Source organism: Podarcis tiliguerta (assembly GCF_965153285.1).
Source record: "Podarcis tiliguerta genome assembly, chromosome: 10".
NCBI classification, from domain to species: Eukaryota; Metazoa; Chordata; class Lepidosauria; order Squamata; family Lacertidae; genus Podarcis; species Podarcis tiliguerta.
This window is the reverse complement of record NC_139543.1, coordinates 26,059,850-26,121,821: the sequence shown is the minus strand read 5'-3', so window position 1 is coordinate 26,121,821 and position 61,972 is coordinate 26,059,850. Positions and strand designations below refer to the sequence as shown.

The window sequence follows — 61,972 nt, the reverse complement described above, 5'->3', positions numbered from 1 at the left end:
TTGCACTTAGGCTTGGGAGCCAGGCATTTCTGCAACGCTGAAGGAACAACAGACGTGTATTGTGAAATAGCTTCCGAGAGCCTACCAGGGTGGCTGGGGGCTGCTTCTAGTCCTAATTACCTTGTGCATAAACATCAGCACAAATAATGCATCTCCCAGGTTTGGTTTTAAATATCTGTGACTGTTTATGCTTTGAGGGGAAGAATTTCTTCCAAGACCCGCTATAAAACAGTAGCCACAAGCACTAATTTAAGGAATTAAAATTTGCCACACTGTATCCTGCATACATTCGTTTAGTTGGTGAAGAAAGCAAAATGAGGATCTTACAGTAGCCCTAGAATCTCTCCTCCAAAAGTTTTTTTAATGTTTTTTCTACCAGCCCATCCACTTATTATTCCACATAAATTCTTTGCATTGAAACAAATCCCCTATTTTTCTGTCTGACTCTCACACAGAAAGAGAGACAAACATTCCACTCTCCTGTGTGAGCCCTATTTGGCACGCTGCCGTTTCCTTTTTGTGAAGAAAACCCTCTTAAAGCCTCATTAAGAAATAAAGGTTTTGATGAGTACAGAACAGTTCAAGATTTGAAATTCTACCACGAGGATCCTCCTCCTCTTTTGTATATGAATTTTCCACATGGCTCTACTTTGTGTGGAGCACAAACAGGATTCTCTTAAGCTGTCACCTTTTTCAAGCTGCTTTGCTCTCTTGTTTTCCTTTTCAGGTACAAACTGACGTCAGTGTTGACACTAAGCACCAGACTCTACAAGGTGTAGCATTCCCTATAGCTAAAGAAGCCCTTCAGGCGCTGGAAAAACTGAAAAACAAGCAGCTTAACTATGTGCAATTGGTGAGTGAGCAGTTTCTTCCTTTGAAGGTAATCCTGAACGTTACGAGCGTACAGGTTTCTCATTGTTGTTTGTGGAAATAGAAAAGGGATTCTGTTCCTAAAATTCCACATCTTATTACAAGCCAGATTTCTTATTAGAAGTCTGGGTGGCGAACAGTTTGCCTCAATGGGCCAGATGCTTAACAGGATGACAAAATGACACCAGTGAGTGTCATTTTGCCATCACATAATTGGCAGGTGGGCGGGGCTGCCCACCTGCCACAATTCCTCTTTGCGGGATTCCCGCTTGGGAATCACATCGTGAGACCTATTGTCAACTCAGTGCTGGCACTTTGGGAAGATCTGAGCATCGAGCTAGCAAATTGCTTCTCTCCTCCCTCCCATGGAAATGGAGGGGGTGGGGAAACACGGCTGGAGTTTGCATGTGACAGCAGGGAGCTGGGCTCTTCCATTTTGCTGCTTTTGCATGCAAAATGTAGTTTTATTTCTCTCCTCCGCACCGTGTGACGGGGTGAGAGAAAAAGCTGCGTTTTGAAAGCAAAAGCAGCAAAGCAGAGAAGCCCCACTACAGTGGTACCTCAGGTTAAGCACTTAATTCGTTCTGGAGGTCCGTACTTAACCTGAAACTGTTTTTAACCTGAAGCACCACTTTAGCTAATGGCGCCTCTTGCTGATGCCGCACCGTTGGAGCACGATTTCTGTTCTCATCCTGAAGCAAAGTTTTTAACCTGATGCACTATTTCTGAGTTAGCAGAGTCTGTAACCTGAAGCGTATGTAACCTGAAGCGTATGTAACCTGAGGTACCACTGTATTGCTGTCACTTGTAAACATCCACACCAAGCAGGTTCAGCCTCTCTTTTCATCAGCTGATTTGGGGGGGGGAGGTGGGCAATCCTGCTTAGTGCTGAGTTCAGTTGTGCAAGAAAGCTCTCCCTTCTCATCCCTAGCTGTGGATTCCAAAAGCGCTATTTGAAGCATTCCCCACTTCTTCTTTCAGTGAAGGAGGTGGCGCTTGCTTCAGAGAATCGTTGGGCTAAGATTGGCCCACAAGATTTTCCCCGCTGCTGCTCTAGTAGTATTTTGCTTGAATCAGAACGGCTTTTGCTACGCGTCTTAATTCCAACCAATATTATGTGTGCTAACAGCAAATTGATATGAAAAATGAAACAATCGAACTGGCTAGTACACTCCCAACAGAGCTGAAGGACTTGCCGAAAAGAATTCCAAAGGACTCGGCGCGGTACCATTTTTTCCTCTACAAACATTCCCACGAAGGAGACTACTTGGAATCAATAGGTATGCAAGTATTTCTGTGTATGTACTTGATTAGGTCTTTATAGCAGCAAAATTGATTTAGGGTTTTTTTCCAGCTTAGTATCTCATCCATGGGACGCGGGTGGCGCTGTGGGTTAAACCACAGAGCCTAGGATTTGCCGATCAGAAGGTCAGCGGTTCGAATCCCTGCAACGGGGTGAGCTCCCATTGCTTGGTCCCTGCTCCTGCCAACCTAGCAGTTCGAAAGCACCTCAAAGTGCAAGTAGATAAATAGGTACTGCTCCGGCGGGAAGGTAAATGGCGTTTCCGTGCGCTGCTCTGGTTCACCAGAAGCGGCTTTGTCATGCTGGCCACATGACCCAGAAGCTGTATGCCGGCTCCCTCGGCCAATAAAGCGAGATGAGCGCCGCAACCCCAGAGTCGGTCATGACTGGACCTAATGGTTAGGGGTCCCTTTACCATATATATATATATATATATATATATATATAGTCGTCCAGTCTTAAAAAGGAAGTGCTTAATCATTCAACCTTTGTAACAAGTCTTATTAAAGGATTACATTTGGAATAATCCCTCACCACTTGAAACATTCTGCAGTTTTTATCTACTCCATGCCGGGCTATATGTGCAGTATACGAGAACGGATGCTCTACTCTAGCTGCAAGAGTCCCCTTCTAGAAATTGTAGAAAGACAACTGTGGATGCAGATCATCAGAAAGGTAAGGGGGTTGTGTCATTTTTGTGCTGCGCCATCCCACAGATGTAGGTCCCTGTATGCTTGTTCTTCACATTTATTTTTACCTGAGAGATGGATGGAACAGACAGTGCTGAGCGCTGTTGCAAAAAGACTGTGCACGTACAGAAGTGCAGGGGTTTGGAACGCAAATTTGGATGGCCTGCCAAATCTTGGGTTCCCCCATTTTTGGCATACCATTTCACCAGCAGGCTGGGCCTCCTCAGCTGCCAATGAGCTGCCATCACTATGATGCAAGGCGATCCATTTTTCCTATGGATAACTAGGTGCACCTATGTCCATTGATTTCATTAGGCTTAGGTGTACCTAACCCTGCAGAGGATTGGACTGTATATTTTTTTTAATATTATCCTTTATATTCTCTGTTAGCCAAGTTTAACCAATATAAAATAACCACTAGTTAACTCTGATCCACTGATAGATGGTTCTACATGGTATTTCATACAGCGCCATCAGAGTGCATGGTGCTTTATAGCCATGCAGTGGAAAATATTCAATTATATTTCATAAAATTTCAACATTTTAAACATATAGAGTCAAAACACAATTTTGTATTTTCTCTCATTTTTGTTGACTTCCCACCTCTTTTCCCAGTTGTTGTTTCTTTACTTCTGCTGCACCCTATCTTCTATCTTGACTTGGCTTGACTACTGTAATTCGCTCTACTCGGGGCTGCCCTTGAAGCTGTCCCAGAAACTCTAGCGGGTGCAGAATGCTGCAGCGAGGCTCCTCACGGGGTCTCTGCCATGGGAGCATATTCACCCAGTGCTTTTCCAGCTGCACTGGCTCCCGGTGGAGTACAGGGTCAGATTTAAGGTGCTGCTTTTGACCTTTAAAGCCCTTCGCGGCCTAGGACCCTCGTACCTACGGGACCGCCTCTCCTGGTATGCCCCACGGAGAGCCTCAAGGTCCATAAATAGCGACACCCTAGTGGTCCTGGGCCCTAAGGAAGTCAGAATAGCTTCAATCCAGAGCCAGGGCCTTTTCAACTCTGGCTCCGGCCTGGTGGAACGCTCTGCCTCATGAGACCAGGGCCCTGCAGGATCTGATTTCTTTCCGCAGGACCTGTAAGACAGAGTTGTTCCGCCTGGCCTTTGGCTTGGAGCCAATTTGATTCCCTCCCTCTCTTTCTTTTTTCCTTTCCTTCTCCTCCTGCGATGAGGCTACATTTTAATATTTTATTGTTTCAATATTTTAATGTATTTTAATTTTGTTTTAAGTTGTAATCATTCAACTTGTTTTTATTATTGCTTGTTAGCTGCCCTGAGCCCGGCCTTGGCTGGAAAGGGCGGGGTATAAATTGTTTTTGTTGTTGTTGTTGTTGTTTATCAAATAATAACCATAATATTATAATCTAAGTACTTTGGTTGCTCATAGCTCAAATCCTGCTTGCCAGTTCATCATAAATAGTCTGGAAAAGGCATCCATTCTTCATAAAACACTGAGCCATGCAAAGATGTTACACTGATGCTAACTCTCATGTGTTTCTTTGGATGAGAGTCATAAGGCGTATGAAACTATCAGCAGGGCAGGAACCAAATCCTTCGCATTTATCCTTACGCTTCTTCTCCAAATCACTCAGATTGAAATTGGCGATGGGGAAGAGTTAACTGCCGACTTCCTTTATGAAGAAGTTCATCCCAAGCAACATGCACACAAGCAGAGTTTTGCTAAGCCGAAAGGACCTGCAGGCAAAAGGGGAATCCGAAGGCTGATCAGGGGCCCGGCAGAAGCCGAAACACCTACTGACTAAATGCAGCGCCGGGAACAGAAGCGTTACGGTGGGGGGTAGGGAACCCACCCTAGCCTTTAGAAATGAACTGAAAGCATTCCACACCCCTCTTTTTCCAGGAGAATAAGGTGACTGGTGATTTTTCGCTGCACTTGAGATGCCACCTTAGATGTTACAAGGTCCACAGCCTGTGGTTGTAATGAATTGGGTAAAACTAAAACTAGAAGCTTGTATAAGGTTAATTCTAATATGAATTAATATCATAGCCTTACAGTTCCAACACTACTCTATATGTAACATATATAGGTCTGAAGTCAGTTTAGTGACAACATAAAATGGATCATTAGCTAGATATTGAATTTTTCTCTCTCGCATTATCTACTTTTAAGGGGGCTGCTGCTTTAGAATAAAAATTGGCAGGACTGAGCCCTGTTTTTCTCCACTGTACTTCCCCTGTCCTTCTACAAACTAACAGTGCAATATTTTATTCCACTGTTTTCATACCATGATCCTAAAAAATTATTTGGAAGCAAGTTCTGTGGAGATCAATGGGCCTTTATTCCAACTGGAGGTTTAAGATCTCGCTGCCACAAGACTGAAACCTGACTCATTTGATACAGGGACCCCAAATTATATTCTTTGTAGCCTTCTAACAATATGTTTCTGGTTTTCTGAGAAAATAACACTATTATTTTTTTTTACATAAATCATGTTTGGCAATAAGGTTAAGCACTACATGTTTGAAAAATGTGATTCTGTAAGGAACACCAAGTGCTATGAAATAAGAGTTTTCACCATCCAAATCATTTCTGATCTAATTAAATTATGAAAGCTGCTGTGGTGTGATTGACTCTCAGTTCTGGCCCGGTTCATGAGCAAACCATTAAGCGTATCCTCGTGTGTTTCTTGTATCTAAGTAAAGATGTTCTCCAGGCAACAGGTATGAAATAATAAAATGGTTGTAGTCTGAGACAAACTAATATATTTAGGTTGAAGAAGCAAGCCTTTCCCAGCTGATTTAATGCAATCAGATTAAGCAGAAACTCTGTTTCTGTTGAACAACAGCCACAGCTGATGCAAACCATGAACAACTGCTTCCCAATAAGTGAACAGTTAAAGCACACATATGGTCACCATCCCAGCTTTCTACGTTAAATAATCTGCGCTTCTGAGGTCCCCAAATGTTTGTCTCCTAGCCATTTTTAGCAGTTTGTTTTGGAAGTAAATTCTATTGAATTCACTAGGGCTTTATGTAACTGACGTTCCCTGCCTTAGTTGGTCTTTCTTAACCTTCAGGTCACTAAACTGCTTCCGTGGCTTTTTGTCTCTCCCTCCCAGTATAAATGGTAGGCGAGAGCTTGTTTTAAAGGAAACTATTTGTTTAAATTTAAAAGGTTGCTGAAAAGAAAGCGTTTCACCTTTCCATGGAACTTTCGCAGATCACTGTTAATCACAAACGTTTGGCTCTCTTGTAATGTCAGCATATTAATGCTGCTCTACTGTGATCATTGCGAAACACTTCCTTACTGGAATAACAAAAGGACTGAGTTGTAAGCTAATTTGGATGGCAACCTGCCATCACTGCTGTAGATCAAGAATGGTGCTGCTGGGGCTCTTCAAATGTTGGCCTCCTGATTCCCTTATCCCTGACCTATAGCCAAGCTGTCTGGGGCTGAAGGGCGTTGGAATCCAATGAAATCTAGACTACCAGAGATTCCCCATCCCTGCTGTAGGTTGTTCCAGGTTCAGTGCAGGAATAGCCCACCAGATGTTGGGACTCCAACTCCTACCAGCCCCAGCCAACATGACCAATAGTGAGAGATGATGGGAACTGTACTCCAACAACACAGGGAGCATGCCATGTTGGTTACTCCCTGAAATGAAGACACTGCATTTTACTTTGGTTCTGCTAGGGGAATAGTTCCCTCTTTACAGTAGCAGCATACCTTGCTTCTCCCAAAACGCTCCAATAAATTTGAACCCAGGGGAGCTGGTGGAAGGACTTCAGAACTTCACTTCCTGTCCTAAAATGGCATTGGCTGGAACGATGAGATTGCGGCTATGCTCTTTCGGCAACATGGAACTGCCGCAAATGAAAAACGGCATAGGCTCCTTGGTTTAAAACAGAATGGGAAAACCCCCGAAATGTGCCTTCTATTGCATATTTTAACACATGCATCACTAGACAGTTTTGCATAGTGAATTGCTGCAGATTATGTAAACGTATTTTAACTGCACAATTATTGCTAATCTTTTCCATGGAACAAATGGTGTGCAAAGGAGATGATTTGTAACTGAGCGTCCCACGTCCAACCCTAATACTTTTGTCTTTTGCAGCCCATGACAAATAGCACATTGTTCTTAGTTCTTATCTTCTCAAGATAAGCAGGCGTTGGCATTCATGCACCAAGAAAACTGCTGTAGAAGGGTAATTCAAGCAATCTAAGAGGCTGTTTTAGCAGGAGCATGGAGTGCATGAAATGTGGCTGCACTTAACCATTAGGGATACGTTATTCTGAAAATAGCCAGGTGTTTTATCACTGGGGTGGGTCAGACTGCAAAGGGCAGGGCCAGGAGACTGCACAATATGATAGGGGTCGCCTTTCCTCTTTCCTGTCACTGTGACAGTGGAACAAAGAGAACTGCTTTCCAAGCACAACATTCCAGTGGATCCTGACTACTGAAAAGGATCATCTCTTTGCCCTCTCCCCAAAAATCCATACCAGCGCCTCTTCAAGCAGGACTTCTGCCAGGTCTAAATGGGCCCAGATTCCCCACTGCTGCACTACCCCTTGTGACATGTGTTCTAGGCTAGGCCAGCGATGAAAAAACTCACTTACATTATTATTATTTATTAAACTTGTATTCCACCCTTCATCTGCAGATCTCAGGGTGGTGCACAGCACAGAAATACAAGACAAAAATACAAAATACACAGTAAGAACAAACAAAACAATAACTCCCCCTCTTCCCTCCTCCAAGCATATTTAAAAGGATATAGGAGGTTAGTCGGCCAAAGACCTGGATAAAAAGGAATGTTTCGGCCTGGCATCTAAAGGTGTATGATGGAGGCACCAGGCAAACCTCCTTGGGGAGAGCATTCCACAAACAGGAAGCCACTGCAGAGAAGGCCAGTTCTTGTGTTGCCACCCGCTGGACCTCTTGTGTAGGAGGCACATGAAGAAGGGCCTCGGAAGATGATCTCAGGGTCCCGGTAGGTTCATATGGAGAGTGTCGTTCCTTGAGGTCTTGCAGTTTTGTTTATGAGGCTTCTGCTCTTCTCCGTGCTGTTCTCCACTGCCCACATGTATTACCTGGCCGCACAAAGGCACGGTAAGTGCATCATTTCACCCACTGCAAGGTTGAGTTTCTGCCCTGTAATTTCTCACCTGATGTATCTTCAGAAGTGGGGTTATAGGCAGACACATCATCATGCTATAATCAATGGGTCGCCAGACCAAAATAAAATCTACTAGGAAAGAATGCCAGGGATGAAATTTATTCTACACTGATCAACCCTGAGTGTCTGTTAATTAAATATTAACATACTAGGAGATGGGCAATGAATATCTTAGAAAATTTTTGCAAAATAATTTATGGAAGAAACTTGCTTTGAAAAACAGATATATGCAGTTAGACTAATGTTCTGAATAAGCTGATTTTGATTATAGGTACTTATGTTCATCTTTTAGATGTTATCTTCTGGTTGAATAAATGAATTCTTTCATCACCTACTTTGAATTTATAAAGGCTCTCGAGTCATTGTCTCATGAATATACTGTATCTCAAAGTCATCGTATGCATTAAGTAGAAACAAGAACTGAAAAAGAAAATACAGGAACTGAAAAGGAAAATACAATGTCCACGGTGCATTTGACGTCTTCCATCTTAGAAAAGGGTAGCAGCCTTGTTTGACAGCACAAAATTGTTGTTTGATAGTCCAAGTTGATGTGCCATCATAAGCAGGATTGAATCTCTAGCACTCTTCAAAAGGCACAATGGTGCAGAAACAAAAAAACAGGGCAATTCACATACTCTTTTGGTTATCTTTGTATGCCCATGTGGCTTTATGCTGGCAAAAATACAATGGCGGAACAGGTTCAAAGTTTCATGGTTCCCATGAGAACTGCGAAATATACTTCTTGAAAAAGATTGGCTTTGGCTTCATGAGCAAACAGAGCCATTTAGGTCACAGCTAAAGTACATAATTTGGCAAGGAGCTTGGCATTTCCTGAATATTAGCATAGCCTTTTCAAAAACATCTTTTAGACCATGAATTTGGTATAGCCTTGCACGCTTGCAAGCCTGGTAAAAATCCCCGAACCAGAAGAACAGGTATAGACAAATCTGGATTGTTCATAGCAGACATGTATCATTCCCACTTCCTCCACCTAACAAGGTTGGCAAAGACTCAAGCACATTTATGCAGCTTACAAAATGGATTTTTCACCTGGCACGGGATGCCGAGTGTGTTGGACCATGCAGTCCTAACTCTCGCTAAACTGTTGCTCTAGGCACCCCCGTTTCACTTGCTTTTATATGGCTTGAGCTATGCGAACGGCAGCCTCATTAGCTGCTGCTTTTTTTCCACAGGAGAACAGCTTAGAGATCTACTTGCCTGTGCTACAGGCAGCTTTTGCTTATTCTGTTTCATCTCACCAAGTTTGCTTTGCTCCCTTTTAAAGTCAGACTGCAATTGCCAGTGGTAGAACTGCTAAAAACAGCCTTGTTGCTGCATCTGGCACAAATCGGAATAAGTTGTCCAATTAAAATCATCAGCAATTGTTTTTATATAGTTTGAAAGTGGGGACGTGGAAGCGACAGTACCATCCCAGCATCAAGCTGTTTGACCATCCCAGTTGTTCATTTTTATTATTATTAGTTGCTTGCATGTGTTAGCTGTTATTTCAGAAATCAATTACAGAAGCAGCAAGTACCGTATTTTTTGCTCTATAAGACGCACCAGACCACAAGATGCACCTAGTTTTTGGAGGAGGAAAACAAGGGGGGGGGGGGATTGAATCTCAGAAGCCAGAACAGTAAGAGGGATCGCTGCGCAGTGAAAGCAGCAATCCCTCTTGCTGTTCTGGCTTCTGGGAAAGCTGTGCAGCCTGCATTCGCTCCATAAGATGCACACACATTTCCCCTTACTTTTTAGGAGGGAAAAAGTGAGTCTTATAGAGCAAAAAATACGGTATACCCAATTCCTCTTTGATTCCATTTACTTTTGATTAGGCACACTGGCAAGTCTGGAAGATGGGCTCCAGCAGCTATAGTTTTCAAGAGGGGGGGAAAAAATCAAGATTGACAAGTCGGCTGAAGACAACTTTCTTAAGCAGTTTTAATCAAATAGATGCCAACAGGAAACCAGGAAACTGCCAGCGTGGATTTCTACGTAACAGTGCAGCTCTTGCACCTTCTTGTTATTGGAGTGTCACACACGAGCTTAGAACAAGGTGGATCAGAAAGCTGCTCATACAGAAAGATTTCAGAACTGTAGCAGAGATGCTTAAGGAATGTATTAACTCCTGGATTTCTGCTAGAAGGAGCCAAACCTACAGTGGTGTTCTCCAAGCTGCAGGCAGGCAGAATTGAGGGTGATAAGTTTGCTAGGACAACAGCATACACATAAGGCTGTCAAAAAGGTGTCCCTCTTGTACAGTCCAAGATCCATGACAAAGTAACCGGGCCTCAAAATAACATTCCCTTTTTAAAGAAGTCTATGAAATTGTAAGCAACGGCACAGGAACACAAATGTAAAATTAGCATCTAAGTCCGTTTGCCCCCTTGTCAGGTGGGCGGCTTTGCAGGCAGACCCTGGAAAACCGGCCTATCGCAGGCCAGATCATATTCCTGACCAATGGCGGTAGGTGTTACTGGGCGTTCCCCTGGGCATGGGACCAACCAACCAATCGTGCCCTTTGTGCTGCGCTCAGGGGAAGTTTAAATGTCTGGCTGGTGGGGCCTTTCAGCCTTTCTCTTGCTGCACCAGTCCTTCCACCCTCCCTCCCTCAGATTAGGGTTTTTCAGGGATGGTTCAACCTTGCTATGGACAATATCGGTGGCCTAATTTTCAAGGGCCGGGCAGGAATTTTCCCCACTTGGCTAATTGGCACCGCGATTTGGGTTTTCGCCTACCTCATAGGAAGCGTCACAAATTTGTAAGACGGATAGGCATTCGGTAAACCTAGTATTGGTTGGAGGGGAGGCTGCAGCCTACCCCTCCACAGGTAAGGGTATCCTGTTAAAAGGATCCAGGAGGAGGGGCTCCTGCCCAATGCCCAGGCAGGGGCGAGGGTCATGCCACTGCTCCAATGGGAAGCACTTGGGGGGCACCCCAATTTGACGTAGGTCCTAGGGCATCTCCCTTCCCCCGCCTTCACCCTTAGAACCCTTAGAGAGCCAGTGTGGTGTAGTGGTTAAGAGCGGTAGTCACGTAATCTGGGTAACCGGGTTCGCGTCTCCGCTCCTCCACATGCAGCTGCTGGGTGACCTTGGGCCAGTCACAGTCTCTCAGCCCCACTCACCTCACAGAGTGTTTGTTGTGGGGGAGGAAGGGAAAGGAGAATGTTAGCCGCTTTGAGACTCCTTAAAGGGAGTGAAAGGCGGGATATCAAATCCAAACTCTTCTTCTTCTTCTTCTTCTAGAAACACTCCCAGTGGGTGGGAGTGACATGCAGTTGCTTATCCCAATGCCTATGGACAAAACTCACAGCTGTAACCAATAAAGTTGTGGCCTTATTTGATCCCAAACCAATATCCTGTGTCGCGTCTAGTTTTTTACACCTTAGGGAACAGAGTGGTCACAAGACCTCAGTACGTCAATGGGCTTGCTTTTAAGTCACAGCACAGGAGAGACCTTACTCAGCCTGCACGTCTTGCAAGTGTTGTCTGACCTGCAAGGGAAGCGGAAATATAAATTCACACTCGCCAAACGTCAACACACTCTCAAAAGCCATACAAAGGACAAGAGCATAAAAATATCCTGGTACCGTCTTAATATCTGGCCTCCTGTTCTTTTTTTCGTGCAGACACCGCCATGCAACTGAATACATCTGTTCAATTGATGCAATATTCCAGTTGCTCATCTTTTCATCAACATAATCTTGAATCGTCTTTTCTTCATCTTCAATTTCGTCTTTGATAGACAGCTGTTTGGAAGCAGAAATAGCGTCAGAGGAAGAGCAGGACTATGAAGGCAGGGAGGGAAGAAAAGCCCAAGGAGGAGGAAACAAAAAGCCCCTAGCCCTGCCACATTCACACAAGCCAAGACAGAAAGAGAGGGTAGTCGCTTTTTATTCCCCAATGGTTCCTCTTTATATACTTCTCCTCCCATCAGTTTGATCTGAATGCTGCCCATATTCTGTAACCAACTCTGGCTTGCTGTCCTGTTGCTTAATCCCTCTCCTGGAAAAAACAAGTGTTTTGCCTTAGTGCAACATGACTTTAGTTAAAGAGATCCCAACGTGTAGTCCTTGACTCTAGTTGCATGTTCATGCAGACGTTGTAGTAACACACTTTAATTACAACAAGACAATGGTGGTAGATTCGCTGACATTCTAGTCAATGTCAACTCTTGCCAGAATTCTTGTTTTAACCTCAGTCACGGTCTTTTGATGCTGTAGACTCTTCAACAGGCTTGGCACAGCAGCTAACTTCTAGTTTGCTGAAAAATGCAATGTGTATTTATTCTAAGTGTATTTCTAGAAGAAGAAATTACCAATAATTGGGGGTCCCGGTTTTCATCCACAGGAGTAAGTCCAGTTATTATTTCAAGTAACACCTAAAAGAAAGATAATCAGAAAACAAGAACAAAAAAAAGTGAAATGCATGTCATGAACTACTATCAGAAACCAGTGCACAGAACCACTCAATGAAAACCTTGTGTAAGGAAAGGTTTTAAAGAAAGGGTTGTTATGCCTTCCTTCAACAATTGATCCCAAGGCAGCTGATACTCCCTTTGTTGAACCTGCCTATTATCAGACTACTAGCACTACTCTCATATATATATAAGCTTATATTATATATATATATTATATTATATTATATATATATATATATAATAGCACTACTCGCATATATATATAAGCTTCCGAATAACGTCTCGGTGTTTTTTCACTCACCACACCAAAGCTGAAGATATCAGATTTCGGGGTTATCTCCCCACGCAAAGCTTCTGGGGCCATGTAGGCTGCTGTTCCCACTATTCTGTCTGTTAGGATAGTGTGTGTCAACCTTACTGAAGCCCTTGCAAGTCCGAAGTCAGACAGTTTCGCCACAAAGTTCTCAGTAAGTAAGATATTTGCACTGAAAAACAAACAAAAAAGGGGGACTGAATTCTGTTAGGCTCTTCAACACTCCTTCTCAAGGAGATGGTGCTGCAATAATCAAATGAAAAGCAAGGTGGGAGCTGTTCTTTTAGCTAATACTGCAGGTTTCATTGTTATTCCATGCTTGTAGTTTGTGGGATAAAAGAGAATTGTGGCCACATCCAAAACTCTTTTCTCTACTAAACAATCACACACCCAGCAACAATTATCTTTGCACTGTTGCCTTCTTCTATTCAGTGTCAAGAAAAACGTAGAACATAAATATTGCCCTTTCTGCAAATCACCATAAATGGTGTGTTTTTTTTAATTTAAAAAGCATGTTTGAGGAATACGGACAAAACAAAGATGGAACTATCTGTCCTTAGTGCAATAATTAGTTTTTTAAATTTTACCTTTTAACATCCCGGTGAATGTGGTTATTTTCATGTAAAAAACAGAGTCCATTGGATGCCCCATAAGCAATCTTACATCTTGTTTCCCAAGGAATTGGTGCCGTGTTATCCTTAAAAACAAGTGGAAAGTGGAAGTGAGTCAATATTTCTAGCAGAGAGGCCTAGAATATCGAAGTGTCGAAGCAATGATTCTTCAACTTCGCTGGAGTGGTCATATTATGTGGATGCCTGATTATCGTCTTCCAAAGCAACTACTCTATTCTGAACTTAAAAATGGCAAGCGTAATGCTGGTGGTCAAAAAAAGAGGTTCAAAGACTCTCTCAAGGCAAATCTTAAAAAATGTAGTATAAACACTGACAATTGGGAAACACTGGCCTGCAAGCGTTCCAATTGGAGAACAGCCTTTACCAAAGATGTCATGGGTTTTGAAGACGCTCAAACTCAGGATGAAAGGGAGAAATGTGCTACGAGGAAGGCACATTTGGCAAACATTTGGTGGCGCTGTGGGTTAAACCACAGAGCCTAGGACTTGCCGATCAGAAGGTCGGCGGTTCGAATCCCCATGACAGGGTGAGCTTCCGTTGCTTTGTCCCTGCTCCTGCCCACCTAGCAGTTTGAAAGCACGTCAAAGTGCAAGTAGATAACATTGTACAATCCAGATGTTGTTGGACTCCCCTCAGCCCCAGCTAGCATGGCCAATGAAACAAATATGGCCAGTGTGGTGTAATGAAATACAACCTGGGAGACCAGGGTTAGAGTCCCCACTTGGCCTTGAAGCTCAGTGGGTGACCTTGAGCCAGTCACTGTCTCTCAGCCTAACATACATCACAGGGAGGGGAAAAGGATGTACACTGCCTTGAGCTTCTTGGAGGAAAATGTGATATGTAAATAGACTAAGTCTATAGGCAAATAAAAAGGGACATGGGTGGCGCTGTGGGTTAAACCACAGAGCCTAGGACTTGCAGATCAGAAGGCCGGCGGTTGGAATCCCCACGACGGGGTGAGCTCCCGTTGCTTGGTCCCTGCTCCTGCCAATCTAGCTGTTCGAAAGCACCTCAAAGTGCAAGTAGATCAATAGGTACCACTCTGGCAGGAAGGTAAACGGCGTTTCTGTGCTCTGCTCTGGTTCGCCAGAAGCGGCTTAGTCCTGCTGGCCACATGACCTGGAAGCTACACGCCGGCTCCCTCGGACAATAAAGCGAGATGAGTGCTGCAACCCCAGAGTCGGCCACAACTGGACCTAATGGTCAGGGGTCCCTTTACCTTTACACTGCAATATGACTTCCACCCGGAAACCTATGTCCCCACTGTGGAAGGTCGTGTGGATCCAGAATTGCCTTTCACAGTAACTTATGGACTCACTGTTAAGACCGTGTTCATGGAAGACAATCTTACTCAGCTACGAGTGATCAACAAAGAAGAAGAACATCACATTCATCTCCTGGGCCTTTGCATTCATCTATCACATGAAGGAGCCTAATGGGGCTCCCATGCCCCTCCCTCTCTCATCCTTGTTCAGTACTGCTAGAAGGAAATTGGATGCTTTCAAGGTTTGTGTTCAATAAACTAGAATTGTGACCAGACTAGTTAGCACTATGGTTCACTGAGCCATGGCTTTGTTCAACAAACCATGGTTTGAATTAACCAGAGTTCTCCTTAGTTTGGGCACAACCATAAATTCTAGGTTAGTTTAAAACAGGAAGTCAAAGCTTCTGACTGCTCACTGTGGCCATCTCAGATGAAAAGGAGGTGCATAAGCCCAAGCAGGCTCATTCACATAACCCTGAACCCAATGCAGTATAAAACTATCCAAACCAGACCAAAACCAGAAGTTTTCCTCTTTAAAGCTAACACCATAGCCTTCTTAAGAAAATGAAGCTGATCGCCCCTCAAAATAGAATAATATTGTGCCAAAGTAAACAATGAAAAGATGATTGACATCATACCAGTAATATACACAGTGATAAGAGGAAAACCAATCAGTGCCACCAAATAATATTTGCCTGATGTTCTTGTTTCAAGTAACCAGCTTTGCAAAATGTGAAATATCATGTGCTCCAGTTTATACTGTCTACAAAGCTTCTGTCTACAAAGGCTGCCCTTGCCACTGTATTAAAAAGTAGCTCTGTACACACATATCTTTGCACATTCAGAGCTATCCTTCATCACAATCAATAGGAGAGGCCTGCAAGGGAAAGAGGTCCTTGTGATCAGATACTTCACATTTACAATAGATTCCAGATATTTCAGTTTCCCCCTCTCAGTTTAGCAGTTTCAAAGAGGCATCGGCAACAAGCAAGTATTTCACTTACCAGGCAAGCTAGTCTGTCAAGCAATGAGCCATTAGGCATATAATCATAAACAAGGCAAGGCTGATCAGAGTCATTTGAGAATCCAAGCAATTCTACTAGGTTCTCGTGCTGACATCTGTGACAAAAACAAACCAACGGCCTTGTTAGTCTGGGTTTTCGTATTTACTGTTCTGAAAGGTTAGGAATTAGAGGGCTCCAATGAACCTAGACATAATCTTGATCAACGATTTCAGTAACACAAACTACATGCGGTAAGTTTATTTGATGCCAATAGTTTGCTTTCATGCACAATTCAGCGGCAGAGCACATGCATGCAAAAGCTTCTGGGTTCGATCCTTGGAATTTCCACGCACGGATGGGAAAAATTCCTTTCCAAAATCCTGGAGGGCCACTGCCAGACAGTGCTCAAAATAGTGAGGATCAAAGTACACGAGGCGCTATGCACATCTTTAACCCCAGCATGCCTTATTATTTTTTCTGTAAAATAAGCAGTCAGAACTGGGGAGTGGTGGGGAGCTGGATCTTGTGCTAAGATTTTGGTTGTGGTTGTATAGAGGGGGGAAACCGCTCACAACTTACTCTGCCATAATGCTGATTTCTTGTTCGAACTGCTTTTTCAGGTCTTCGATACTTACATCGGTCACCTATAATGACATTTAAAATAATGGGAGGTTAATGGGAAGCAGACCGGTTCTAGGCCAACCACATAATGAAAGCTTTGTACTTAACAGTGGCAAATAGGGTGGTATCCAGAGCCAGGCCCTGAAGGTTTTCTGTATCTTCCAGGAATTGCTCAGAGATATTCAATGAGGTGCATCAATAGAAATACAGCAGTAGGGAAAGCTAGCTCTGAGCCTTTGAAACCCAACTGCAAGTGAACTCATTAGCATCTTTGTTAACAAGCAGCCTAGAAGCTAACTGACCGGTGGGAGAATTCCACAAGCAAGGAGCCACAATGGGGGGGAAATACACAAGCAATCTCCCTACCCTCAAGGATCTAGAGTGTGCTGGGAGTTATTCCACCATCACTTTTATGCAATAGTTATTTGTTATCCTATTTCTATCTCACACCTTCCTCCCAAATGAGTCCAGGGCACCAAGGGGCCAAAAAAGAAAAGAAAAATACTCTGGGGTGCAAGTGATAACAAGAAGTTTACACGAAGGGGCATGTTTAGACTGCATATGAGTAAGCCCCACTGAATTCAATAGGGCTTGCTTGTGAGTAGGATTTCACAGTAAAATATTATTCTTTATCGGATTTATGACAAAAAATGCATAATAAGCCCCAAAATTTGCAATACTTCCTCTGCTCTGCTCTTAAATGTTATATGATAGATGTGTGATACATAGGGTGCCTCATCGCATGGTTTTCTGGCCATTTTCATGCCTCAATTTTGCTTACACTTTGAGAGAGAGAGAAAAGATAATTCACAGTGCAAATGATGATATACATAGTAACAGGAAACCTACAGAAGTAAGTTTTTTCACTGCCACCGTTCTGCCATTAATGCATCCTTTGTACACCACTCCAAAACCTCCTTCGCCAATCTTGTTGCCACCAGCCGACACAGTTCGATCATCAAAGTTATTTGTAAGACTTCTCAGTTTATCAAACGAAAAGCTCTGCAATACTGAAAGAGAAGAAATGTGAGCGGAGATCTCAAATTCAAAATTTTATGGGGGTGGGGACCCAGCAGGATTTTAAAAAAAGAAAAAAATTCAAATCCCAGCACCACAAATCTTGCCATGATTTATTTACCTTACAGAGATTTGTCTTTGCTTTTCGGGAGATGCCAGCAAAAGGTGGAGAGAAAGCAAGGTGAAGATCAGTTAGCTATTCTTATGCAAGGCTGTATAAGTCAAAGGAGAGCAATCTGTGATTAAGGGCTTTATGAAACGCTCAGCCTGGTTTCATGCAGGTAGGAACAAGGGAGAAATAGGCGGCAAAGAAAGTAGGTGAGAGAGCACCTGCTTCAGCATGCAGCCCCAAACAGATTAGCCCCAGGCATATGTGCTCCTCGACAGAAAAACAGTTTTCCACCCCAGCAAAAGTTTGCAATGAGCTAGCTACAAGCAGTGACCAGAGGGGTTTTTTTTTAAATCGGAAACTCTTCTGCTCACACTGGAAGAATTTCTGATGCCCCAGAAAGTGATCTAGTTTAATGTGTTTGTTTTACTTGTATTTAGTAAACAAAAGATAAACACCTGAAAATTGCCATGCTTGCCAAATACTGAATTTGCAACTCGCTTCTGCTTGCTGCTTCTAATTTGCTTCTGAAACAAAAACTTTTCCATGGAGGGGGGGGGAAGCGATTTGCCACCCAACCTCACTGGCCATGAGTAAAGAAATCTTTAAGCAAATAGGTTGGTTAGCAAAGGAAGGTGGGGGGGGGGGGGAGCATTCCAACATTTTATTTCAGAATGGAAATTTGGCATATTTTGACAGCAGGTTGCTTAAAACAATGCTATAGTAGTTGTTAAAATGTTAAGATCCAGCCGGTAAAGAGACCACTTGCCCCTCCTCCCTGGAACTGCCTAGGAGGCAATCATCTTGAGTAAACAACCCTGGATTTATATAACCTGCCTAGTAGAATGATCTCGATACGAATCCAAGGCAGACCTTTTAACATCACAGTAATCCAAGTTTATGCACCAACTACTGGTGCTGAAGAAACTGAAATTGACCAATTCTATGAAGACTTACAACAGCTTATAGAAGTGACACCAAAGAAGGATGTTCTTCTCATTATAGGGGATTGGAATGCTAAAGTAGGGAATCAAGAGATAAAAGGAACAACTGGCAAATTTGGTCTTGGAATTCAAAACGAAGCAGGGCAAAGGCTAATAGAGTTCTGTCAAGAGAACAAGCTGGTCATCACAAACACTCTTTTCCAACAACACAAGAGACGACTCTACACATGGACATCACCAGATGGGCAGCATCGAAATCAGATTGATTATATTCTCTGCAGCCAAAGATGGAGAAGCTCTATACAGTCAGCAAAAACAAGACCTGGAGCTGACTGTGGCTCAGATCATCAGCTTCTTATAGCAAAATTCAAGCTTAAACTGAAGAAAGTAGGAAAAACCACTGGGCTGGTAAGATACAATCTAAACCAAATCCCTTATGAATACACAGTGGAAGTGAGGAACAGGTTTAAGGATTTAGATTTGCTGGACAGAGTGCCTGAAGAACTATGGATGGAGGCTCGAAACATTATACAGGAGGCAGCAACGAAAACCATCCCAATGAAAAGGAAATGCAAGAAAGCAAAGTGGCTGTCCAATGAGGCCTTACAAATAGCGGAGGAGAGAAGGCAAGCAAAATGCGAGGGAGATAGAGAAAGATACAGGAAATTGAATGCAGAATTCCAAAAAATAGCAAGGAGAGACAAGAAGGCCTTCTTAAATGAGCAATGCAAAGAAATAGAGGAAAACAACAGAATGGGAAGAACCAGAGATCTGTTCAAGAAAATTGGAGATATGAAAGGAACATTTCGTTCAAAGATTACCATAATAAAGGACAAAAGTGGTAAGGACCTAACAGAAGCAGAAGACATCAAGAAGAGGTGGCAAGAATACACAGAGGAATTATACCAGAAAGATAAGGATGTCTCGTACACCCCAGGTGGTGTGGCTGCTGACCTTGAGCCAGACATCCTGGAGAGTGAAGTCAAATGGGCCTTAGAAAGCATTGCAAATAACAAGGCCAGTGGAAGTGATGGTATTCCAGCTGAACTATTTAAAATTTTAAAAGATGATGCTGTTAAGGTGCTACACTCAATATGCCAGCAAGTTTGGAAAACTCAGCAGTGGCCAGAAGATTGGAGAAGGTCAGTCTACATCCCAATCCCAAAGAAGGGCAGTGCTAAAGAATGCTCCAACTACCGCACAATTGCACTCATTTCACACGCTAGCAAGGTTATGCTTAAAATTCTTCAAGGAAGGCTCAAGCAGTATGTGGACCGAGAACTCCCAGAAGTGCAAGCTGGATTTAGAAGAGGCAGGGGAACCAGAGACCAAATTGCAAACATGCGCTGGATTATGGAGAAAGCTAGAGAGTTCCAGAAAGACATCTACTTCTGCTTCATTGACTATGCAAAAGCCTTTGACTGTGTCGATCACAGCAAACTATGGCAAGTTCTTAAAGAAATGGGAGTGCCTGATCACCTCATCTGTCTCCTGAGAAATCTCTATGTGGGACAAGAAGCTACAGTTAGAACTGGATATGGAACAACTGATTGGTTCAAAATTGGGAAAGGAGTACGACAAGGCTGTATTTTGTCTCCCTGCTTATTTAACTTATATGCAGAATTCATCATGCGAAAGGCTGGGCTGGATGAATCCCTAGCCGGAATTAAGATTGCTGGAAGAAATATCAACAACCTCAGATATGCAGATGACACAACCTTGATGGCAGAAAGTGAGGAGGAATTAAAAAACCTTTTATTGAGGGTGAAAGAGGAGAGCACAAAATATGGTCTGAAGCTCAACATCAAAAAAACGAAGATCATGGCCACTGGTCCCATCACCTCCTGGCAAATAGAAGGGGAGGAAATGGAGGCAGTGAGAGATTTTACTTTCTTGGGTTCCATGATCACTGCAGATGGTGACAGCAGCCACGAAATTAAGAGACGCCTGCTTCTAGGGAGGAAAGCAATGGCAAACCTAGATAGCATTCTAAAAAGTAGAGACATCACCTTGCCAACAAAGATCCGTATAGTAAAAGCTATGGTTTTCCCAGTAGTGATGTATGGAAGTGAGAGCTGGACCATAAAGAAGGCTGATCGCCGAAGAATTGACGCTTTTGAATTATGGTGCTGGAGGAGACTCTTGAGAGTCCCATGGACTGCAAGAAGATCAAACACATCCATTCTTAAGGAAATCAGCCCTGAGTGCTCACTGGAAGGACAGATCGTGAAGCTGAGGCTCCAATACTTTGGCCACCTCATGAGAAGAGAAGACTCACTGGAAAAGACCTTGATGTTGGGAAAGATGGAGGGCACAAGGAGAAGGGGACGACAGAGGACGAGATGGTTAGACAGTGTTCTCGAAGCTACAAACATGAATCTGACCAAACTGCGGGTGGCAGTGGAAGACAGAAGTGCCTGGCGTGCTCTGGTCCATGGGGTCACGAAGAGTCGGACACGACTGAACGACTAAACAACAACAAGCCTGTTACAGCTGCCATATTTACTTACTTCACCAAACCTTTATTTGGTTTATATGGGCCATCATAAAACAGCCACATATAACATTTTATATACAAAAACAGCCATGTAAAATACGCAATAACGAGGATTTTCATTGGGGTTTCTTTCTGCTAAATAGTCCCATTCACCACTCTAAGAGATACTATTGACAAAAACTCAGCCACCCTTGCAGTTACTTCCGGGTTAATGTCAGACAGATAGAATCTGATATTTTCATTGTCCTGTGATATTTAGTCTAACCAAAAAGGGGGATAGCATGTGTTTGCATAGCTGGTTGTACAATGGACAGTAGTAAAGAATGTTCTATAGTTTCTGGCACATTCAAAGAACATCCACAGTGTCTATCGTTTCTGGGGATGTTTAAATATCTATCCTTGACAAAAGATGAGGAAAAAAACATTCAGTCGGGCTAACATAAAGTCCCTGCGTGGGACTGGAATTATTAATTTTGAAATATAAATGACCCTGTTATCTGTTGTATTCAAACCATAGAACTTGGGGGAGAAAATTTTATTTACAGATAACTCGTTTTATTCTTCAATGTCCCTTAATCTGGTTTAAATATTGGTTGCCATATTTCAAAAAGTGAAAATCTGGACAAAACAGTTGCTGTGCTTTATTTTGAAGGGTTTTTTGGAGCTATTTTTAAGGAAATTCACCAAAATCTACACTTCCGACATGGGTTGCCATACATCCAGATTTTCCCAAACATTCCAGTGATTTCTGCCAGGACACTGTTTCCAGCTAAATCCCGGCTATGTCTGGGAAATTCTGGTCATATGGCAACCCTAATCTTCACCTCAGCTTTGCATGTGGTTGATATTACGTCCCCTAATATCGTGTTCAGGGACACGGGTGGCACTGTGGGTTAAACCACAGAGCCTAGGACGTGCCGATCAGAGAGTCGGCGGTTCGAATCCCCGCGACGGGGTGAGCTCCCATTGCTCAGTCCCTGCTCCTGCCAACCTAGCAGTTTGAAAGCACATCAAAGTAGGTACCGCTCCGGCGGTAAGGTAAACGGTGTTTCCATGCAATGCTGCTCTGGTTCGCCAGAAGCGGCTTAGTCATGCTGGCCACATGGCCCGGAAGCTGTACACCGGCTCCCTTGGCCATTAAAGTGAGATGAACGCCGCAACCCCAGAGTCGGCCACGACTGGACCTAATGGTCAGGGGTCCCTTTAATATCATGTTCTACAATACATAATGGACTGGACTGAAAAGCAGGAGGGGAGTGACTGATTCAGGTAATTGCCTACCTGAATCATTAAGAGGCAAACAACTCTCTTTTGTACTTGGGCTGCAAGAAACTGAAGTTAGACACCCTTTATCTGGAACCGAGAGAGGCAATACAGGTGCCACTTGATTTTCTTTCTCATTCAGACGCGTAGTTTCTTGTAAAGATAAGGGCACTGTAGTGTCTGTTGTCCTCATGGAATCTGCCATAAAATACAAAACAGTCAAAACAGGTTTTAGGTGGGAAACAGCTTGCTGAAAGCTGTTCTGTACCAACAAACAGAACAGTCACGGCTTAATAGTGCACTGGACTCCTTTATCTCCACAATGTCTTAAGGTTGCATCTGTTCACACTTTGGGGCATAGAGACATCACAAAAACCACACGGAATCCAATTTCTGTATCAGTTTTGGACTAGTAAGGAGGGCAATACACAATGTGCCAGCTTCACCTGCAGCAATAATGTTGTGCATCAATATAAAGTGCCTTCCCTTGGGGTGGTTGCCCGTGTGAAACAATCTAGGGTTATGCTAATATGTAAAAAGTTGGAATAATCCAGAAAAACCTTGCATTTCAGGAATACAAGGAAACCAGGTTTGGTGGCATGATTCAACATATTTTAGAATGCCTTTCAGGGCCAAGTCATCACAATGTAGCTTGCATGATACAAATACGTGGGATATACGTTTGTCAGATTTTTAACATAGTTTTCTGGTGGTGCTACAAATCCATAGCTCCAACTCTGTTTCTGGTGTGGCTACAGGCCTACTTGGATTTCTACCATAGTTCCTCCTGACCCAAGGTGAAGATCCTTTTCAGAAAAGAGGAGTGCTTTATATGTCTTTCTCAGCTATCAGCCAAATTAAGGATTTCACAAATGGCTACATGAAAAGATGCTCACCTGAAAGACAATTGCTGTATTAAAAACCACCATCTAAAAGAAATAAGAACACCACCATACCTCCCCTTTGAATACATGCCAGAGACACCGTGAAGACCAAAATTACCTGGAAGCAAAAGTTTGGCTGGTGCGAAGAAGTGATTCCTGATTAACAAGTCTACTAGATCACTAACAGTGCAATTTTGTGTCCCCCAGTCAAAAAGCAATTCACAAGTGGGGCTCTTTCCTACTTGTTTTAATGCTTCAAAGCGCCTTTAAAAAAAAAGAAGAAGAAAAATCAAATTAATTTTGAAAAAAAGATTGCAAAAAAAAAAAGATACACAGAATGTAATTTTTAGCCACAAAGTTCAAAAGCTAATATGCCAACAGCAATGTAGCTTGCATCATATATTCCAGTGTTTCCCAACCTTGGGCCTCCAGCTGTTTTCGAACTACAATTCCCATCATCCCTGACCACTGGTCTTGCTAGCTGAGGATTATGGGAGTTGTAGTCCAAAAACAGCTGGAGGCCCAAGGTTGGGAAATGCTGATATATTCCACTTCAAATATGGCCTTGGTGCAAGCTTATGATAGATAGCTGGATAGCTCAGTTGATAGAGCATCCAGCTCTTCATGCATTAATGTGTCTAACATCCAAAAGGATGTCTGACAGTATATGAGATGAACAGGGCCACCACATTAAGAACTCAGCTATTACTGCAACGGAAAACTCTAACTACAGTGAGGGTGCTGGCTTTAAAAGATGGTGGTTACATGCTCCATCAAGTAAGCTGTCAAAGTTGTTGGGTTCAAGCTATACAAATAACATATACCAAGTATCAGTTTAAGATGTGATGCAATAATGATGCTAAATTGTAGCAAAAGATATATGAAACAAAGAATGCAAAAACTTGATGGGAAATATTTCAACAGCAGCTAGAATTGTTATTCTTCTATGCCAGAAGCATCTATCAATCCTAACTACCAGAGAATGGTTCCTTGAAGTATTAGATATTGCATATATGGACAGATTAATATAGTTGTTTTCTGTAGCTATATTAATCTGTCTTTATGTGGCATATCTAATATTTTTTAAGGAGTTGGAACAAGCTACACAAATGGAGCTTTCCCTCCCTAAAACGGCCCTCTTGGTAGACACTTGAACCAATTTCTGGTGGGTTAGAAAATCTAAATATGTCAACAGCAAAGTGTGCAATATCATATATTAAAACTTTCCATGTCAAAAGACAACACCCATACAATCACAGAACTTGTAGAGTTGAAAGGAACCTCAAGGATCATCTAGTCCAACCCCCTGCAAAGCAGGAATCTCAACACACGGTCCCCCATCCAATTTGAAACCCTACTTAGCTTTGCAAGATAAGGATAAAAAAGCACACACAGACACCCTTGTCACCAGTACACTACCTTATGTGCAGTTGGCTGTATATGTTTGCGCCAGAGGGATCTTTTATATCTGCTGCTAATTTTTTCCATCCATCCTGCGGATCAATAAAATCAGCCAGTTGCCTCATCATGCCATAGCCAAGGCAACGCACACACATTGAAGGCGTTATAGGGCAGTCGCTCATCTCCGATTCCTAACAAATGTGAAAGAGATTGCTTTCAAATACTGTACGACTTATTTGAAGATGTAAAGCTGGCAGCATGGTAGAGTCTTCATGGGGGTTTAAAACCCACCTGTCATATTTGTGTCCAACTTCGCTGGGCACCTATGACAATGAAATCACACTCTTTTCCCTCTCAGTTACTTTTTAAAAAAGACCCACAAAACTACCATCTTCAGCTCCCTTAAATTACAGTTCTCGGGACTCTTTTTTGGGGAAGTGACATGCTTTCATTCGGCATTTCCCAAAGTTGGGGTTCTCCAACTGCGATTCCCATCATCCCCAAAGTTGGGGTTCTCCCGGACTGCGATTCCCATCATCCCTGACCACTGGCTAGCTAGGGATGATGGGAGTTGTAGTCCAGAAACAGCTGGAGACCCAAGTTTGGGAGACACTGCTTTAGATGTGCACACATCCATAATAAACTAGCCTGTGGAAGTGTGCAATGGGGGCAGAGGTGGTAGAATGAAGGCATTACCAAATTGTGGTGCATTATGAGGAAACATTTCCTGTGTGCAAGTTGTGAGGAGAGGACAGAACGAGGAAGGTTCCTATCTTTTTGACGTTTCCAGATCAGTGTTTTTAGGGGGGAGTTCGTAGCTGTCAGTGACCCAAACAATGGTAGTTACCCTGCATTGCACCTGACTCAAATAAGCCCAGCACATAAAGACAACAGAGACTTTAAAATAGTCTGGGAACCGTATATGATGTATATACAGAAACACTGTAAAGAAGTAGACTCGCTTGCAGGGTTTGACTAAACACTGACGATTAAGAAAGCAAGTATAAAGGTTAAGAGGTACCAATTGGGTAAATAAGAAAATGTAAGATGTTATTTGGGAAACGGGATAAAAATGATAGAAATGCAATAATATTTAGCTAAACGATTACAAATTAAGGTAGAATAAGCAGAAGAAACAAATATTTAAAGAACCAGGGGAGGAAGTTGAGGGAAGTCCGGGGAGTAGCGGGGGATTTTTTTTTTCTCTCTCTTTTTTTCTGTGATAAGGATGATCGTACTGAATATAAAAATGTAAAACTCAATAAAACTATTTTTAAAGAATAAAAGATAAGCCCAGCACCGCTTCAGAAGAAAGAAAGAGAAAAGCGAGAAAACAAGCTATCTCTCACCCGCCGAGCGAAGGCTCTGCTTCTGAGCCCGGAGATGCAGACGCACGCCTTCCCTCGCCCCGCCCACCGACGTCACCCGGGAACTTCCACCGCTCTCGCTTCCTATGAAGCAAGCCCCGCCCATCTCGCTTTCGGAGTTGTGCGCATGCGCTCCGTTAAACAGGCTCGGCCCCATCGAGAAAGGATCTACAAACCTATGCGGGAGGTACCAAGGAGGCGGTGGGCGGGAGGGTGGCTTGGCGTTTCGCCACGCTTTATCTCCGACCCAAATGTTTTAATCAGCTACCCTGCGCGGGGTTTTGGTCTATCTTTGGTTAGACAATCCTATCTCCTCCTCCTCCTCCTCTACTCTTTCTCCTTCCTTGCCGCTGGCTCCACCCCTACTTTGATGAAAGTGGTATGCTCTGACTTCCTTGGCTCCGCCTCTTTATCCCCCCCCCCACCTCTACTAGATGGAAGATTCCTTCCAGTCGCTCCAGCGCTATTGCCGCCAGGGGTCCTCCTGCGCCGCGCGGATCGTCCTAAGTGTTCGCAGGGGGATTTCCGTGCAATTGGATACAATTGCAATTGGGACGTTGCGCCGGCGGTGGGGAGTCGGCGTTGTGCGAGCCCGCAAAAGAGCCTTGACAGCAGGTCAGAGACCGCTGGTGTTGCCTACTCTGACTGGCAGCGGCTCCCCAAGGGGGTCAGAAAGCCGGGGGGGGGGCATTCCCAGCCCTACTTGGATTGAACCTGGGAGCTTCTGCCTGCAAGGTAGAGAGACCTTAAGATCAAAGTGACACGTGGTCCTCCAGATGTTCTCGTGCTGCAAATCCCAACCAGTGTGGCTAATGCCCAGGGGTGATGCGACTGGCCCTCCAGTAGCATTTGGAGGCCCACAACTGAAGTAGAGCCTGGCTAGCAATAGGAAGCAACAAGCAGCAGCTTCCTGCAACCGTAGGAAATGCGGCTGCTCTTGCAAGGATCGCTGAGCCCCCTTCTCGCTCTCTTTCTCAGAGAAAGAGAAGTAAGGTGGGTCTGGCTTGATCACTGTGAGATCATTTGTTGTTGTTTAGTCGAGTCCGACTCTTTGTGACCCCCTGGACCAGAGCACGTCAGGCACTCCTGTCTTCCACTGCCCCCCACAGTTTGGTCAAACTCATGCTGGTAGCTTCGAGAACACTGTCCAACCATCTCGTCCTCTGTCGTCCCCTTCTCCTTGTGCCCTCCATCTTTCCCAACATCAGGGTCTTTTCCAGGGAGTCTTCTCTTCTCATGAGGTGGCCAAAGTTTTGGAGCCTCAGCTTCACGACCTGTCCTTCCAGTGAGCACTCAGGGCTGATTTCCTTCAGAATGGAGAGGTTTGATCTTCTTGCAGTCCATGGGACTCTCAAGAGTCTCCTCCAGCACCATAATTCAAAAGCATCAATTCTTCGGCGATCAGCCTTCTTTATGGTCCAGCTCTCACTTCCATACATCACTGCTGGAAAATATGGAATCATAGATTTGGAAGGCACCACAAGGATATTATTGCTGTTGTTGTGGATTGAATTTATACACCGTCCTATACCCAGAGGTCTCAGGGCGGTTCACAGAACAAAATCAAAATATAAAACCACAATATATGTAATCAAAATAAAAACAACAACCGAATAACACCCCCTTCCCCACACAAAATAGAGAGCCGTATTTTAAAAGGGCATAGGATATGCAATGCAGGAATATTTTGTCCAATGTGGGGCTCGAACCCTGACATTATCAGTCTCATGCTCTACCAACTGAGCTGCATGAAAGGTAGCAACCTGGAGTTACGGATGCTGGGCATTTTGGCTTCATGGTGGGTAAAATACAGTTCCCAGGATTCTTTGGGAGAAGCAGCGTGCTTTAAATGTCTAAAGGGAGCAAAGGAGTGGGGAAAGTACAGTGGCACCTCGGGTTACATACGCTTCAGGTTACAGACTCCGCTAACCCAGAAATGGTACCTCGGGTTAAGAACTTTGCTTCAGAATGAGAACAGAAATCGTGGGAGGCCCCATTAGCTAAAGTGGTGCTTCAGGTTAAGAACAGACCTCTGGAACGAATTAAGCACTTAACCTGAGGTACCACTGTACTGCTCTCTTTCTCTCTGACCAGTTCTGGGTAGGTCCAGTCCAGCTCTGCTCCCCAGTATTTCACCCAAAGAGAGAAGGCAAGTGGAAAGAGGAGGCGGAAGCTTCCCTGCCTATTCACCTCTACTCTCTGGACACAGCGTGATGGACCCAGTCCTTACCACAATAGCAAGTGAGATGGCAAGTGAGCAACCGGAGACAGTGGTAGCTGTTCCATGCAATTGCAACTCATTTATGTCTCCTTTTGCAGGCCAAAGGGGCAGCATCTGCTCTGGGGGACCTGCTGTCTAAGGAGGAGGTGATACTGCTATAGAACTAATGGGTCAGAACTAATGGGTTCTGCCGAGCTCCTGGCCCATCAGCAGCTGCCCCAAGCTGTTGACCCCTGATGTCAGCCCTGATCAAAGCACTTCCTTCTATCCATTCATTATATACCCGCTGAATTATGGGTATGTTGCAGCAGAGGGCAACAGTGAGCATGAATACTAAGTCTTCAGTGCTAAGCAAAAGATCCTGTTTATTCGACCATCCTTTGAAACTGTTATGTGCTTAAGATTTTGGCCTTTGTACAGTATACAGATGTTAAAATTGTGCTGATTTGTGTAAAGAAAAAAGAAAAGGAATATAAGCTACTTCCTCCAAATTTAATTTAATAGAGAGTGATTGTGTATGATTTTCTAAGACTTGGCTCCATCTTATCTTCATTTTTCCAGGCTGTATAATATTGGAATGGAAGAAGATTCTGACAGGGCAGTGGCATTCCACTCTTGCACCTACGTGAACGATCACATTGGCTTCTGCGGCAGCTTAAAAATGTTCCCAAAGGACTTTGTAGTAACAGAAATTAATGCATTTGGGCAGTTAGTTAATGACATCATAGCAGATTCTTCTAATAAATCCTGTGAGAGCCTGTCAGAACAAGCTGGGTTCTGTCAACAGGATCCCAAAAGGCTGAGACTGAGTCGTCCAGAACTGTGCACAGGTGAGGAATATTGCAACATTCGGGATGATGATGTTCACTGTTCCCCAGAATGTCTTTCTTTCTCTGTTGGAGAAAGTGAAGAATATAAAGCTGATATTGTACCTGAAAACCACCTTGCCAAAGCTGTTCCCCTGGACTCCTTATTAGATAAGCCCTTAAGGGAGCAACTCGGTCAGTTTGCTTGCCGTGTGAAAGACATGTGGGAGCCTAAATCTGAACTAGGGGTTCCTCCAGATGAATTTTCTCTTGGTCCAGTCCTTGACAAGAAGAATCGAGCCAGCTTGCATGGTGCCATCCGACAGGAATACCCTTTCTTAGCCACGGTGACAAAATGTGGCGAGATGATTGTAAAAGCAAATCAGGACTACCGAGATCTTTGCCAGCTGGTGTCTGAAGAGGAAGCATGTGGCTTTATGAAATTTCTAGATGCCAAACTAGAAAAATCAAAGTTTGCTTTCAGACCGGATGGAGATAAGGAACACCGGAAGATGGTTCACCACTTTATCAGTAAAAAATTTGGGAAGCTTGTAGAAACCAAGTCTTTCACCGACGCTCAACAAAAGGTGGTCATTATAGTAAGGTTTCGTGAAAAAAGTGGTTCAAGGAAAAGGGCTGCTGTTGACAGTGGGATGAGAAAAGAAATTTACACAGGTAAGTATGCAACAACAATTTTGTCACTTCCTTGGAAGGGTTTATATGTCCTTTGAAAATCCATCAGCCTATCATAGACTAATGTATCACTGTCTTATGGGACGCGGGTGGTGCTGTGGGTTAAACCACAGAGCCTAGGACTTGCTGATCAGAAGGTCGGTGATTCGAATCCCCGCAACAGGGTGAGCTCCCGTTGCTTGGTCCCTGCTCCTGCCAACCTAGCAGTTCGAAAGCATGTCAAAGTGCAAGTAGATAAATAGGTACCACTCCGGCGGGAAGGTAAACGGCGTTTCCGTGCACTGCTCTGGTTCGCCAGAAGCGGCTTAGTCATGCTGGCCACATGACCCGGAAGATGTACTCTGGCTCCCTCAGCTTGTAAAGCGAGATGACCGCCGCAACCCCAGAGTCGGTCACGACTGGACCTAATGGTCAGGGGTCCCTTTACCCTTTACCTTTATCACTGTCTTAATGAAATCTACATGAATGAAGTCACACGGAGACAGCTTTATTGCGGTCCATAGACCCAAAATACACAGTACAACAATAGTAAATGTTAGTCATTATTAAGGTGTAAGATCGGCCTTGCTTGAATGAAGTCAGCACTTCTTAAAAAGAGCCACATCACAATAAGCTGGTTCACTCTTAAGGTTAAACCATTGTTTAAAATAAACTATGGTTTAACAAGCACTTTGCTCCTCCCCTACGCCTGACTGTGCTGTATCGGGGAGGAAACAAGCCAGAGTTTGGTTTGTTGTGATGTGTACAATCAGGAATTGAGCGGGCTCATGCCTCAGACGCCTCGGCTTCCGCTTGTAGGTTTGTTTGGAGGAAAACAAACGATGAGCCCAGGTTCACATGCCACAAGAAATCAAACCTGCTTGTTCCTGGCTTGCTTCTGCCCCCCTAGTGGCAAAGTCATGAACTGGGAGAGGAGTAAAGTCCTTGTTTTTATTAAACTATGGTTTGTTTTAAATTATGGTTTAATGTTGCATGTGAGCCAGGTTGGAACTGATGAGAGTTGTAGTCTAGCAGCATTGGGAGGGCACTAGGTAGAGCCAGTGATGCACAAGCAAGAATATCATTTCTGCAAGTAATTGCCGTGTAGCATGGAGTAAAATATGTTACTAGTTTATGTGAGAGGTATGGTTACCTACAGGGTGGAGTTGATTTAAATCAAATTGATTTAAAGCACTAGTCAGTAAGACTTGATTTAAATCTTTTTTTCTTTTTTTTTACAGAAAGACTCATTCTTTCTGGTATAATCTTAATATTTACAACCAGATGAAGGTTTCATTTTAGGAATAATAAATTTTCAGAGTAGTTTTTACAATTATATCAGAAATTACTGATTTGGATATACTATTAGAAATACCTAGACAGGTAATTATGAAATTATTGTGAGGTTTAATAAGTTACCTGTTTATATTTGGACAGCATTTATTGGAAGGAGAAAAATAATCATTTCCTTAATAACAATTTAAACAATGTATTTAACTAAAACAATAACATTATGTATCCATGTATCCATATGTATCCATGTTTGTTAACTGATGTGGTTAAATTTTTTTTTTTTTTCAAAAAAAAAACCCCAACAGACTGAGTTTTAGCAAACATGAAAAACTTAAAACAAATCCTTATTTCCTGATGAATAGCCTTTGGACTGTAATGTAACTTAAAAAGAAAACTATCTTTAGAAAGAATTTTCCTCCAAAAGCATTTTATTTTCAAAATTCAATTTAAATTAAAAAGTGATTTAAATTTAAAAAATCATTTTTTAAAAATAAAAGTTTTTTAAAAATGATTTTTATCCACTCTGGTTACCTACAGACAGCAGCAATAACTTTGATACTGCATTTGCTTACATTTAGAAACGGCTTAAAACAAGGTATTTCTACTCCAGCTTAGTTTTAGTTTTACTGATTTCCATAGAACAAGGATTAGTCAGTAAAAAAACAATTTTTCTCAATTGCTTAGCCAATGCCTAAACTATCCTATCAACAGATCTTCCATTAGCTCAGTCGTTTGAGGGGGGCACCATTCATGTTTTCTGAGCAACGCCATCCACTTGGGTGCACTGATTCTGCAATAATGTGGTTTCAGCTTTTACTCTCCGGAAAGAGAACCTGGAAACGCTTGAAGCAATTAACTTCTTGTCTGCTGAACTTGGCGTGCTCCCTTCAGACTTCAGTTACACAGGCATTAAAGACAAGAAGGCCATTACGTACCAAGCTATGGTTGTGAAGAAGGTGACGCCTGAAAGGTAATGAGAGATTTGTGGTTGCACTTTAACATCATGGTTTGAATTAGACTCTAGCTCTCTTTAAATTCAGATCTAGTATTTAATTTTGCTGGTTAGAAAGGAGTTCCATTTTGTTTTGAGTTCTTAACACTTGAAGCAATACGGAAAGTTAAAAGTCCTTTGGTATGCTTCGCATCTAGAGCAGGGGTAGGAACCCGGGAGCCAAATGTGATCCTCCCAGCTTTTCTGTCCGGCTCTCTAGACTCTTGATTAATAAGCTGTGTTCTTGAGTACCATTAAGATAGAAATTATTTCCCTGCTTTTCAAAGCATTGCTCATTTAGTACATGAGAAACATGTTGATTTGGGTGTTTATTTCTACAGCTGCACATGTAGCAAAATGGTGTAATGTTACTTGTCTTAAAGCAATTTTCACGGTTAATCGGCTGAACCTTTCACTTGCGTTCTCATCGTTCTGATCCCCAAGAATCTGTTGTTCATCAAAGGGAAACTTTGTCTGCAACGCTCTCTAAAGCATAATGACTCTTTCCTTGTCGGCCTTACAAAAATAAACTCGCAGGGCCATTTCTCTCCTTGGGTGTGTAATGTACATGCTTGTAATTGAAAACACAGCTGACAGTTCAAATATCTGACCCTGACGTGTTCATTTAATCTTTTACTTCTAACACACATGAAATCCCCATTCAAGCCAAGAAATGTTTTTCCAAGTAGAACTGCCACAGAATTGTGTGTGAGATTGGGGCAACACGTTGAAAGTGCAATGTCGATTAAGTCCCTTTTTTCTCTCTCTCTCACAGAAGTATTTTGTAGAGTCTGTTCCTAGTTAGCCCTCCCTTTTTAAGCCATTTCTGCTTATACTTTTTTATTGAATACTATGCTGTTCTCACTCCCCATCTTTGCCCTGCCAGTCTTGGTTAAATTCTTATTCCTCGGCGTAAGAATACCTTTCTATGTCTCAGTCGCACTACTTTTATTTAGTCATCATGCATATTGCTTATAATGCATGTCCCTATATAGTGAACAAATAAACAAACAGAACTTGAATACAGTGTCTTCTTTAGCTTGTGTTCCACAGCTTGAGAAAGTCTTACTCTCTCATTTCCAATAATCGGCACACTGGTTGTTTTTAGTTCTTTGTGGTTGTTAGTTGTCCAAGACATTTTGCAAAAATTTAAAATGGGAAAGTAGGATACGGCTGTGCAAATATACAACCACAATTAAAAAGTTTGAGCTGAGAGACAAAAATAGGTAGTAGAATCAGCCCAAAGAGCAAAAACAGTGATATTTTCAAGTGGCATAGGAATGTCAACAGGGAGAGAAACCAAATGGAGTTCTGTAGTTTTGACCACCGCACTCAGCCTGCTCCCTGACTACGCCCATGCTTTGCCTGCTTTCATCATGCTCCTATGCACTTATCATGCGCTGGGTAATACATGTACAACATTAGCACTCTAAAAATTGATGGTCTGGGTGGTCTTCATATGGACACATATAGTATGTGCATTAAAAAGCGGCAAGGTATGTGTGCAATGCTTTTATCAATAAGTACTTTTTGTTTAGCCTGCCTCCTGCAAAAATCAGAACACGATCTTAGCACATTGTGGGGCTGGGAGCACATTATTGCAGAATTTCTGCTAATGCGTATTTTGCAGCTGTGTTAAGTGGTAGCAACAAAAGATCAAAAGTTGAAAGGTCCAAGTGAGGGCATGCTTTCTCCTCCCCCCCCCCCAGCAAAATCATTGCCAGTAAAATGCTATAGGAAGCTCATTTTTTGAAAACTGCTTCCTTGTTAAAATATTCAGCATGTAGAAAATGACACGGCATTTCCAACGTTTCCTTTCTGCAGGTTGAAAGAACTTGGAAACACCATTGGGAAAAAAGGAATTGGTGTGTCTAATGTACACTCTGCCAGTCAGCCGCTGAGACTTGGTCAATTGCAAGGAAACCATTTTGATATAATTGTAAGAGATTTAAAACTTAAAAGCAATGACTGTTCTGCGAGCCTAAAGGAGAGAGTATATGAAGCAACTGAGAACGTCAAGGTAAAGCATAGAACATTTCAAAAGATGCTGCCTCTAGCTTTCCATGCCTCTATGATTTTAAAATACTACATAGTGTCCAGATCAGCATTGCAATCTAAAGATGCACCTCTTTGTCTTAGCTTTGGGCACCTGAGGTGTGTATTTTTGGATCCACCTTATTTTTGTAAGTCTAAACTGTGTTTAATACTGTGTAACATTGGACGCAGGTGGCACTGTGGGTTAAACCACAGAGCCTAGGACTTGCCGATCAGAAGGTCGGCGGTTTGAATCCCCGCCACGGGGTGAGCTCCTGTTTCTCAGTCCCTGCTCCTGCCAACCTAGCAGTTCAAAAGCATGTCAAAGTGCAAGTAGTTAAATAGGTACCTCTCCAGCAGGAAGGTAAACAGCGTTTTTGTGTGCTACTCTGGTTCACCAGAAGTGGCATAGTCATGCTGGCCACATGACCCGGAAGCTGTACGCCGGCTCCCTTGGCCAATAAAGCGATATGAGCGCCGCAACCCCAGAGTTGGTCACGACTGGACCTAATGGTCAGGGGTCCCTTTACCTTTACCTTTAACATTGTATATTAATATTAATGTTGTGTTTTAATAGTCATAATCTGCCCCAGAACCTTAGTCTGAAGGGTGGGAAATAAACTACTGTAGTAGTAGCAGCAGTAGTAGTAGTAGTAACAACAACAACACAAGAAGTAATAGCTCCATGCTATTCTGCATCTGGGGAACACTGTGTACAGTTCTGGGTGCTACATTTGAAGAAGGATATTGATAAATTGGAGTATATCCAGAGAAGGGTAGCCAAGTGGTCTAGAGAACAAGCCCTATGAGGAATGGTTGAAGGCTGGAGAAGGTTAAAGGGAGCCATGATTCGTTTTCTTCAGATATCTGAAGGGCTGTCTCAGGTTATGGCCAGAAGGCACATGTGGCCACCATCTTTCTGAAGTTAAGCAGCAATGGGTCTGGTCAGTGTTTGGATGGGAAACCACCTGGGAACTGTATATATGGAAGGAAGAGGTGATATATAAAGGTAAGAAAACGAATAGGAATAAATAGGATGGAGCAGACTTCTTCTCTGTTGCTCCAGATGGCAGGACCTAGAGCCCAGGGAAAGAAATTGCAGGGAAGCAGATTCCAGCGAAACCTTAGCAGAAACTTCCTAACAGTAAGAGCCGATGGGTCTCCTTCACTGGAGGTATTCAAGCCGATGCAAAATGATCAGGTGTAGTTGCAAGCTTCTTGTATTGAACATGGGGGTGGGCTACACAGCCACCTAGGTCCCTTCTAATGCTAAAATGCTACGATTCTTTGTATGTTTAACTTTTCCTCTTCTGCTTTGCAGAAAAATGGTTTTATAAATTTCTATGGACCTCAGCGATTTGGACAAAGGCAGACTATACAGACAGATCAAATCGGATTGGCTTTGCTGAATGAAGAACTGGTACACACACAGAGATATAATTTTATACTTCCCTTCCTCCTAAGAGCTATTGGGGTGGGGTGGGGCTACACGAAGTTCTCCTTCCCTATTCTAACATTGCAACAGTTTTGTGAGCTAGGTTAGTCTGAAAGAGATGCACTGGCCCATGATCACTCAGGGAGCTTTATGGCTGTGTGTGTGAGAACACGCTCTTTTTTAAAAATCGGATTATCATTCCCTCAATTTCCATTGTTTACACTGTGAGTGTTGTTCCTTATGTAGCCAAAACAGCACCCACTGTGCAGACTTAGGGGGACTCCCAAGGTTTGCAGAAGTACATAAAAATCTTTAGAAAACGCAAAGTGGGAGGGGAAGAAACCACAAACAGCCCATGAGGACTTAGTGTGTGCCACATTTGGACGTAGATCACCCTTGTAAAAGTCCAATCATTCGGAATCAAAGCTGGTACTAACATAATAAACTTTTAAGAACACACAGAGCAACATGTCATTTGCGTTTACTTGCCTTAAAGGTCAAAGCGGTGAAATTGTTTTTCACGCCAGAAGATTCAGATGATCCTGTAAATAAAGCGAAGAAATACTTCCTTCAGACCGGTAAATATGCCATCTCCTATGAAACATATCGCAGGAAGAAAACCTTGCTGCGTAGTGAGGAAAAATAGTTTGGGTTTATTAACAGAAGCAATATTAAAATCAGCGGAAGTGGGTAAATAGTTATGCACTCGTGTGTGTATGTGTATCTTAAAAGGTTCTCAGTATTTGCTTTTTTAAAGATATTGATATACTGCTTAATATTCAGAATTTCATAATGTATATATAAAAATAAATAAAATATATACAGTCGTACCTTGGAAGTCGAACGGAATCTGTTCCAGAAGTCTGTTCGACTTCCAAAACGTTTGAAAACCAAATTGCGGCTTCTGATTGGCTGCAGGAAGCTCCTGCAGCCAATCGGAAGCCGCAAAACCCCCATTGGACATTCAGGTTCCTAAAGAACGTTTGCAAACCGGAACAGTCACTTCCGGGTTTGCGACGTTCAGGAGCCAAAATGTATGAGTTCCAGGGCTTTCGACAAGCAAGGTACGACTGTATTTAAAGCGTACAAGGAATAAGAACAATTCAATTCATTTATTTAAAGGCTGAAAATTCCCTTAGAATGCCTGTTGAAATAGGAAAGTCTTTGTTTGATGCTTGAAGTTCCTTGGAGGGCCGTGTGTGTGCCTTTTTCTGCTCTGCATTGAGAACAATGGGTTAAATTACACAGTACTTGGCCCATGTCTTGAGTTAGCACATCTTCCACGTCTGTCTCCACCAGACCTTATTTATTTATTTAAAAATACAAGTGCTAGTAGTAGAACTACAATGACAAGATATGACTTAGTTGTTTTGACAAGCTATTATATGGGCATGGTGCCCTTTTACATGACTGTGGCAATTACTGTCACCCTTCAGTGACCCACCTTAGGTCTTTGCCCACGAAAATCTCTCCTCTAATTTTAAACACTTGCTTTCATTTCTGAACGTTCGCTGCAAAGTTTCCTTTCCATATTGCCTTTTCCTCCACGGGGCTTTTCTTTGTCGCTCTCAGTGTAACCGGAGCTCCCTAGAGAGTTGGCTGCTTCAGTGATGTAACTAACCTTTTCTTCAGACAGCCAGGAATTAATTGCTTTCCCATGCCCTGAAGAGCTGCATAGAAAAAGGGAAGTAATCATCACCTAATTGAGCAGTGAGCTGCAGAATATATACCACAGCATTACATCATTTTCAGCACCTTTTTAATGGGGGTGGGCACTATTTGCAGAAAGGACCCCCCTCTCCTCACAAGATTATACATTTGCCCATGTTAGGAGGTTAGCAGAAAGGAAGTGAGTAACTGAGGGGAATGGCTGTGTCTGATAGGATCTGCAGGTGTGCGAGTGTTGCCGTTTTTTTCTGGGAAAGGGGTTTTCTGAAAATGTTGTTTCAGATTCTGCTGTAATGATGCTGTTCTTCAGTGATGAAAATCAAGCAAAATAAGGAAAAACTTTTTTATTTTTTGATACATCATTTTCCCCTTTGAGCTGAGTTGATGGACACATTTAGTACAGTGGTGTCTCGCAAGACAAAATTAATTCGTTCCGCGAGTTTTTTCGTAGAGCGAGTTTTTTCATCTTGCGAAGCACCACGGCGGGGAGGGGTGGGGAGAAGCAGGGCAGCTGCCGCAGCCGGTCCTTGGACTCACCTGCACCTTGTGGACACCGCGCAACGCGGCTGCTGGAGGGCGGCGGGGCTCAGGAGCGCGACTCCGGCTGCAACGCTGGCTGCTGGCGGCAACGGCTCCTGAGGGGAACGCGCGAGGGCGGTGGGCAGCGGCGCAAGGCAGTCAGAAGGTCGGCCGGAAGGTGGGAAGGAGCCGGAGGAGCCGTCAGCAGGAAGGTGGGAGGGAGCCGGAGGAGCGGGGAAGCGAGCGTGCGTGCGTGCAGTGACCGTCGCCATGACAGGAGAGGCAGGGCTGTTTCGTCTAGCGAAGCAAGCCCTTAGAAAAATCTGTCTTGCGAAGCACCTCAGAAAACGAAAAACCCTTTTGTCTAGCGGGTTTTTCGTCTTCCGAGGCATTCGTCTTGCGGGGTACCACTGTATTCCCCTTGCCTCTAACACATTCAGAAGAGTGGACTCTCTCAGCATTACTTACTTGAAGCAAAAGCACATTTACCTAACGTTCCTTGGTTAGAGGAATTAAGGGGGGTGTGTGGGTGACGAATTGGAAACAGAAATATTAGTTTTCTCGAAGTTTGAAATCTGAAGTACTCCCTCTTTTCCCACAAATGTTACCACCCATGCCAAAAAGAGCACTTCTTTTTCTTAATGATTTTCCTGCTTTCCTTATGGAAATGCAGCTCTTTTCATTCTCATTGCCTTCTCTGGCTCTCAGTTCCCATTGACTTCGCTTGTCCTTAACGATGCCGTGATGTAGTCAAATCACATGGGCTGCATAGTGCCAGGATGATACCCTATTCCCTTGTGATCCCAGATCACCTGAAATTGCCAAGATGGGGATAAGAAGATAAGAAGTAGCAGGTAGAAATGGTGCAGAAAGTGGAAAGGAAACAGTGAGCCAGTTTGTACGTGACACTAAGCCAAACCATGGCTCAGCTAATGCATCTGCATGCAGGTAGCTGCAGCAGAAATCATGGCCGCTTTGCTTCTCACCTTGGTCTCCTGAAGCTAAGCCATGGTTTGTGTTAGCATTGTGTCCAAACCCAGGCTCATTGTTTGTCTTCCCCAGACAACCAGGAACAGCAAACCAGGAACAAACCTTGGCTACAACTTATGGTTTGTCTAGAGCAAGGCAGGTAGACTGGTGACTGGGAGTGGCCGCTGAGACCACATAACACTGGTCCTGAAAGACCTACGTTTCCAAGCACAATTCAAAGTGTTGGTGCTGACCTTTAAAGCCAGGCATAGGCAAACTCGGTCCTCCAGATGTTTTGGGACTACAACTCTCATCATCCCTGACCACTGGTCCTGTTAGCTAGGGATGATGAGAGTTGTACTCCCAAAACATCTGGAGGGCTGAGTTTGCCTATGCCTGTTTAAAGCCCTAAACAGCCTCAGCCCAGTATACCTGAAGAAGTGTCTCCACCCCTACTGCTCAGCCCGGACACTGAGGTCCAGCTCCAAGGGTCTTCTGGCAGTTTCCTCACTGTGAGAAGTGAGGTTACAGCGAACCAGGCAGAGGGCCTTCTCGGTGGTGGCGCCCGCCCTGTGGAACACCCTCCCATCAAATGTCAAGGAAATAAACAACTATCTGAGTTTTAGAAAACATCTGAAGGCAGCCCTGTTTAGGGATGTTTTTAATGTTTGATGTATTTATCGTGTTTTTAATATTCTGTTGGGAGCCTGCCAGAGTGGTTGGGGAAACTCAGCCAGATGGGTGGGGTGGAAATAATAAGTTGTTGTTGTTGTTGTTGTTAAGTAAACTGGGCTGGGGGGGGGGAGGAGGAAATGAAACAAGTAAAAAATAATAATCATCATCATAGTAGTTGAAATAAATATTTATCCACCCTGAAAGTGCTATTTTTGACATGGAAAAGTGGAGAGCAAATTTGCACATTAGCCTCATTTGCTTTTAAAAGGGATCCTTTCAGTTTTTTCAAACCAATGAATGAATACAGTGGTACCTCAGGTTAAGAACTTAATTCGTTCCGGAGATCTGTTCTTAACCTGAAACTGTTCTTAACCTGAAGCACCACTTCAGCTAATGGGGCCTCCTGTTGCCCCTGCGCCACCGCTGCACGATTTCTGTTCTCATCCTGAAGCAAAGTTCTTAACGCGAGGTAATATTTCTGGGTTAGCGGAGTCTGTAACCTGAAGCATGTTTAACCTGAAGCGTATGTAACCTGTAAATCCAACAGCTTAGAGTTGGGGCTGCTTGAGTCTTGAAAGTCTAAGCATCTTTGCGAAGCCAAGAGGGCACAATCTCAACCGGGAACAAACACAGAGCATAATGGATGTGGTGGAGAGGACTCAAAAAGGGGAGAATCAGTGGGCAAGAGAAGCAACCAGCACCATTCAACCACCCACTGCTTCTCATATGATATGTTGAGGAGAAACAGAAGTTGTGCTACGAAGGTGCACCTTAGAAGCAGAATGTGTAGAAAGAAGCTCATGATCAGTTTTCTCTGTTTTTCAGAGGACGCGAAAGGTACCCTCGCAATGCTGCCTGACTTCAAAGTCAGAGAGACGATGCTGCTGCGTGCCTTGAATCGCTACGGTATAAATCAGGAGGGATGTGCTCGAGGGTGGCTCAGTATTCCTCACTCCATGCGTATTTTCTACGTCCATGCATATTGCAGTAAGATTTGGAACGAAGCCGCTTCCTACCGGATTAAGATCTACGGTACAAGAGTTGTGGCTGGCGACCTCGTCTTTTCGGGAACACGTTCTGAAAGCTGTTCGCTGAATGACAAGGTAAACAGGAGCTTGAAAGGCACGGATAGCAAATCTGATCCTCTCTGGGTCTGTTAAATTTCATTAAAATTCGAATGAGGCCTTTCATCTTCCTGGTACTCCATAAATAAACATGCTGTGCTTACAAAAGGTGCAGTCTGGTTTGGCAGAACCAATCAGATATAGATGATTTTGCTATGCATGTTTATGAGAACCAAGCCTTTTTTGTGTGAACTATAATGTGGTCCGGGATGTCGCATGCATGAAATGGGATAGTGCTCCTTTTGGAATAAGATGAATGGATGTCAATTCATGATGTCAATGAGTTCAGGAAATTAATTGGTGCAAGTTCAGGTAACATACCCCCTTATAAATCAGATCATCCTATAATTATATATTATTATTATTTTTGCAAAAAATAATAATAAACCTATAAAAACCTTTACCCATGTACATTATGTCTTCTGTAGATACTACCAGCTTGCTTTCAAACTCATCGCTATTATGAGGACTAGAACTGTGTCTTTGGTTTTGTTTTGTTGTTGTTGTTGTTGCTTAGTTTAATTGGATCTTCTCAAAAATAATGGCTGGGGAGCAAATGAAATTGTATATGGATGGCAGAAGAAACAGCACTGCCCAGTTAACAGCTATATTTCACCTGGGCTGAAAGGCAGGGTAGAGATATTTAGATAGGTTAAAAACATAAAATAAGCTCTTGATTATTCAAAATGCTATTTCAGAAAAATAAAAATCAGAAGACGTCATCCAGTTGGAAGGCCATGTACTCTTTAATCATGAAGTTATTTCAGCATGGCTAACATTAATTTCACATTCTTTACCATTTAAAGTGGTGTGTTCTGTGATTACGAATGGGATAAGTACACAGCCAAGTCAAACAGTTGTTTCTAATTTTGTGTTGGTTGAAGCCAACCACTTGCCTTTGCAATAAATAACTTGGAAATGTTTTCTCTTAAAGGATGGCGAGAGTTGCAATCTTATACCAATTCACCTGAAAGTAAGCTCCATTGAATCAATGGAATTGAATTCTGAGTAAGCGTGCATAGAATGCATTGTAGGCGTACAGTAGGTATATGATTGGTTCACATTCTACAGAAATTCCACTGCCTCTCACTAGTGGCAATGTCCAAGTAGTGAAGCTCCACTCAAGAGAAGCTTCTATGGGTAAACCACTGTGCCGCTTGAGATTGCCGATCAAAAGCTCGGTGGTTCGAATCCCGGCGATGGGGTAAGCTCCTGTTGTTCGGTCCCTGCTCCTGCCAACCTAGCAGTTCGAAAGCACGCAGTGCAGGTAGATAAATAGGTACCTCTCCGAAGGGAAGGTAAACGGTGTTTCCATGCGCTGCTCTGGTTTCAGCAGAAGCGGCTTAGTCATGCTGGCCACATGACCCGGAAAAACTGTCTGCAGAAGCGGACAAACACCGGCTCCCTCGGCCTGTAAAGCGAGATGAGCGCCCCAAGCCCAGAGTCATTCATGACTGGACTTAATTGTCATGGGTCCCTTTACCTTTACAGTGGTACCTCTGGTTACATACACTTCAGGTTACATACGCTTTGGGTTACAGACTCCGCTAACCCAGAAAGATTACCTCAGGTTAAGAACTTTGCTTCAGGATGAGAACAGAAATCGTGCTCCGGCAGCACGGCAGCAGCAGGAAGCCCCATTAGCTAAAGCAGTGCTTCAGGTTAAGAACAGTTTCAGGTTAAGAACAGACCTCCGGAACGAATTAAGTAATTAACCCGAGGTACCACTGTAATCAAAATTGCCATTAAAATGATAGAGCATCGCTGCAGTACTAAAAGTTCAACAATTCATTTTTCTTTAGAAATATATCACAAAAAATGAAGCGAGCATGCCAGTTAATATCCCAGAATAGCCCTAAAACTAATATAAGATCTAAAGACCAGACACAGTTTTTTGGGCAGCTGTTCCCTTTTGGGGTACAGGTAGGTAGAAGCCGCTATACCTTGATGGCTAACACAGTCTCTTCCCTCCCTCTACTATTTGAGCTCTAAGAGTGCATGCCTAGCCTAGCCATGTCTACTCTGAGCAAGACCCGCTGGGGCTTACGGCCTGGTAACTGGGGTTAGGATTGCAGCCCGAATCCTTGCATTTATGTTTTTAACCTTCGATACTGCATTGCAAAGTGGCCTGGGAATTATTTGAAGGATGGGAATAGAAACCTCTAGAATAAGTCCATAAAAACATGTTACATACTTTCCCCCATTTTTTATACCAGGTCCACGTAGTAACAGCTGCAGAAGAAGAGACCAATGAATATGCAATAAATCAGGTACGTTTTGGGAAAACGCATTTCTTTAAAGTATTAAAGGAGCACTAGGCTTATGACATACACTTGTAAGTTACAGGCATAGCTTGATCACTGGAAAATATAAATACAGTCGTACCTTGGAAGTCGAACGGAATCCATTTGGGAAGTCCATTCGACTTCCAAAATGTTCAGAAACCAAAGCGCAGCTTCTGATTGTCTGCAGGAAGCTCCTCACTTCCGGGTTTCGATCGTTCTGGAGCTGATTTGTTTGGGAGCCAAGGTGTTGGAGATGCAAGGTACGACTGTAGAAGGAAATGCCAAACCAAACCAAAAATCTGGATCTGTGTGCATTTTGCAGGGTTCTCTCGCTACCACCCTTCCTCCACCCCCCCGCAACCAGCAATTCCTCTGTGTTCCTTTGTTATGACCTCTCCTGGGCATGCGTAAAGGTAAAGGGACCCCTGACCATTAGGTCCAGTCGTGACCGACTCTGGGGTTGCGCGCTCATCTCGCTCTATAGGTCGAGGGAGCCGGCGTTTGTCTGTAGACAGCTTCTGGGTCATGTGGCCAGCATGACTAAGCCGCTTCTGGCGAACCAGAGCAGCGCACGGAAACGGTGTTTACCTTCCCGCCGGAGTGGTTCCTGTTTATCTACTTGCACTTTGATGTGCTTTCGAACTGCTAGGTTGGCAGGAGCAGGGACCGAGCAACGGGAGCTCACCCCGTCGCAGGGATTTGAACTGCCGACCTTCTGATCGGCAAGTCCTAGGCTCTGTGGTTTAACCCACAGCGCCACCCGCGGCCCTGGGCATGCATACATGTGCTTTTATGCAAACCCGTTCCCCTTCCGCAGATACGCTCACCTTGCTTTTTTCTTCCCAAAGGTGATTATCCCAATGGCTGGCTACAACGTCCGCTATCCCACTAACAAAGTTGGGGAGTGGTATCGCAAAAGACTTGCCCGTGATGGGCTGCAGATGCACCAGTTCAGGCTTCCTTCGTTACAGCTGAACGTGCCTGGATGCTACCGACATCTCCTGAAGTGTCCGCGCGATCTGTCGTACCGTTTTTTAAAAAGCGGCGAAGAACCAATGGGAACTGGGGACAATTCCCCCAGAGATCCCGAAACTTCTCTTTCGGTGTCATTTTGGCTCGATCCTTCGTGCTACGCAACTGTTTGTTTGGGGGAAATAATGAAGTGCAATCTTTAAAAAGAAAAGGCAGAGCTTCGCTGTATAGAAATACGCTCAATAAAAATGGCATGGGGCTGCGTAGGAAAAAAATGGTGCTGCACCTTGGCTTGGGGGAGGTGGGGCTGCTCCTCATGCCGCAAAATGTATTGGACCAGATTATCCCACCTTGGATCTACTGTAACAAGACAGTGCAGGAGTACAGCCAAGCTGCCAGCCTTGTGCTTCCCGAACAGGTAAACCCAACATCCCTGTGCTCCTAAATTGGACCAGCGTCTAATTCTTTGCTTTATCCACACATTAAGTTTCAGCTTGCTATTGTACCTGCATCCGGGTATTTGTACCACAGGCCCTGCATTTCAAGCAACTCTCCGGAGCTCTCCAATTTCTCTTTGGCACTGGGTGAAAACCGTACGTGCCTGATTTTCTGGCTTTCAGTGTTCTTTTAATTCTCTCCCCCCCCCCCTCTGCTTTCAAATAGGTTTGTTTTTATTGGCCGTTATGGCAGCCTGGTCTTGGGACTTGTTTAGGGCCAAAGACAGTGGCGTAGCGTGGGGGGTACAGGGGGGGCCGGCCGCACCGGGAGCAACATCTGGGGGGGGGGGCGCGCTCGCACTCGCAGCTCTCTGCCCCTACCTGGCTCACTCACTCTCTCTCACTGCAGTGCTGGCTGTGCGAATCCGATCCGAGCCGCCGGGTCGCCGCCCACTGTGGAGGGGAGGGTGCCAGGCGTGTGGTGCGGTGCGGAGAGAGAGCGAGGGACTATCTGGGGGAGGGACAGTGCAGCGGGGGGGGAATTACTTGCCTTGCCCCTGGTGCTGACAACCCACGCTACGCCACTGGCCCAAGAGCAGGGTGAAAGTGCAGATAATGAAAAACAGAACCAGGGCTTAAGGATATGTGGCGCCGGGGTGCAAAGATCCACCCAGCGCTCCCCCCCCCCAGGTTGCCCAGTCCCAGGTGCGCAGGAGGGCAGAGCCAGCCGGCCACCTCAGCATCTCACTGCCTCGGTTGCCCCCCAACTCGTGGAAGAAGAGCCACAGCAGAAGAGCCCGCCGTGGCGCTCCGGCCGACAAATGGGCTCTTCCCTGAACTCAACTCTCAGGCCCTGGACTTTTGGCCTGGCACTCCTGAGAGTCCGGCACCCCTAGCACCTATGAGTAAGATGGCCCTGAGCAGAACTGTGTGTCACCTGCAAGCTGATGATACTAACTCTGAACATATTCTGTCCCAGCCGTAGTCTAGGAAAAATATTTGAAGTGCCCTAGACAAATCCCGCATGGTAAATAATAAGAATATTTATTATTTATACCCTGCTCATCTGGCTGGGTTTTCCCAGCCACCCTGGGCAGCTCCCAACAGAATATTAAAAACACAAGAAAATATGAAACATTAAAAACTTCCCTAAAGAGGGCTGCCGTCAGATGTCTTCTAAAAGTCTGGTAGTTGTTGTTCTCTTTTACATCTGGTGGGAGGGCGTTCCACAAGGCGGGCGCCACCACCGAGAAGGCCTTCTTGCCTGGTTCCCTGTAACCTCACTTCTCGCAGTGAGGAAACCGCCAGAAGGCCCTCGGAGCTGGAACTCAGTGTCCTGGCAGAACGATGGGGGTGGAAATGCAGTGGTCACTCAGTCCTACCTTCTGACATAGCATCATTAGGGAGCATATTGTCCTCCTCACCCTCTGCCTTTTGGACTTAAGTTCCCTAGTCTCTCTTGCTGCTGCATCCTGTCAAAACTAAATATCCTTCATATACCAAGCTCCCTCTTTCCTGTCAAAACCACACTCTCCTTCCTGTTCCCACCCCCCTTTCCTTTGGCTCCTCTTTTCCTCAGCTGCTTGTTTCTCTTCTCTTTCTCTTTTTTAGGTCTTTGGTTCTTCCATCCATATGTAAAGGTCTTTGCTCCCCTCACTCCATTGCCTGCTCTGCCCTTCCTTTATACTTCCAGTTCAATACCACCTCCTGCAAGTCAGGAAAATGGAGCCATTGGGTTTGACCCCAGATCACGCAGCTCTTTTTGCATAAGGCACAGGGAACACATGTGGGGTTGATGGGTTTGAATTGACTACGGTTCAGCATATCGTCCTAAGAGACCGCCTGTGTTTGTTTATCCACAAACTGTTGCTATGCCCTGAGATCCTTGTAGTGCGAGTAAATGAAGAAGCCCTATATGGACTGGAGTAACAGCTATTAAGATAAGGCTTTGGGGCCTGGCTCCAGAATGACACATCAGAGAATTGCATTGTTCCAAGTGGGCAGTTGTGTTATATTAATAGGCTCTGACGATTCAACGCAGGCTGTGCTGCTATGTTAGCCTATGTGAATACTAAACTGTTGTATAATGGAATGAAAATATAAAGTAAACCAGGACTGGGTTTTTGTGTTTAAAGTAGGTCAGTTCTGCTACTGAAAATGAAATTTCTGGGTTGAGATGTATTCAGAGGTTCCCTTTCCCCTTATTCTAAGTATATGTTCACCCCTCTTTCAAAGAGCTGGATAGCTCAGTGGGCTAGAGCATGGCGCTGATAATGCAACGGTTGCAGGTTCGATCCCTGTATGGGGCAGCTGCATATTCCTGCATTGCAGGGGGTTGGACTAGATGATCCTCAGGGTCCGTCTAATTATGCAATTCCATGAAAGTCACTGTATTGCACTTGGTTCCAGTTGGTAGACATTAGGGCTGTTGTACGCAAAAATCAAAATAAAACCCTCTAGCTTGAAATCCACCCACCTCTGATATAAACTATAGTGCAGTAGAGCGAATGGAGTTTGCATACTTGCACAACATGATCTCCAGTTACATAATACTGCGTAATTTCCTTATAGCAATCATTAACTCAACCTATATGGGGAGGAGACTGAGTTCCTTCATTCCCACAAGTGGATTCTCCATTACAGTTTAAGAAGCAACAACAGCACTGTGGCCCCTCCACGAGCTGCCTTACAGTTATCTTAAATCAGCAACCGAAAAGTTGAGCCTTTTAAACGACTACTCATTGCGAACCTTTACTTTTATAAACAGTGGGAATACACATCCTGTCTTAAAAGGCACAACAGTTAGCTGTATTCCCAATGTTTTAGAGCATATCAGAGAGGCGAAGGATGTCACTGTCAGTGTGTGAATCCCTGCAGAAAAAAAGGGGGGGAGTTGTAGCCATAAATCACAAGCAGGATGATTTGGAATCTTAACCAGTTGCAAAAAGATTAAAAATATGATGTAAGGCAGCGTATGGACATTAGTTGCATGCATTCTGCTTCATCTGCAGGTGGCGCTGTAACTTTGCAGGAACTAACGGGGGAGGGAAGTAACGCCAGCCATTTATTTAAATTTATTTATTTATTTAAATGACGTGTAGAATGCTGTTGGTATTATTTCAGATTTTTCCTGGGTTGATGCATCTTATTCTATGGGGTTCAGCCTCTGATTCTATTTCTAAAGGCTATAGAATTACATGAGCAAAAAGTGAGTTTTTGGAAGCACAGACTTTACCCATTACATCCCCACAAAATTTGAGTTACGGTACTGGACAATGTGTCAGAGGGGTTCTGGATAGATGATGAGTGGAAATGGAGCACTCTGTATTTTAATGGTCCTTCATAAATGCAGGTTTGTAACTATCAAATAAAAAACCATGGTTGACCATTTGCCTTTGGACAATAGCCATCTATATACAGATGCTGTTTAGATTTTATCATTGGCATTTGTGTTAGGCTAAAAGAGTTGGTATGCCGCTATTTGTGTTACATAAAAAAGCACCCTTTATTCCTCATGTATCTGAGAATTTAAATTGCCAATCTCTTCAGCCCGATGAAACCAATCTGTGAAATCACAAAGCTTGCATCCTTTTACCAGCAAAAGAAATCGGTCCAATCAAAGGAATTGCCTTACAGAAGTTTTTGTTTAATTCTTTGGGAATTACAACATTTTTTGTAGACGAAAAATATATTGCATTAAGTCCTGGAAAATAAATTCTGTTTGTTTTATATACAATCCTAGGCTATTTAATCCTTGACGAGGCAAATCTCCCAGGGCATTGTTACTTGTTTTATTACACCATTCTTGTGCAACTATGAATCCACCCTAAACTTGAATTGCCTTGTTCAGCATATAGTAGTGATATGTGAAAGTTGCAATTCTTGAGCTTCAGATCAGTCATTATTGAGTTTCGGATCAGGAAATACTAATGCTGAAGCTATGCTAGTCTGAGCCAAAGCTCAATGGGCGCTGATACATGTTCTGGAGTCTACAAACTTCTCCATTCCCCATTGTGTGCTCACAACCACAGCTGTGTGGACAGATTGCATGTACGCATGAGCAAAACATAACTGTATTCCGGAAACCACTTCACTTAGTCATTCTAAAAATCAGCTTCGATACACTTTTTCTTAGGAAGAGTTCAGCATATGTACAGATAACGTGTGAACAATCTCATTGCCCGATAGTGGCTTCACTTGCGTGAAGTGGGAATCACACAGAAATCTCCATGTAAACGACGTTCTTCCTTGCATGGAATATAAAATTGCTCACAGCAGGAGATATGTGCAGCTCCCTTCTGCACAACAGCCTGAAGAATGGAAGCATGTGTGAGGCTCTCCCAATTCTTCTGAATCCTCTGTCCAAGAATCTTTCCAGGTTGTGGTGTCGAAGGTGACCATGGGTGATCTAGTCCAACCGCCTGAAATGCAGGAATCTTTTGCCCATATGGGGATCAAACCAATGACCCTGAGATTAAGAGTCTCATGCTCTACTGACTGAGCTACCCCAGCAGGGTTGGTTATAAATCCACCTAGTGGGTTAAGCTCAGCTTGGCTCATTGGAGGTTGAACATAACCCACCAGGGAAATGCACCTGATGAGATGTCTTTAAGCCATTGATCTGCTACTCCAGGCTAACCCTGCTTCAATCTCTACCTGCTTTTTCACTTACGGCCCAGGACTGTTTTCACAAACTGACTATATAGACCATTCCTTGCTGTGAATGTAACCTCTGTTTGGCAACCTCAAGCTTGAAGTTCTGATTACTCCTGCACATGTTGATAGATTTAGTTCAATTTGGCTGTTCCCTGCTCTTCCTATTTCTCTGATCGTGACATATGGCATACATTACAGATTTTCAGAGGCTAAGGGTATATGTAATTTACAGCTAGATCCTAAATTAGTGTAACTACATTGCAGTCAGCTTGCATCTAGCGAACCTTTTCCATACAGATTGCAAATCCAGACTTGCACATGCAACTAATTATTATCTCCTTGATGAAATAATATTATTAACAAGTAAATGAAATAATATTATTAACAAGTAAATGTTATTGGTGTGTAACCTCCGGGTATGGTGCAGTACATAAATTCAAATGATAATAACAATAATAAAATATGTTCAGATTCATGCAGTTCCATTAAAACAGATACTTTATGCCTATTTAAATATGGAGCACAACTGCCCTGTGGTACTATTTGACTATAATATTCATTGCATATGAAAGATTTATTTCTAGCAAGTGACTTTGTTCTTAAATAATAGCAAAGGCATGAATTATGCCTTTACTCCTTATTTCCTTAATGGCCATTTAAAAAAAATGCACTCAAAAATAAAGACAGCAAATAACTCTTTCCCACCCCTACCCCGGCCTCTTTCCTCAGTGCTTTTTGCTGTAGAAACCATTAATAACTTGTGACTTCAGGTTCATAGGTCATATCTGAGAAATTCAGAGCAACCTAGGAAAACTTAATTTGGAATGACATACGTGCCAACCCTCCCCTTCAAAAATGGCAGGAGGAATTCACATCTGAGTATCCATTTTTTAATATATATATTTTTAAGAGATGCTTCTATTGACTGTATTGTATTTTAGTCTGAGTCTGGAATGTGAATTAATACAAGCTCTTCCTCCAGTGATTTAGCATAGTGTAAGCATATTGAAAATGCAGACTTCTTTAAAAGATCCCCAAATAGAGAAGAAAACAGAATGGAAGTGGAACTTGGGGATGTTATGTCAGTATAATTTAAAGCAGGTATGGCCATTGGTCGCCTCTGGGCCACTGCCAGTAGTCTGGTCCTCCACACACACACAGTGCCTGATTTACTTATAAGCTAAACAAGCTATAGCTTAGGGCCCCACTCTCTTGGGGGCCCCCAAAAAAATTAAAGGGAAAAAAACCTGGATGTAAATTTCCAAAATATAAGATAAAAAACAAATAAAATGAAACCTACATACAGCAACATTGTTTTGTGTTGTGTAGGCTCCTATGATGTAAGTAATGGGCCCCACCTATTAGCCTGCTCCCTAAAATATCACTGCTTTGCTCCTTTCTATATATAGGGTGCCTACATTCTGCATGGACTGATTGCATGGCAACATGTGCAAATGGCTTTAGATACCTATTAGGTCCATAAATTACCATATAGCATATATTCAACACAAAAAACAGCAACAATTTGTTGTTGACAAAGGACAGCTGGAAATATAAAGGGCCCCATTACCTTCAGTAGCTTAGGGCCTCATAAAACCTAAATCCGGCCTTACACACACGCGCGCACACACACACACACACACTGTGCTATGAGAGGTGTCACTTCTCAGGTTGGTGTCAAGGAATGAAAGGTAGTTTCTAATACCCAATACAAAGGGGGGCGGGATAGCGGAATATATTTTGGCACCTGAGAAGTTCTACATCAGGAATGGGATGTCATGGGTCAGGAGTCAGCTTTGCCTGTTGAACAGCAGCCTGAAGGGGGAGTGACAGTACTGTGTCCAGTTCTGGGCACCACAGTTCAAGAAGGACACTGACAAACTGGAACGTGTCCAGAGGAGGGCAACCAAAATGGTCAAAGGCCTGGAAACGATGCCTTATGAGGAACGGCTAAGGGAGCTGGGCATGTTTAGCCTGGAGAAGAGGAGGTTAAGGGGTGATATGATAGCCATGTTCAAATATATAAAAGGATGTCCTATAGAGGAGGGAGAAAGGTTGTTTTCTGCTGCTCCAGAGAGGCAGACATGGAGCAATGGATCCAAACTACAAGAAAGACTCCACCTAAACATTAGGAAGAACTTCCTGACAGTAAGAGCTGTTTGACAGTGGAATTTGCTGCCAAGGAGTGTGGTGGAGTCTCCTTCTTTGGAGGTCTTTAAGCAGAGGCTTGACAACCATATGTCAGGAGTGCTCTGATGGTGTTTCCTGCTTGGCAGGGGGTTGGACTCGATGGCCCTTGTGGTCTCTTCCAACTCTATGATTCTATGATTCTCTATGACTCCACTGGCAGCTGATCAGGCTCCAAGGACACAGAGAAGAGGGTGCTGATGAGAACTAGCTGGCTTCAGCCTTCTTAAGCAGAGCTCTCAGCAGCAATTAAGAAACTAATGAAACTGAATTAGGGACGAGCCGACGCAAGTTGAGTTGCACAACACAAATTGATTTGTGTTGTTGTTGTTGTTGTTGTTGTTGTTGTAGTAGATTTATATATGTCAACGATCCCAAAGTTTGAGAGTCAGTAGTACATATGTTGTAAAGGGTGTTGTGAACAAGCCCATTGAAGAAGATACTGTGGCTACCCAGACCTCATTGCTGGTTGTGAAGGGCCCCTCACAACTCTTCAGGCTTCAGGGCCCCCAAATGTAGGTCTGCCAGTGACAGAACTCATTCAACTACATATTACGCTGCACTTTTTGAATTACTGTTGCTCTAGTGTGAGAGAGAAATGGCAAATACGTTTTCTTGACTTCACTGTCTTCATCCTTTTATTTGCATAGGAATTACAAAAAAGGCCATTTAAGTGAAAGGGGCCTCTGTGACAAGTAAGATTTCCACTGTTGTGCAAGATTTCGTAAGTCGCCTACTCAGTTAAATTTCCCCACAAAGTATCTCTTTCTCTTCATTAGTTAAATGTTGTTTAGGAGGAAAAGGGCCTTGACTTAGGAAAAGGCCTCTAAAACCATTCTAGTATTTTATTTTATTTTATTTTATTTTAATCGGGGTGCATTTTTGCAGAAACTGGGTTTGGTTTCAGCTTGTGATATTTCATAAAAAGGTAAAGGTAAAGGACCTGACAGTTAAATCCAGTCACAGATGACTCTGGGGTTGCGGCGCTCCTCTCACTTTACAGGCCAAGGGAGCCGGTGTTTGTCCGCAGACAGTTTTTCCGGGTCATGTGGCCAGCATGACCAAGCCGCTTCTGGCTCAATGGAACACTGAAACCAGAGCAGCGCACGGAAACGCCGTTTACCTTCCTGCTGCAACGGTACCTATTTATCTACTTGCACTTTTTGGCATGCTTTCGAATGGGTAGGTTGGCAGGAGCTGGGACCAAGCAATGGAGCTCACCCCATTGCAGGGATTCGAACTGCTGACCTTCTGATCAGCAAGCCCAAGAGGCTCAGTGGTTTAAACCACAGCGCCACCTGCGTCCCCTGTGATATTTCATACCTTCCAACATTTCTCCGCAGAGACGCAGGCCTGACCAAGACAGCTTGCCTGTTACAGCTTCTGGGCTTGATGAGTCATATGAACCTCACCAGAGCCTTTTCCAGCTGAGGAATCACACACCTGGGCTATCAAGCCCCACCTGGTCTGTGGGTCCTTGCCTGCCTTTCCTCAGAACTGACAGCTGTAAATTCTGGGATCCTGAGGTCAGGTGTGGTGCGTCCCATTTTGCCACTTGGGGAAAAGCAGGAAGTGCCACCCACATCACCACCCGTGGGACACTCACTGTCACTAACAGTGGCACTGGAGCTGTACCATACCCTCCAACATTTCTCCAATGAAAATATTGACATCCCTTTGCATAATGATAATTTTACTACTTGTACCCACGCATCCTATTGGGTTGCCCCAGCACTCCAGGCAGCTTCCAACATAGACAAAAACATAATAAAACATTAAACACTTTAAACCCCCCCAAAATTTCCCTATATAAAATTGCCTTCAGACGGCTCGGGGGGTCGGAGAACTCCATACCCTCCAACGTTTGTCCAATGAAAATAGGGACATCGTAAGGGAAAGTGGGGCATTCTGGGATCAAATCAGAAACCAGGATGGCTTCTCTAAATCAGGGGTGTCCCTGGAAAATACAAATCTGCTTTAAAAAAAAAAAAAACAGACTTTTGTGGTTATGGGACTCACATAGAATTGCATTCAAAAAAAGGGGGGTGGAATTAATGGGAATTCTTAAAACAGTAAGCAAACCAGGATGAATGCCCATTGTCATATAGCCTCTCCATAAACAAATTGGAACAAAGGCTCAGTAAAGACTGGTCTAACCTCTCCGTCGTCTAACCATAAGCTTTGTGCAAGCAAATCAGGACAATGCTCGATAAACGGGTCACGTGGAGGAGCCCCTAGAAAAAGCTGCCACGAGAGGAAAAGCAAGTGTGGTAACGAGAGAAGAAGAAAAAGGGGAGGAGAGAATGACCCCACTCTTTGGCTTCTTCTTGCAAGACCATCTTGTGGTGGCATGTCATTCTGGCCTTTATATCATGGATTTTCAGTTCATACTCTCTATAGAGGAAGCTGGTGGCTTTTTTCCCCCTTTGGCCTCTTTCAGCCAAACAAGTTTGTCTGAATGAAGCATTAGTTTTTCTTTTTGTTTAGCTCCAGCTTTGCTCCTTTCCCTCAAAGCCATCTCCTTATACACTCTTCAGTGCCCTCACCTTCGGAGGCTGTAAATAGTACTGTGGTTGCTAGGCAAAAAATGTGACCTTTAATGCCGACCATCCTGCTTCGTGTTCCCTGTCACACTCTTCCATACTGCAGCCGTCTCTGGTTTCAGTGTGAACTTCCCCTGAGTTCTCCTTGCATTTATAAAGCTGTATAGCTCAGGTTGGGGTTCTTTAGCAAAGTATCCCCATAAAGCAAGGGGGATGGATGTGACTTTGTGTTTCCTCTCACAGTGGCCAAAGGACCTATACAGTGGTACCCCGGGTTACATACGCTTCAGGTTACAGACTCCGCTAACCCAGAAATAGAACCTCAGGTTAAGAACTTTGCTTCAGGATGAGAACAGAAATCGTGCTCTGCCGGCGCAGCAGCAGCAGGAGGCCCCATTAGCTAAAGTGGTGCTTCAGGTTAAGAACAGTTTCAGGTTAGGAACGGACCTCCGGAACGAATTAAGTACTTAACCCGAGATACCACTGTACAGCCATATAGACAAGAGCAGCTTTCACTTTGAGACAGAGCATTACGTTTCCTGAGGTCGGTTGTGCAAGCACACCCAGTATTTGAGGCTTCTTGCTGGTCTGCAAGAAGGTCTGCTGTAGAGTTTACACAGGTCTTGACAATGATAGGAACTGGCAGCTGTGCTGAAAAACCTGTTGAGTATTTGACTGGGGCAAGTCAGCTGGTCTACAGCTGAGACTTAAGGGTGGCTGTTTATTATTTTGGTTCCAGTCCCTCTTCCATATTCTAGACCTGCGTGGATTGGATGTGTTGCATGTCTACAATTTCACCCACATGACACTGTCCTCGTCCACGGCAGTCTGCATGCCCCGTCCCCAATTTAATCCAGATTTTCCCAATCCATGAGTAACACAGTAAGGCTGCAATTCACACGGCAGTTCATTCCATTTAAATCTGACATTTCAGCATCTGTTAATCTCTGCATTCTGTTTTAGCTTTCATGTGCCATAAAAGCCACTTGTGGAAATATAGTAGAATGTAACAGAAGTTTAGTGCTCATTTCCATGTTAATCGCTTCCAGGAAAAAACCATTGAGTTCAATGGGGCTTGTTCCCAGGAAAGTGGGTATAAGGTTGGAAACGTAAGTTGAGGAACACTGGAATTAAATGTCACAGCAGTTCCATACCTGTCTATTGTTTCACAGCAGATACAGTGGTACATCGGGTTAAGTACTTAAATCATTCCAGAGGTCCGTTCTTAACCTGAAACTGTTCTTAACCTGAAGCACCACTTTAGCTAATGGGGCCTCCTGTTGCCGCTGCGCTGCTGGAGCACGATTTCTGTTCTTATCCTGAAGCAAAGTTCTTAACCCGAGGTACTATTTCTGGGTTAGCAGAGTCTGTAACCTGAAGCGTATTTAATTTGAAGCATATGTAACCCGAGGTACCACTGTACTTGGGACAAGTTAGAGCATCTGCTAGATTAATGTTGTGAAATCGGACATGAGAAGGGAGCAAAAAGGTATTGAAAAACACTGGAGTTTTCTTTTTCATAGCTTGTATTTTGACTAATAGGTTTCTACCCATCCAGCTCTATCTCTCATTTTTATCAAATTCAGGTGAGGTAGTAACCTGAATCCGTGTCTGGGCATGGTAATGATCTGGTCTGGAAAGGGGCCAATAAACTCAGTCTCAATTTAGGCAAGACAGAGCTCCTACTATTAGTGTTTTGTCTACCCAGCTGTTATTCAACCTGTTTTGGAGGAGGCTGCATTCCCCATAAAGGACCAGGCTCATCGTTTGGAGGTGTTTTTTTTTTAATTCACCCCTGGAAGCACAGGTGGCCTCAGTAGCTCAGAGTGCCTTTTATCAGCTTAGGCTGATAAAGTGTGAACCTGTCTGGACAGAGATAGCATTGCTACAGTTATCCATGTTCTGTAGTAACCTCTCATTTGGATTACTGCAAAGGGTTATGCATATGGCTGGAAAATTAAACTGGTCTGTTCTGGGACCAATTCAAGTGCTGTTGTTAAACTTTAAAACCCTAAACATCTTGGATCCAGTTACCAGAAGGATTGCTTCCTTCCACCTAGTCCTACCTGAACCTTAAGATCAAGTTCTGAAACCCTTCTTTGAGTTCCCTGACAAATGGGAAGGTGACCACAAGACAGGGCCTTCTCAACGATGGCACCCTGGCTGTGGAGTGTCCTCCCCAGAGAGGCTTGCCTAACACCTACACTGTAGCATTTTGGCATGAGATGAAGACCACTTTATTCACCCAAGATTTTTAATCTTACCATCTTTCTTCATATCGTTTTACTGATACTGTTCTCTGATGCTGGCTTTATCTGATTCTAGATTTCAAAACTATGTTTTATCATCATATGGCTTTAATTTTTCTCTGTAAGCCACCCAGAGAAACCTTTCTATTTCTATTTTCTATTTATTAAATTGGTGTGCCACCCTACACCCATAGGTCTCGGCCAGTTCATAACAACAAAAAATTGCAATATAGGAAGCACAAAATACATAAATAGACAAAGAACAAAATACATAATAAAATTAAAAATAATCAAAACTTAATCAAAATAATCAAAACAATTAACAATACTAATGTATATGCGCCAATAAACAATAAACTCCCCAATGAAAACTCCCAAACAATACTCCAGCCCACAAATACAGAACTCTAAATTAACGTGTAACATTTAACAATTTAAAACAACCCCACTCTCCTTTGTCATTGGGCAGTATATAAATATGGAAATCAAAGTAAAATAAAATGCAGACAGCTTGAATGATACATATGAAACATCTATCTGATACCGTTTGTATAGTGATATAGTTTTGCAGTCATGAGGGAGCCTTGCCCACTGGGCAGTCTAAGATGCGTATTAATAAGAAAGGAAGTACGATACAAAAGACTGGCCTGCACAGCTCTAAGTATTCAACCTCAGGCAGAGAGCTGTCAACCAGGAAATGATCCATGCCTAAATGACTTTGACAAATGACTGGTATGATGTCAACACACCAAGGGGGAGGGGCCCCGATTCCACCAGAGGTTAAGGAATTCCCTAAGCAGTTTTGAGCAAGAGTGGCCTAAAAGCTACAGTACAGTGATACCTCGGGTTAAGTACTTAATTCGTTCCGGAGGTCCGTTCTTAACCTGAAACTGTTCTTAACCTGAAGCACCACTTTAGCTAATGGGGCCTCCTGCTGCCGCTGCGCCGCCGGAGCCCAATTTCTGTTCTTATCCTGAAGCAAAGTTCTTAACCTGAAGCACTATTTCTGGGTTAGCAGAGTGTGTAACCTGAAGCGTATGTAACCCGAGGTACCACTGTATTGGATTTGAAATAGGGAAATTTATATTTAAACCCCTGCTCAGCCATAAAGGTCATGGTGTGACCTCGATCTACTCACTATCTCTCTACCTAACATAATTCACGGGACTGTCCATTGTTGTGAGAATAGATGGGGGAGGGGGGCATTACACTGTGCTGAAGTCCTTGGAAAGGGAGGGGGGAGAAATGTAAACAATAATGTAATAAATGGCTAACACTCTGTTTTAGGGGCTTGGACCAGCTGATAATACTTGAGGACAAAATCCAAGGATCTTTGTAAAACTGTAACTCAAATATAAAATACCTCCCCTTCCATGGAAATTCCCAGGACAATCAGATGCATCTGATGCTTGTTTACTCCTTTCAGATCAGAATGCATCCACCTTGGATGGAGAAATGTTGGAGGGTAAGGTAGGATGTCCCTGTTTCTATGGGAGAAATGTTGGAGGATATGGAGTTATGCTACCCCTGAGCCAAGGAGATAAGAAACTATACAACCTTTAGAAGACATCTGAAGGCAGCCCTGTATAGGGAAGGGGTTTGGGGTTTGTTTGTTTTTTTGAATGTTTAATGTTTTATTATGTTTTTAAATTTGTTGGAAGCCACTCAGAGTGGTTGGGGCAATCCAGTCCAGTGGGCAGGATATAAAAAAATAAAATGATGATGGTGATGATGTAATAGGACATCCCTATTTCATCAGAGAAATTTTGGAGGATATGGACCAGGGGTGAGTTTTTAAAACCAAGACACGTTACCTTCGAGGCAAGCTTCCTAGGACCACAAGCTGCCGGAGGGCGGAGAAAAAATGCTGTGCAGTGTTGGGAATTCTATTCCACCCTTTGCTGCAGATATGTGGATTGTTACATGTCACATGTCTGTTTACATTCCAGCACAGATTGCTGGCGTGGGCAGAACTTCCACTTTGTATTGCTTTTGTTTTCTCTCTCTCCGAGAAGAATGACAAGGAGAGAAGCCATGTTTTCTTTGTCCTGATTTATGTAGAATAAATGCGTAGTTTAGTATCGTATCCACGCCTCAAGCCTGATCTGTTGTGCAGTTTACACTGCTGAGTAATGTGTGCTCAAGCCTGCACGGCAGCTTGAGTCACAGATGCAGGTCAGGGAGGATGACTGATGGATCTCCACAGCAGCAAGGCTGAGAGGGGAGACGCTTCCGCTGGGGCCGAGCCTGCTGGCTTTTCACCCCCCGATTCAAACATACAGTAGGCTAGTTTTACACTTACTCATGCACCCCTCTCTATCTTTCATCCAGGAAAGCAAGAGGCTTGATCAGAGTTCCAGAGCATGTTCCAGCCAAGCAAAAACATTCAAAAAGGAGTAGAGTAAAAGTAAAAAAACAACAACAGTAGACTGGTGAGGGGTGTGACCTGGAGGGAGGGACAGTAGCTAAGGAGGTGGAGCACTGGAGCCGAATGGAGAGAGTCCCAGGTGCCAGACAGAGAGACCTGAGGGCAACAGTTGGCCTTTCTCCTGAGGTTCCAGGACAATATTGAGCCAGGAAAACCAATGTTCTGGCTCCGTAAAAGGCACTTTCCTCTATGTAACCACTGAAAATGGATAGCAAGAGGGACTCATTTTTCCGCATGCAATCTCCACCTACCACATAGTGCCAGCTTGAGAAGTCCCATGCCCATGTGAAGAAATATACATGGGCTACAGTTGTACAGTGAGCTATATATGCATCACTTTCACAGAATTGTAGAGCTGCAAGGGACCTTGAGGGTCGTCTAGTCCAACTCCCTGCATTGCACTTTGTCCTTTGCCTCCTCAGAATTTGAAGCAGTGCAGAAGTGGGGAACCTGTGGATTATCAGGATTACCAGATTTCATTGGACTACCATCAGCCTGGCCACAAAGGCCAATGGTCAGGATGATGAGTCCAGCTGAAGTTCAGGCTGCAGATTCCCCACCCTTGGTTTATTGCATTATGGAGTAAGAACCGCCACAGAGGGAATTTTAAAGCACTGTCCATGTAAAGCGGGGGTTGTATATATCTTCCATTTCTTGCATATGAAAGCATCCAGCTCACAAGATAGAATGTATATTCCTATCATAAATGTTTTTATTGGTAGTCCACTCTGGCAAATGACAAGTGAAAAGTGGCTAATAATAATAATAATAATAATAATAATAATAATAATAATAATTTATTATTTATACCCTGCCCATCTGGCTGGGCTTCCCCAGCCACTCTGGGTAGCTTCCAACAAAATATTAAAATACAGTAATGCATCAAACATTAAAAGCTTCCAATAATAATAATAATAATTTATTTATTGCTAACAGAAGCAATTTTGATTTCAAGGTAACTTTCTCTAGGCCACGGGTTGATTTAAGATCTTCTGAACCAGCACCAGTAGGCTGGTCAAGCAGAACCATGAGTGGTAAAAGAAGATCACCGGACCTATTGAAAGTAGGAGATACTTAATTAAGCAGCAGATAGAGGAAAATCCCTGCTTATGAAAACAATGTTAAATCTTTTTGTCTGCTAGGCCTGTGTTGTTTTACCTTTTTTTTATGCCAATTAAGGTATTAGTTGACATAAAAGAAAGCCACAGGGATGAAAAGAAGTGAGATGGAAAGAATAATAAACAAGGGTAGATTAATCACTTGACAGCGCCATGTTTTGTTACATAATTTTTAAAAACACAGAAGACCACACACTTGTACCACCAATGATGTTAATATGAGTGCCTCATGTCAATGACATGAGCGCTTTTTATTCCATGTTATCACTTAAGCTTTTAAGGTGAAACCTCGCTGCAACCTGATTTTAACATATTGGGTGCCTTATTCTTTTCTGCTTCAGTATTAATTTCCTATCAATCGTTTTATCTCTGAAAAAAGGAAAAGGTTCCATACAGAATTAAAATCATAGGGGTGGTTGTCGGGTTTTAGTTTTTGTTTTCTTACATAAATGGGTAATATGTTTAATATTACTTTTTAAGGAAATGAAACAATCCCTTTACAAAAATTCTGGACAGTTTACTAATTGTATACAATAATGACATTTCCATTTTAGCATTCAATACCATAGTAATTAACCATTGCTAGATCACCACCTAGTAAATCTCTGGGATTATTTTATCAAGCACTAAAGGTAAAGGTAAAGGGACCCCTCACCATTAGGTCCAGCTGTGGCCGACTCCGGGGTTGTGGCGCTCATCTCGTTTTATTGGCCGAGGGAGCCGGTGTACAGCTTCCGCGTCATGTGGCCAGCATGACTAAGCCGCTTCTGGCGAACCAGAGCAGCGCACGGAAATGCCGTTTACCTTCTTGCCGGAGCAGTACGCATTAATCTACTTGCACTTTGACGTGCTTTTGAACTGCTCGGTTGGCAGGAGCAGGGACCGAGCAATGGGAGCTCACCCTGTTGCGGGGATTCGAACCGCTGACCTTCTGATCGGCAAGTCCTAGGCTCTGTGGTTTAACCCACAGCGCCACCCGCGTCCCTTTATCAAGCACTAGACTAGGCCAAATGGGCCCCCAGCTTCTTTATTTGTCCCTTGGGACTCTCCCCAGGCCATAGAAACCAACCAACTCCTAGGGACCAAGCTCACTTCGGGCCCCGCCCCATAAAATATTTGAGCCCTCCCCCAGTTCATGGGCATTGCCATTCAAATGGTGTGTGTACACTGCATCTTGTGATCAATTATTCAGGCTGGGTCTTACCTGGACCCCCTCAATATTTTGTTCAAAATATTGCCCCACGCCACACACCCCTCGAGTGTATTTGCTTGGCTGGACCTGTGATCGTGACTGCTGGTTGCCTGGAAAGAGGATGGAGATGTCAGGAGCTTGTTCTACTCTTGAGTAGGAACTTAGCAAAGACACATGCCCGACTGGCATGTTCTCTCCCTCCTGGTTGATCGTTTGGGAGCTTCAAAAGCTTTCTTCTGCCCGAACATCACAACGACCGATGCCAACAGACATCGGCACACTTAGGGATCTGCAGAGTCTTCGCAGCTTGCGTAACAGACCTCAGCAACTCAGCATTTTGGCTAATCTACTTTATTTACATATAAACACACACGGAGCACTGAAACATGGCTCCCTCTCTCTCTAGCATCAGACAGCAAAGAGAAAAACGAACAAAGGACAATAGTCCCACTTCACGGAACACAGTAACACAAACATTGGAGTCAAAACATATACCGTTATGTGATAGACAACAATCCCATGATTGCAATCATGGAGCAGGAATTCTAACAGGAGATACGTGGTATATACAAACCTCTGACTTTTGCATGACTGGAATGAAATCTGTGGTACAAAAGTAAGAGTTACCATTTGCTGCTCCTCTGCCCACTGTTGCATCGGGCCCTGTCCACCTCAGCAGGCCATCTCAACCATGAGACAGAGTGAGGCAGCCACCTGAGACGGCAGAATCCCAATCCTCACTTTCCTTTCATGAAAGGAACAACATTTCTTCTTCACATTTATGGAGCAGCAGTGGTATGCAGCCAGTGGACCAGGGAAACTAGGCTAGTTCCCTAATTTGTCCCCAGGCAAATTAGAGAAAGTATTTAATAATAACAACAACAGCAGCAGCAATAATAATTTATTTATACCCAGCCCATCTGGCTGGGTTTCGCCAGCCACTCTGAGCGACTCCCAACAGATTATTAAAAACACGATAAAACACCAAACACTAATTACTTCTCTAAACATGGCTGCCTTCAGATGTCTTCCAAAAGTCAGATAGTTGTTTATTTCCTTGATATCTGATGGGAGGGCGTTCCACGGGGTGGGCACCATCACTGAGAAGGCCCTCTGCCTGGTTCACTGCAACCTCACTTCTCGCAGTGAGGGAACTGCCTGAAGGCCCTCAGATCTGGACCTCAGTGTCCAGGCTGAACAATGGGGGTGGAGACGCTCCTTCAGATGCTCCTTCAAGCCTGGTGCCTCCTTCCCAAAGCCCGGGAACCTTCTGCCTGGCTTTGGGAGAGAGGCATGATTCTCCAACAGGGTCCAAGAGCCCTTCTTCCATCTTCCCAAAGCTCGCCCAGCTTTGGGAAGCAAGCCAACATCCTGTCAGATATGGTGCTATGGATACAGATCTACCCAGGCAATCATCTAGGTAGGCAAGCAGAGTTCAGTTCTTAGCCACTGTGTCCATTTATGTGGGTGATGGTAATGTCTGGAGTGCTGAATATTTTTATAGGGCAGATGAGCCTCAGCAAGACAGTGTATAACAGTCAGAAGAACCCTCTTCTTTCAATTACATTTGAATTTTTGCACTCGACAGTAATCAAATAAGGAACGCTGAACAGAAGCATGTTCGCATTACAGAGCAGGCGGACTCCAGATCTTCCCCAACAGCCCCAACCCTTCCACTAATCTTGGAGAGTTAATTATAGTTACCAAAGGGCTGTGGAATGAAGTTTATCTCACCATGAAAACAG

General features: G+C 43.7%; 3 protein-coding genes across 11 annotated transcripts in view; 2 read left to right on the top strand and 1 right to left on the bottom strand.

Annotated features, from left to right (window-relative positions):
• The window catches only part of TWF1 (twinfilin actin binding protein 1), a 13,838-nt gene extending 8,387 nt beyond the window's left edge, over window positions 1-5,451 (top strand). For both annotated transcript variants that reach the window (XM_083400046.1, XM_083400045.1), the window contains exons 6-9: window positions 728-853; window positions 2,000-2,150; window positions 2,727-2,848; window positions 4,466-5,451. In XM_083400046.1, the coding sequence (XP_083256172.1) occupies window positions 728-853; window positions 2,000-2,150; window positions 2,727-2,848; window positions 4,466-4,636 (570 nt within the window). In that variant the 3' untranslated portion in view covers window positions 4,637-5,451. The remainder of the gene's footprint in view (window positions 1-727; window positions 854-1,999; window positions 2,151-2,726; window positions 2,849-4,465) is intronic.
• Window positions 5,452-11,436: 5,985 nt separating this feature from the next.
• Window positions 11,437-26,111, bottom strand: IRAK4 (interleukin 1 receptor associated kinase 4). 3 transcript variants are annotated; one of them, XM_083399856.1, is made up of 12 exons: window positions 25,930-26,111; window positions 24,405-24,577; window positions 23,104-23,249; window positions 22,120-22,299; window positions 17,121-17,281; window positions 16,230-16,294; window positions 15,651-15,765; window positions 13,338-13,447; window positions 12,739-12,922; window positions 12,336-12,398; window positions 11,608-11,766; window positions 11,437-11,511 (listed from the first exon to the last, which is right to left on the bottom strand). In XM_083399856.1, the coding sequence occupies exons 2-12, from the start codon at window positions 24,566-24,568 to the stop codon at window positions 11,476-11,478; spliced, it is 1,383 nt and encodes a 460-aa protein (XP_083255982.1). In that variant the 5' UTR covers window positions 24,569-24,577; window positions 25,930-26,111; the 3' UTR covers window positions 11,437-11,475. The 3 variants fall into 3 exon arrangements, with proteins under 3 accessions (XP_083255982.1, XP_083255981.1, XP_083255980.1); XM_083399855.1 differs by lacking the exon at window positions 25,930-26,111 and adding an exon at window positions 25,736-25,797; XM_083399854.1 differs by lacking the exon at window positions 25,930-26,111 and adding an exon at window positions 25,736-25,792 and having other exon boundaries at window positions 11,437-11,766.
• PUS7L (pseudouridine synthase 7 like) lies at window positions 25,825-43,692 on the top strand. Of its 6 annotated transcripts, XM_083399649.1 has the most exons (10): window positions 25,899-25,940; window positions 26,188-26,368; window positions 28,536-29,455; window positions 31,556-31,715; window positions 33,561-33,756; window positions 35,092-35,190; window positions 35,702-35,783; window positions 39,862-40,139; window positions 42,377-42,430; window positions 43,294-43,692. In XM_083399649.1, the coding sequence occupies exons 3-10, from the start codon at window positions 28,552-28,554 to the stop codon at window positions 43,618-43,620; spliced, it is 2,100 nt and encodes a 699-aa protein (XP_083255775.1). In that variant the 5' UTR covers window positions 25,899-25,940; window positions 26,188-26,368; window positions 28,536-28,551; the 3' UTR covers window positions 43,621-43,692. The 6 variants fall into 6 exon arrangements, with proteins under 6 accessions (XP_083255774.1, XP_083255775.1, XP_083255776.1 ...); XM_083399648.1 differs by lacking the exon at window positions 26,188-26,368 and having other exon boundaries at window positions 25,825-25,940; XM_083399650.1 differs by lacking the exon at window positions 25,899-25,940 and having other exon boundaries at window positions 26,188-26,364.
• Window positions 43,693-61,972: the final 18,280 nt, after the last annotated feature.

Bases quoted from the DNA above. Each gene is read 5' to 3' on its own strand.
- IRAK4 (XM_083399854.1), bottom strand. From the start codon at position 24,568: ATGAGCGACTGCCCTATAACGCCTTCAATGTGTGTGCGTTGCCTTGGC. The intron at 23,250-24,404 runs GTAGTGTACTGG...TTTTTTTTAAAG, and splicing joins TACAGCCAACTGCACATAAG to GCGCTTTGAAGCATTAAAAC. The intron at 22,300-23,103 runs GTAATTTTGGTC...ATTTTATGGCAG, and splicing joins AGCCAAACTTTTGCTTCCAG to ATTCCATGAGGACAACAGAC.
- PUS7L (XM_083399647.1), top strand. From the start codon at position 27,448: ATGTGGGGCTCGAACCCTGACATTATCAGTCTCATGCTCTACCAACTG. The intron at 29,456-31,555 runs GTAAGTATGCAA...ATGTGGTTTCAG, and splicing joins GAGAAAAGAAATTTACACAG to CTTTTACTCTCCGGAAAGAG. The intron at 40,140-42,376 runs GTAAACAGGAGC...TTTTTATACCAG, and splicing joins GCTGTTCGCTGAATGACAAG to GTCCACGTAGTAACAGCTGC.